At 37.2% G+C, this 67,579-nt stretch overlaps 2 protein-coding genes across 3 annotated transcripts; one reads left to right on the forward strand and one right to left on the reverse strand.

Moving 5' to 3' along the window:
* The first annotated feature begins 641 nt into the window (after positions 1-641).
* On the forward strand, positions 642-23,410 carry LOC129259062 (all trans-polyprenyl-diphosphate synthase PDSS2-like). Of its 2 annotated transcripts, none has more exons than XM_064098322.1 (6): positions 642-805; positions 8,735-9,337; positions 9,744-9,935; positions 10,485-10,938; positions 18,441-18,593; positions 19,086-23,410. In XM_064098322.1, the coding sequence occupies exons 2-6, from the start codon at positions 8,772-8,774 to the stop codon at positions 19,236-19,238; spliced, it is 1,518 nt and encodes a 505-aa protein (XP_063954392.1). In that variant the 5' UTR covers positions 642-805; positions 8,735-8,771; the 3' UTR covers positions 19,239-23,410. The 2 variants fall into 2 exon arrangements, with proteins under 2 accessions (XP_063954392.1, XP_063954393.1); XM_064098323.1 differs by lacking the exon at positions 642-805 and adding an exon at positions 829-857 and having other exon boundaries at positions 19,086-22,308.
* Positions 22,415-51,227, reverse strand: LOC129259596 (popeye domain-containing protein 3-like). Its single transcript, XM_054897869.2, has 4 exons — positions 50,740-51,227; positions 31,590-31,698; positions 29,662-29,878; positions 22,415-26,185 (listed from the first exon to the last, which is right to left on the reverse strand). Exons 1-4 carry the CDS (start codon positions 51,225-51,227, stop codon positions 25,800-25,802), a joined length of 1,200 nt encoding a protein of 399 aa, XP_054753844.2. The 3' UTR covers positions 22,415-25,799.
* Between the last annotated feature and the right edge of the window lie 16,352 nt (positions 51,228-67,579).

Here is a 67,579-nt window from a genome sequence, read left to right on the forward strand (position 1 = left end):
AATATACGAAAAAACATAGAGTATATAGGGGTGTGGGCTACTAAAATTAAAGCACTAGCCCGTTGTTTTTCTTTACAAATCGAAAGAAGGGAAACCCCCCTACACACACCCAAAATATATTTCAGGAGCAATCTTCCAATTGTATTTTATAAAGAGGACTTTTAGTTGAAATTTACTCCTCAATATACGAAAACACATAGAGTATATAGGGGTGTGGGCTACTAAAATTAAAGCACTAGCTAGTTGTTTTTCTTTACAAATTGAAAGAAGGGAAACCCCCCTACACACACCCAAAATAAATTTCAGGAGCAATCTTCCAATTGTATTTTATAAAGAGGACTTTTAGTTGAAATTTACTCCTCAATATACGAAAACACATAGAGTATATAGGGGTGTGGGCTACTAAAATTAAAGCACTAGCCAGTTGTTTTTCTTTACAAATTGAAAGAAGGGAAACCCCCCTACACACACCCAAAATAAATTTCAGGAGCAATCTTCCAATTGTATTTTATAAAGAGGACTTTTAGTTGAAATTTACTCCTCAATATACGAAAACACATAGAGTATATAGGGGTGTGGGCTACTAAAATTTAAGCACTAGCCCGTTGTTTTTCTTTACAAATTGAAAGAAGGGAAACCCCACCTGACCCCGTTTGTTTGATTTGTACAAGAATGCACGCTTCTCTTCCTGCGCAAAATCCTGTATCTGATCTATCTTACATCGCGATATTGTTGGCTGGAACTGTTGGCTGGCTTGCTGTTGGCTAGCTTATTGTTGGCTGACTCTACTCCGGCGCTTAGGGAGGTAAGAACGAACATATTTGTAATATCATTGGATAAAGGTATTTCAATGTCCGGTGAGGTTTTTTTTTTTGAGGGGGGGGGGGGGGGACCATGTTATAGATTATTGACTGCCTTATTGACTATACTCGAAAAGAGAAGTTGAAGTTGATCCCCGCAAGCGCAACTCGCGATCGCAATCGCGCCAGGGCCATGCCTTTCGCTTACTTTACACCGTTACCGAAGGCCAGCCCAGCCCGGGGGGGGGGGGGCACTCAGTATATAATGCATAGTGGGTATGTGCCGCGGAGGGGACCCCCATTTTCACACTCAAATTTCCGTTCCGAGGCATAGCATTTTTGTCTTATTGACACAAAAAACAAAGAAGGCCGCTCCAAGGACCAAGGCATAGCAATTTGTTCTTATCGAGAAAAAAAAAAAGAAAGAGATCCGCTCCAAAGCTTCGCATATTTTTCGTTACGCCGTTCCGGTCGCATTGATCCGCTGCAATTTTGGTGAAAAGCGGCCGCCGAGCGCTGTCCGACCATCGTCTCTGCGCTAGCGCACCCGGCGAAGGCCGCGCTGGATGCATCATGCACGCATGCCCGTTCCATAGGGGTACATACGCACGTACTCGCACGCTGGCGATCCGTTCCAAGGACCCCCGTTTTCACAAAATTGTAGTTCCAAATTCCGTTCCGAGGACCCTCCTTTTTACAATAAGCCCGCTCCAAGGCCCCCGTTTTTTGTCTCGCCCGCGGCACACCCCTACCACTTTTTTGGTCGAGTGCCCCCCCCGGGCAGCCCAGCCAGCGGCAGCCTCCTCGCGTACAGATTGACTCGTACAATCTGACTGGGCCGATTGCACGAAAGGATCTTGGCGCTAGTGTAGTTTCGCACCTCCCCGTTTAATGGTTTTCAAACATGTACAATCTCACCCTAAATAATTCACAACCTAAAATACTTGCATCTGAGCCTCCAAAGTCCAGTAGAAGTTGAATATTTGCCGTTTTGACACTTTTTTTTACAAAGTTTTACACCTAGGACCCTATTTCGGAATCACTCGGACGCTTGAAGCTCAGCGCTGCACATAAGCAGTCGGTACGCGTATACAGCTAGTATAGTCACGTATTGTATTACCGGACACTATTATGATTCCGGACACGCATATTACTGCGTTCTAAAAACAAATCCGTACCGTAAGACTTCCGCAATTCAATTTCACACAGCAATACATAGAACAAGATTGCAAAAACAAGGCGAAAAATCCAACTTTTACCAAATTATCTCTAAAAATGACAGAAAATGCTTAAAACATCATATAACATAGTTTTGTATTAACAATTTATATATTTTCTAACGAAAATATGGGCCTGATTTGCCGAATTTCAATCTCGTCCACTCCTTCGATCGAATGATGAGGTGTGGTGTATTGTGGGTGATCGTCGATGGCTAGTTCTCAAGGTACCCGTGCGCGAGGTTTACCGTGAGTAGAGCCGTCGATCGGCAGCGCATCGATAGAACTTGATGAACATCACGATACGAACGGGAGTATATTATTATTATTGGAAAGTGCCATGGGACATGCAGCTACAAGACAAAATAAAATAAGTTATCAAACACGAATTTATTACCAACATCTGCTCAGATTCGATATAAAAAGGCAAATAATACTTAAAATTTACTCATGATATGATATAAGAAGAGAAAAATCACACAAATTTGCTCTTACATCATTATGATCAAGGATATCTTTACCCGTCCGGCGCGCGTCCGGAATCATGATGCTATTTGTCGCGCACGAAAATAATTGTTTTTCGTGGAGGGGTATGCGGCAAGTGTGATGCAAAGAAAATGGTTGGTAAATATAAAATAATTTTATCATATTCATAATTTTCATAATATTTGGAATAGCAAGTGTGAATTTTTCTTGATTGTATTTCCTCTAGTTGTCATTTTTAAAGCACTGAAATAAAGGTGTCCGGCAATAGGATACACTGCCATACAGTACGTACCACCTAGTGAAGTGCAAGAAGAGCGAGTTTTTCTATGGTATCTTCAAAAAGATTTTTTTCCCCTCTTTCAGCTTGCACCAAGTATTACGGTAGTGGTTGTGCAGAGTGGTTGATGTTTGTTGTGTGAAGGTACATTATTATTTCTTATTTCATCGCTAAATCTACGTGTATTCACATTTTTCACATTTCTTATTTCATTCAAAAAATCACACACACGCACACCCCACACACATACCTTCACAGGTGCGAAACTACACTAGCGCCAGGATCTTTTCAAAGCCAAGGACCGTCTTTCGTGTCGCCCATCTTTTATGATGCGCTGGGCAATCCTGTATTTTAGGGGTCTAAATTATTTTAGGTTGCTAACTTCAGCCCAGGCAACAGCTCCACGACCATGACGACCGGCGTTGTTAACGGTAGTTCAGTAGTGCGTACGTACGTGTCGGGTATGGCGGGCCGTTAATGCCATTATTATAGGACTACTAGTATACAGCTACACGCCTATGTAGTAGATGTAAGTTGTATTTACCAATGGGGTATCATGCGATATATAGATTATAGGGGGCAGGGGGGGGGGTGGTATAGAATAACGATATACCTATACTATAGCCGTCGGGGTGTCACCGTTGGTTTGATATAGCCTAGGCCCTATACCATTATAGTATTATACTCTTCATCCTTCACCCATAAGTGCTCAGATATACCCCCTATTATGCCCCAAATAATAAAACCCCCTAAAACCAAGGCGTGCAGCATGGCATATTTCTTCATTGCATACCCTCCCCCCCCCCCCCCCCCCCGGCCCGGCCATGACTAGTCCCGGGTCACGTGACACCCCGACGGCTTTAGGTATACCGTTATTCTATTTCTATACCACCACCCCCCCCCCCCCCGCCCCTATAATCCTATATATCGCATGATACCCCATTGGTAAATACAACTTTACATCTACTACTACTATACTACATAGGCGTGTAGCGGTATACTAGTAGTAGTCATATAATATGGCATTAACGGCCCGCCATACCCAGCACGTACGTACGCACTACTGTCATTACTGAACTACCGTTAACAGCGGTCGTGGAGCTGTTGCCTGAAGTTAGCAACCTAAAATAATTTAGACCCCTAAAATACAGGATTGCCGATGCGCTCATTTAAAATGCGTTTCACATGGTGCATCATAATTAATGGGCGACACGGCAGGCGGTTCCTGCAAAGACCCTTTCATGCAATCGCCTAATCGGCCCCTGGCGCTGGCCTGGTCGCTGCTCAGCCTGCGCCATAGCTAGCCAGGCAGTTTTTAACTGAGGATAAAACATTTTCTTTTCAAGTCCACAAACTTTGCAGTTGACATTTTCCCTCATTTATATCGGCATTATTCTGGTTTAAGTCACCAATCCATTCACTACCGTTTATTTTGTCAGCGGCGGTGACGTCTTTCCTCTCCTATTAACTTTGTATACAAGTTCAAACGAGCGCACACACAGAAGAGGTGACTTATTTCAGGATAAGGCCATATCCTTAAGACTATAAGAGTCAGTGTGTCAAAATTCTTAACCCCCCCAAAAAAATTAGAAAAATAACGTGCCCCATGCCATGGCATGGCCATGAGATATGTCTGCACACCCATTCACTGTACACTTGATTCAGGGACCATTTTTACAAGAATAGCTGCATTTTGATGCTGATCTACAACGAATGAAGTTCAGTATTTTTTCACCATTTTGATCTGGATAAAAAAATAATAATCTGCAGTCTTTATACGCAGATGTTAAGTTTGTGGTCGTTACTGGTCTGCGTAGATCTACATCATGTGTGCGCAGAGAAGGGGCACTGCAGAGAATTAAAGAAAAATGGGCTTTTGGGCTGACTACGAAAGACTACTAGCGACATGACAAATAATGTCATCACCCTGCTCATTGCACATGCATGCTGTTAACAGAAATGATGCACATCTTTGAATTGTAAAGTGTTATTCTTCCCAACTTCGAAAATCTTCATTGTTTTGTTTGTTGATTTTACACTGTTCTTTCAAACCCAATATAATCAGGCTGTACATGCTGGAGTACCCCAGTAATTTTGACAGATAGTATTTCCACCAATATTGTTCATTTTTTATTGCAATGTTTAACATTATATGTAATTTCAATCTATAGGCCCGGGCAAGTCCAAGAAAAGGTCACCCTAGAAGGCAAAATTTCATCTTTAATTCAAGAAGATATCTTTGGTGGGGTAAAAAAGCCCAAATGTTTAATTTTAAAATTTCATTAAGAAAATTTTGATAATATGCATATTTATGCTAATTTGGGGCACCTTATTTGCATAATTGGTAAAATGGGCATTACGTATGGGACAATTATAAAAACTCATAGAAAATAAAAACAAAACTTATGAGATTTAGTCATAGGTGGGACATGGACCCCGTAACATCTTATTACTTTTGGGGGAAAAAAGTGGTGTCATCTAATTAATTATGCAAATTAGGTCTTGTCCAAGGATGGAATGTCCCATAGTGCCATACGTAACATTTTGAGGATGTTTTTTTAAGTTATTTCTCATAATGCAATACTTGTATTGTTGCATCTCTGGGAAGTTCTGATTCATTAAGTATGAAAATGTTATACCACAAAAAGTTTCAAAAATAGAGTTTACTTTTTAATTAAAAGTTAATTAAAAAATTGTTACGTATGGGACAACATGTTACGTATGGGACATTTACACACAATGTCAATGGGGAGATTTGTGTACAAAGTGAATGGAGAAAAACAAATTTCAAGAGTGCTCAAAAAGTGATTATTCACCTTTTCTTTAGTTCTTAAAGACTGATTTGTTATGAATGGGTGATTCCATACGTGTCGTATGGGACATTTAGAGAACAATTGACAGTTTTTTGACAAGAAAAACAAAAAATATTCCAGTAACTAAAGGTGATCATGAAGTAATACCAGAGTGTTAGAAAAACCAAGACTTAACATGACTTGAATTCACATCCTGTATAATACAGATTTTAAATAGTAATGTGTCGTACGGACGCAGAAAAAGTGGCTTTTTTAGAAACCTCAAGTTTATACTCTAAAGTCTGTGATTTGGACAGATAATTTTCATAGAAACTGAACTCAAATTGATATTCAATTACCCAAGAACAAACACATCTATGAAAGCAAGCAAAATAAACATTCATAAATAAATAAAGCAAATTGCAATTTTTGAGAACATTGTGGCGTACGGGACACTCAAAATGTGTCGTACGGGACATCTCTAAATTGAAGCCAAACTTTCTTACTTCATGTCTCTTTGACTTCTTCAATCACTTTATTTGGCTGATGATAATGAAAATCCTATCAAACTAAAGATATTCATTATGTTAGAAACCGCTAAATTGGCTGAATATTTCTGTCAAATTATCATAAACAAAATAATGTGTCGTACGGGACACCTGTGTGTCGTACAGGACACTTCTGTGTCGTACGGGACACTTGTGTGTCGTACGGGACACTTCTGTGTTGTACAGGCACTTGCGTGTTGTACTCGGCAGCCTGAATAAAACAATGAACTTTTTATCAATCAAAAGGGGAGCATTGCCGCTAAATTCTTCATTTTTAATGAAAAGTCTTTTAATAAGTAGTCATTCAGGACAATATAATAAAGTAACCTCAATATATACAATCGGGAGCGAAATTTTATCTTTTTTTTCATGATGGGAAATATACAAGGGTTCACAGCATTTTTATGAGCTGAAAAACTTGAGGTTTTGTGTGAAGTTATATTTAGTGAATTAATTGATGATTTCCAATACACTATTTAAACAATGAATGAATGAAACTGTTTGTGTAAATTATGGGGCTAAAATGCTATAAGTTTTCATATAAAATGTATATATACATGATATATGTCACAACTGTCACTAGTAATTCCACAAAGTATTTTTTTCTAAAGAAATGCGGTTCTACTTTTTCAAACCATTCTGCATTTCATGAAACCATATGGTTTATCTTATTTTCCAGATTTTTGTAAACAACATGGTTTGTCTTATTTTCCAGGTTTTTTTACAACTTGAAAAAAGGAGTTTCAATACTGTATATAAAAAATAAGTGATCATCAAGGGAAGTCCAAATAGATGACTGATATGTATTTTTTTTTACATCTTATAATAATTCCACATTAGCATGCAAAAGAAAGTCATCTTCCAGGCTAGGGTAAATTAATTATAAAGGTTTTCTTCTCATGCTCAGTGACAAAGAAATTAATCTGCTCTGACCAGTGAAAATCACCAGTTTAGCTGGAGGGGTTCAGAAAAGAATACGCCTACATGAAATCATATTAAAATGGTTAGAATCACCTATTTAATGTTCTATGGAGATAAAAAAGTACTTTTTCAGTTCACTTTATGTCAAATCAATTACTTGAATTAAAATAGGTCTACTATTTATAGTTTCTGAATCCAAATCCTGCAATTAAATGCATTATATATTGTGTGTCGTACGGGACAACTATTAATAGGACAATTATTGAAAAGTGAAGGGCAGTAATTAGATTTTTATGGGATAAATCGATCACTCATGGGTCAAAGATAGAGAAACTGATTTTGTGAAATTGCATCATCAAAAATAAAATTGTAGGAAAAACTTTTGCACTTTCATGTGTCGTACGGGACATTGCCAAAAATAGGTTCGGAAAAATCAGGGCTGCCCCTATTATGGATCATGAAAATGTTGTAGATATTATTTGGATTCATCAATGATACATTATTCCATTGACCTGCAATATTTTCAATCTTCTCGTGCTTTGCCAATAATTGTTTCAGGCAGTGTTTGTACTTGACTATTTAATCAGCAAAATTATTGAAAATTGAAAATTCCATTGTTCCTTCCAAAAAAAAACTATATCTGACTTCACTTTTGGTTATAACTCATTATTTTCATAAAATTTAGGTATCATAGTAAAATATTACACTACTTATGACTTATTGAAAGCATGTTGAAATTTATGATATTTTTGAAGTTCTAGTGTGGAATCGCCCGAATACTCATAAATGAAAACAATCGAAGCGAAAAAATTGTGAAAATGGAAAAAAAAAAAAAAAAAAAAAAACAATAGAAATACATAAGGAATTCATGAAACCATGAAAAACAAGAAAAAATATGTTGAAATGGCTAATTTCCCTTTCAGTCACATCAAATATGTCTCCATAGAACATTTTAAAAGAAAGAAACTATGTTATTTCTATATTTCAATTATTTAAATTTTTTGAATTATGGGGGAAATTGTGTACGTTCTCTATGGGGACAAAATGTCCCATACGTAACTGTCCCATAAGTAACATGTCATTAATTTGTTTAATTAGAGTCTGTAATTAGAGGGATTTGGCTTATGACATGAAACTTGCCTTAGATATACTAGAGTATTGTGACTTCTATCACACTAAGTTACAAGTTGTCAAATGAAATACTTTCAGAGAATTTTCAACTTGAAAAAAATGTTTTAAAAATTGTCTTTTTTCTGCATCCCATACGTAACGGCACATCTTTTCTCTCTAAAAGGTCAAGGTCATATGTCACCATATTTTGCATGATTATTCTCCTAGATGTCTACCATCATGAGGGTATTCAATCTAATCAAAGTCATTTAACACTATTTTTCAGGTCATTAAAGCCTCTGAAATGTCCCATACGTAACGCGCGCGAATGCTTGGACTTGCCCGCCCTATGTTTTTCAAATCTATATTTCAAAAAATCTTGAAATATATCATCATGTGAAATTTTGGAAGTGTATCACCATGTCTGAATGAGAAGTGATGAAGTGCTTTGAACACCTAGACTCATTTCTGTTCAATTCTTAATTTCCTCGAAAATTTCTTGATAAGCACCTTCAGCACTCTACAAAGTGAATAAGTCAAATTCTTGATTATTACTGTTATAATTATACCTTTTTATTTTCAGTCAGCTATCATTTAGCCCTTGGATCAAGATAAGCTATATGCCATCGATCATGAACTTCACCTCCTTCTATGTGCCATGTCTATTGAGACATCAACTTCTCCGGTCTAATCGGTCGGTACTGAGAAGGACACTCAGCTCTACTTGTACAACCTGTCACAAGACACACCAGGATTCATCAAGTGCCCAAAGATTATCAAGGAACTCAAGACCACTGTCATCGGGTTATCATGGGACCATTGCGACATTGCCTTGTGCGACTTCATCAGGGAATCTTGTGGCTAGAGATTTCAGTGATAATGTACATGTAGGACCATGGCTCAAAGGACAAACTGGTACAACAGAAATAGGGTTAAGGGGATCAGGCATATTGCTGCAGCTTGGTGGTGAAACTGCGCTGTCTATGCCGAGCAGAGACTTCATGAATCTCTTTGGATCCTCCCAACCTACAGAGTGGGCTAAGGCGATATCAGAAGCAGAGAAGGTAGTAGGATACTCCACATCATTTATGAGTCTTCGATGTCTTCTGAGCGACGAGTTGGCAAATGTAGCCTTGCACATGAGGAAACTTGTAGGTTCTAAGCATCCACTTCTCAAAACAGCCAAGTAAGTACATCATAGAACTTTATGTCAGTTCAACTGAAGTATTTTGGTGTTTATGATCTGGACAGTTTACATGTCTGTAATATTTGTCAAGCAGTATGCTCCATTTTGTATTTTAGGGAAATGTTTATCCTTAAATAAATCCCAGTTTTTCTTCCAGACTGTGGCATTTGCCCTTGATTAATGGAGATCAAAATGTGGTTTCTCAAGTAAGCAAACAAATTAAGGGGGAAAGAATAGGAGTTAAAATGAAGTTTATTATGGGTGTAGTAAATCATGGACTGATTATCAAATTTATTGACAGAATTGCTATGCACATAATAATCTGGTGAAATGGGGTAAATGATTGCAGTTCTATATGTCTTATTTTTAATAGTTTTCTCTTTTTATTTCCTATTTTATTTTAAAGGAACTTTCTAACTGATGGGAAGCACAGTCTACAGACAAGAGGCCTGATCATCCTCCTGATATCCAAGGCAGCCAGTACTCTGGCCCACCAAGCCCCCAGAGACTCTGGAACACATCAGCTTGAGGATACCTCTGATCAGGGAGCCCAGATCAATAGCACAGTGGCACAGCCCCCTGGAGGAATATATGCTAGGTAAAGCTAGGATTGCAAGACTGCTATTAAGGGGGACATGACATTTGCTCCTGCAACAATTGCTCCGGATTTTATTTTGTCTTAGATGTAGGGTCAGGATTGCAATAGGGTTTTATGTTGGGTTTAACTTGGTCACTCAAATTATTGTATGGAATTTATATCAGAGCATTTGTCGCAGGCGAAAATGTCATGGAACCGCTATTCTAAAACTCTTATCAATTTTTGGTATCATAAGATTTAAATCTTCAATAAAATGGAAGATAACTTTAACAAGAAAGATAGGTGTTGCCTGCCTATGTATAAAGATAAAGTCTATAATTAATTGTCAATGTTTGATTTACCTTTTGAAACATACTGCCATTACCAAAAATAGACTGGTAAATTGAAATGGATTAAAGTGTTTGAATAGCTTCAATGTACTACACTGTACACCTATTAATACCACTACTACATGTACTATACTCTACTTGTACTCGTACTACATCTACATTCATAGGTCTTGTATAAAAATAAAATACATATTTTTCCTTCATGCTGTCTTTTGAACAGCCAAAGAGCACTGGCTGAAATCTCAGAGATGATCCACACTGCCTTTCTAGTCCACCGAGGGGTCGTTAACCTTTTCAACCTTGACCCCTCTGCTGGACCAATCAACATCATGGAGATGGGAAACAAGATGGCCGTTCTCAGTGGAGACTTCCTATTGGCCAGCGCTTGTAAGGCGCTTGCAGGTCTACGCAACACAACTGTTGTTGAACTCCTTTCGAAAGCCATAGGACATTTGACAGAGGCTGCTTTCATGAAGTTTGGAAACGCTGACTTGAGTCCTGTATTAACAATACAGCCAGATTTGACTTTCCGAGACTGGGAGAGATACATATATCTTTCATCAGGCACCCTGATTGGTCACAGTTGCAGAGGAGCTTTAGAACTGACCAATCACAGCCAGGCTCTGACAGAGAGTGCATACAACTTTGGAAAGAACCTTGCGTGGGCACAACAGGTAATTGATATTTTAAAGTAGAAATTTTAAAGGTCATTTTTGCTTGCATGATTTTCAAAAGACTTTGTTTGTTCTTTGAATTTTTAGTTCTTTAGCTTCGTTTTATATCTTATATAAATACTTTACTTTATGCTATAATTTATTATTGTTTGTGACTGGCCATCCACTTCATCAAGAATATGCAAAAAATTGAAACTGTGACCTGCCTAAAAATAAACCTAAGTCTGGTTTCATCAAAGTGTATTTTTACCTAACTCCTACTTTATATCTTCCGCACATTTTTTTTTTACCCCATTAAAATGTACAAACATTTGTTGATGACGGTGAAAAAGTGTATACAGTGTAAAGTCTAACCTCTTAAGAAATATGTCCTTTCCTGTGTCGTTAAGTATGGATTTTGAGTTAGTGTTATTCCATTATTGGTCCTGATTGTTTGATTCTCTCACAGCATTTAAAGGTCAAGTCCACCTCAGAAAAATGTTGATTTCAATCAATAGAGAAAAATCAACCGAAACCATCTTTTGTCAAATCTGCGTTGTTTGAAATTTAGTTGGGCAATGTATTTCTCATTTTGATAATAATTGATTATTGAGGATTTAATGATACTGAAAAGAGGAATTGTATTGTTTATTTTACAATCATATACAGTTTTTCTTACTATAATAAAAATACAATTAAGTGCACAATTGTTTTTTCCAATAAATCCGAATATTTTATTTTCATCTGAAAAGTGTAGAGTCTCACTGGTTTTGGTCCTAATCCAAACCTCTAACTCTTTCCAAATGTGATTAACATGCCTGCACTCCGAGTATAGATGCAAAACCGTTTCGATTTCTTTTCGGCAGAAGGTGCATTTGTTTACTGAAACTAATTTCAATTTGAAAAGCAAATCATTTGTAAATAATATACGTTGCACAACCTTATATTGAAACCAACGCAATGTTACATCAATGGTACACTGAAAACCCAATGAGCAATAGGATTCCCACCTTTTATCGTTCAGATCAAATATGCACTTCCATTTAAGAAAGCTTTTGTTTTCTGTTTTTCGTCGTTTCAATAGAATGGAATAAATATGCGAGCATCCTTTTTTATGTTTAGTAATAAATGATAGCACATCTGGAATTAATGGTTGGGGGATTCTATTGAAAGTGGACCTTTTGTAGGCTTCCTTGATAGCAGCACACAGTGAATGATAAAAAAGAAAATTTGACTGGACATCATAAAGATCCTGAAAATCTTTGAAAGATAAAAAATGCCCTCCTTCATCCAAAATATCATTAATGAAACGTATACCCCTTTCACTCCATTTCTTCATATATATTGGCAAATTGCCTATTTTTATGTTATTATTCCATAAAGGATGTGAAGGTATATTGACATGATTATTATAATAGATAGTTAAGAAATTACTATAAGCAAAAAACATTTCACTCCAGAAAGAGTTATAGGTCTGTTTTGATAATTCTCGAAAGTAGTGACTACCCATATATGTCATATAGAAAAGAACATCTTGTAGTCTTGGCAAGGATAACGTAAGAAAGCGTAGAATGTAACTATCAATTGATCCGTTTACAATTCTCCTAATCCAAGAAATCTTTAATGATTGACAGTGTGAATATATGTCTATCATTTTAACCCCACCGTTTAAATATGTTTGGGACATTTGAATCCTACAAACTTTGTCCGGTTTTTCCTCCCATATGAATTTGTAAAATAATGAATTTAAATCCTTTAAAACTTCGTCACTAGGATTCGGAAGAGACATAATGAGGTAATTAAGTTTAGAAACCAACAAGGATTTAACCACAGTTACTCTTCCTAACACAGTTAGATATCTTTTTAACCATGATGTCATTTGACTCTTTATTTCTATAATTTTTTCGTTGTAATTATATTGTACCATCTTCTGCAAATCCGTACAAAAATCAACACCTAGATATCTAAAGAATTCATCAAATACCCATGTTAAATTACGATCAATAAGTATCTTGTCTTTTTTGTTTTTATTTAGCCCTATCCAAATCGCTCGTGTCTTATGAATATTTATTTTTAATCCAGATATTGCAGCATATTCATCTAAAATATTTAATGCGATATTCAATTCCGAAGCGGTACCGTTTAACGTGAGTAAAGTATCATCCGCATACTGAATCAATTTCAAATTTTGTTCAGATATCCTTATTCCATTAATACACCTTGTATTTCTAAATAAAATTCCAAGAATCTCTGCACACAAGAGGAAAATATATGGAGATAATGGGTCCCCCTGGCGACAACCTCTTTCGATTCTAAATCTCGGAGTGAGGTGTCCATTTACCACAATACAAGATTGAATATTTTCATAGAAGACATTAAACCATTGTATAATCGATGGGCCAAAATTAAAGTATTTAAAAACTTTTATAATGAAGCTGTGAGAAATCGAATCGAAAGCCTTTTCGAAATCGATTAAAAGCAATAAACCGGGGATATCGTTCACATCTGTATACAAAAGCAAATCATATAACAGTCGAATATTTTCACCAATAAACCGGCCCTCCATGAAACCTTTTTGGTTCTCATGTATTAAAAAAGGAAGCACCTTTTTTAGTCTATTTGCGATACATGCCGAAGCTATTTTGTATGTAACATTCAATAAAGATATAGGTCTCCAATTTCGAAGATAAAGTCTTTCTTTTTTATTTTTTGGAATAAGAGATATCACACCAAGTTTCTGAATCTGTGACATGCTACCTGATTTAAAGGCAAAATTTAAGCATCTAAGCAAAAAAAAAGTTAATATCTTTCCAGAAATGTTTGAAAAACTCGACTGTATACCCATCTAGTCCGGGAGATTTACAATTCTTCATATTTGACAATGATTGATATATCTCCTCTATAGTAAGCTCGCCTTCCAAAGATTGAGATAAACAGTCTGTTAACTTGGGTACATCAGCATAATTTAAAGAGGTGTTCAAATCAATATCAATGACCTCGTTCTTTCGATACAATTCTGAATAAAAACGTAAAATCTCGGATTGAAGATTTTCCTGAAGACAAATAGTTTTATTTTCGTTATCAATCAGTCTATTTATTTGTTTGTTCACTGCATTCCTTTTTTCTAAATTTAAGAAGTATTTTGAAGGTTTTTCACCAAATTCCATCCATTTGACTTTTGATCTCATCTTTAGACCATCTATCTTTTCTTTTCTTATCAAATATAACTGAACTTTCTTGTTTTCCAACATCTCAATATATTTATTTGTATCATGTCCATTTAACATACCAATTTCTAGGGCTACAATTTCTTTTTCTAAATCATTTTCTAAATCACGCATTCTTTTCTTTTTATTCACAGAATATGAAATCGTCTCACCCCTTATTAAAGTTAATAAGGTGTCAAAAAATAATTGGTCATTAACCATAAATTTACAATGCTCATAGTTATCGTGCGGGAAGTTTATATCACCGTCACGTTTTACAATATAAGTTTCAACAGTTTCTGCAATTAACTGTCTTATTCTACATGTATAATCACCGTCTTTCAATAAGGAGTTGTTAAATTTCCAATAACCGGGACCGATTTTGTCACGATTCAAACATAATGTTAGGTTTACCCATGAGTGATCTGATCTGTAACCAGGTACTACCTCTGTACTGTCAATTACTGATATTAATTCTTTTGATATCAAAAAGAAATCTAATCTGGCAGCCTTGTAAGGTGTAGGCTGACGCCATGTAAATACTGTATCACTGCCATGCAATTCCCTCCATGGGTCAATCAATTCTAAGTTAATCTTCATCTCGTCAACCCTTTGTTTCGCTTTGGGATTATTTAGTCGGATATAATTGTGTGTATCTTTTTCAAAATCCTGAACCAAATTCCAGTCACCACATATGATTGTAAACGGGTTGTTGAAATCCAATATTAAGTTCTCAATGTGTGCATAAAAGCCGACATTATCCGTGTTAGGACCATACAGTGAAATCAAAGTAATACTGTAATCATATAACATCATATCTATAGCAACAAAATTTCCATCATTACATTTTTCAGTTCTTATTACTTTCACTGGTACATCATCACGAAATAAAATCACTACGCCTCTTGCATTTGATGTTTTGTTACTAAAAAAACAATTGTTTCCCCAAAATCTTTTTATATCATCTTCTTTATCAGTGTTAAAATGTGTATCTTGTAAACAGCATATATGATAATTCTTTAATTTCAATATTTCAAAAACATCTCTTCTCTTCACTGAATTGCCTAAACCTCGGCAGTTCATTGAAACAATCTTTATACTACTCTTCATAAAACTGTTTTTTCTTTATATTATAAAAACCAACAAATCCTGTGGAGTTTATCCTTTCTTTAAAAACAGAACACGACGTTATTACTAAAATAATAAACAAGCTACAAATACAAAAGTGGTTTCCACTTCTCCTGAACAATGACAAAATACATATATAATAATTCAAGATAAGATAAGGTGGCCTGTTCAGTCGTGGTTTTAGCCTAGACTTATAGGCTCGAGGCAAATAACCAACAAATACAAATGAGACAAAACACATAGTGATCCTGGTGTAATTACACACAGTGTTCACAATTAAAAACATTCAGATAGAGGACTGATCTTTACTCCAAAAAAGAGAGCAGGAGGATTTATACTTTCTCTCTTTTTAAAAAGGTATGTAATAGCCATACTAATATCATAAGTAATAACATAAAAACATTAACCGTCTTCTTGGTCATGAAAATATTCTGTTGATGTGTCGATGATGATCATAATCTGTCTTTACATTTATCTCACTCCATTTGGTTTCCTCGATTATTTTTTTTAAACATTTTACCTTTTGGAATGATTCTATTGTAAGTCTGTCACGCGGAGTGTTTTCAACGGTCCTGGACTATCTTTAGCACCTTCCTTGTACTTAATTACTCTGGGAATGGAGTTAGGTATGAACGCAAACTTTCCTTCTTCTCTTAGCTTCTTAACTCTTATCATCAGCTTTTTGTGCTCCTCGCGTGTCTCCGGATGTACATCATCGCTAATTCCTATTTTCTTATCTTGTATGCGGACGTCCTTCAGCGCAGCACTCCTTTTCAGAATCTTTTCTCGGTCGTTGAATCTCAGTAGCTTCACGTGAATGGGACGGGGGCGTGCTGTTGCCATGGTTGCATCTCTTTGTCTAGATCTTCCACCCGGCGTTCTATGTGCTCTTTCGACCTCTACGTTGGAAACATTCATATGCGTATCGAAGAATTCCTTGACGAAATGCAAGCAGTCATGCGCGTCACCTTCGACTCCCTCCGGAATTCCATGGAGTACGACGTTATTCCTCTTGCTCCTATTCACGAGATCAACAACATTCCGCTTTAACTCATTTGCATATTTCACATCCGCTTTCATTTCCTTCATTTCTTCAACTTGCCGTTTCAAATCCATAACTTCTGTTTCAATAAAATCAAAACCCTGCTCTAAATCTATGATCCTTGTATCCAATGCTTCTACTTTCCTTTCAATGCTGATAACTTTCTCAGAAATAATATCAACTTTCTTATATAAATTTTCCAGGCCGGATACTTTGTTCAAAATTTCTCGTAAGAGTTGGTCAGTAGAGTTTGGATTCGAATCACGTACCTCTGCCATGTCCGTGTTGGGATCAGAGCTGGGTGTGGCGCCTCTCTCACGAACTGTCGTCTTAAAAATCCTGTTTTCTCCTCTTGGTTCATCCTCTGGAGAAGGAGATCTCAGTCGTTTCAGAGAAAACATCGTAATTAATATCAAATCAGTACCTTGTTGACCGAAGATGTGTATTCCAGGCTAAAATACGGATTTTTTTCTCCTGCTCTCCTTTCTGTGTCTCTTTAGCTTGACATCAAGGGCGCCCTCCTAATCTTTTTACTGTTTGACTTCAACATGTAAAATTATTTTGTTATACTTGTCAGTTCATTGTTTATATCAGTGATTGTATTATTCATTGTGCTCTGTACCTATTGATTTTTGATTGCCAATAAAATCCCTGTGGAGGGGAAAAAGATTTAAAAAAAAAAAAAAAATAGAGAAAAATCAGACAAGCACAATGCTGAAAATTTCATCAAAATCGGATGTAAAATAAAGCTATGACATTTCAAATTTTTGCTTATTTTGCACAAAATAGTTATATGAACGAGTCAGTTACATCCAAATGAGAGAGTTGATGATGTCACTCACTCACTATTTCTTTTGTTTTTTATTGTTTGAATTATACAATATTACAATTTTTACGAATATGACAATTAGGACCTCCTTGCCTGAACCACAAGATGTTAAAATAATGGAATTCCACGTGTTCAGGGAGGAATGAAACTTCATTTCACATGACAATGATGAGAAAATCAAAATATTTCATATTTCATATAATAAAATACAAAAGAAATAGTGAGTGAGTGATGTCATCAGTTCCCTCATTTGCATACCGACCGAGATGTGCATATAACTGTTTTGTGAAATGAAGTGAATTTTTCTCTTTTTATTCAAAGCAAGTTTTTATTGGGGTGGACTTGTCCTTTAAAGAACTAAAACATTATGAACTAAAAATACTTTATAACATAAGAATATATATATCCTTATATTGTATTTTTGATTTCATTTGAACCTGGTGACTCCTGTACCAATGAATTTGCAAATTTCAAAGGATTTTTTTTTCATGAAAGTTGTCATCTGATATTTTGATGAAAGTAAGAAATCTGTGTTTCTCAGCCAATCAAAACATGTTAGCTGTTGGGTCTAAAAAGTTGACCTACATCAAATTTTGGTGAAATGCCACCAGGGTATCATTAAATGTTTCTGTTGGGGACAAATTTGCCAAACAATATGGTGGGTTAAAGGAATCTTTGATTTTTAAAAGACAAGTCCACCCCAACCATTAGTTGATTTGAATGAAAAGAGAAAAATCCAACAAGACTGATGACATCGTCCACTCACTGTTTCTTTTGTATTTCATTAAATGAAATTTGAAATATTCGAATTTTCTCCTCATTGTCAAGTGAAACAAAGATCAATTCCTCCCTGAACATGTGGAATTAGCATTGTTTTAATACTATATGGTTCAGTCAAGTTGGTCTTTATTGTCAAATCTGTAAAAAATGAAATATTGTATAATTCAAACAATAAAAAACAAAAGAAATAGTGAGTGATGGACATCATCGACTGTCTCATTTGCGTGTCACTGAGTTGTACATATCACTATTTTGTGAAAAATAAGCGAAACTTTAAAATGTCATAACTTTCTTATTTTACATCTGATTTTGATGAAATTTTCAGCGTTATGCTAGTTTGATTTTTCTCTATTTATTCAAATCAATAGTTTTCCGGGGATGGACTTGCCCTTTAAAGAGCTGGTGAGCATTGTTTACCGTGTTATATGTACATGTAGTTGTGCTTTTACCATAAGTTTTATGTAACAGCATACAAGAGTCAGTGGGTCAAATGTGATTTTGATAGATAACCCTGTTTTTCTATCTCTCTATCTCACAGCTTCATACAGAGCTCCAACCTTTCACATCCAGCTCGTCATCAAGAATTCAAAGTGACATTGATCTTACATCTGCTCCTGTATTGCTCTACCTGGAGTCTGATCAGGGTCAAAGGTCAGAGGTCAGCTCATCACGTAAACCAGATGCCAAGAAGGTGAGTTGTGCTCCTTGTTAAAATTTCATGTTAATTTTTTTCAATTCATTGTTTTGGTCAGATAGCAATATTAAGCCAAGAATTAAAAATGAAAACTGGCCAGCCCCCTGATATAATTGAAGTTTTGGACATTGGATTAAAGACAAAAATATCAAAATTCTGACCCGAAAGTATTTGATAATTTGATACAGTCAATGAAAGCAAAGCTATAATTTGCAAGAATTTATAAAGGAATGTTGTAAGTGATTAGTCCTGCAGCGTGTGACAGGAAGACTGAAAATGTAACAGTGCTTTTTTGTTCATTTCATATTGCTTATTCATTATTTGCATATATGTATAAACATAATTTCTTTTTATAGGCAGTGCCTTATCATGAATACTTTTATAGATTTGTTTTGATAATTTTTGCCCAAAAGTCAGAATTGAATTTGCCAGCTTTGCATCATTGTATCCATCACTGAACCTCGTCAACCTTATTTTCTGTCTAAATAGCTGATGCGTGAGATTCGCCAGAGCCCTGCCCTTGACAAAGCCAAGAGTCTGTGCCTCAACTATGCTGACAATGCTCTTCAAGGTCTTTCGGTGTTTCCTGCTTCCGACTCAAGGACGGCTCTACAGAATATGGTCCATGCAGTGAGGATATGAACATTTGACGAGATGTATATCCTTGATAAAGATAACCTACTTGCCATAGTCTGATTCCAGGGCTGTTTTGGTCAGATAGCCAAACAGCATGTAGGTGTGAGTCATAATTGTTTATGATCAGTAGCCATCTCATCTAGATCTCTGTCCATGCTGTGAGGATAAAAACAAGTCATACATGTGATAAGATGATTGTTCTTCTGCACTGCATTGCCAAGCTATTGTGATGACCCTCCGCAATCCACATATAATATGTTCATGTTGTGGGGTAATAGACAAGTCTCTACCAGATCAAGATGACTGTCCCGCACTATCCCGTCAGGACATGGTCGATTCAATGAGGATCAAGGTCGCTGCCTCTACCACTGTAGCCGAAATTAAACATGGCATGTCATCCTAAAACCAACAATAAGTCCTCCAAAATAAATTATGAGATTTTTATTGAGCATGAAAAAGCATGTAATTAAACTTCAAAATGATGCATAGCTTGTCAAAATTGCTTAACTCTGGCCACTTATTGTTGGTTTTGGGGTGGATGGCCACTTGACACATGTCTTGTATGACTGACATGTGGGGGCAATGGCATTGTGGTTTAGTGGTTATGGCTTGTCTTTCAATCAGAGGGTCGGGGCTCAAATCCAAACCATGACAAGCTTTTTTTTTTCAAACAATTTAGAAATTTTGTGCAGTGGATTTGAAATTCACAGAGATCCTATAAAGTGGGTTATTTCAAAGTGTGGTGTTATTAGCTGATATAGGTGTTGTGTCAAAACAAGCACCAGCCTCCTTAATACTTAATACTCCTTAAGCTGGTTTTGGACTTAATATCAGTCAGTGTTTGGGCTAGCATCACTTGGTGTTGAGCTTTAAAAGGTGATACAAATATCATTTTCTATACCTAAATTCTATTAGGGAGCATGGATTGGCAACGTTGGGAGCACCTCATGAAAGTTCATCTTTGGAAAATTTGTCAGATCTGACAAATTTCCTTTAGTTATGAGTGGCTGAAAACCACTGGTATCAGAATATTACTTCATCTTTGGATAATGGAAACTTGTCAGTATTGGCAACTTTCATTAAAATGGACCCCTGATTATCCTCTTAAAACCAATACTAGCACACAGCACCACACTTGAAATCGCCCAGTTGATACATGTACATGTATACATCAAGAGTCTATAATTCTATATCCTAGATAATTCTTGGTAAGATACAATATGAGTGGTAGCCCAGAAGATTTATTTCAAGTGAAACACACAAGAGCAACTGACCAATCAACCAATGGAAAGGACCCTGACCCTCACAGCTATGTATGGCTGTATGGTCTGAGCTGTGGTCTTCCTACCAAATCACCCATTTTATGACTTCACTACCAAAGGAACCATTTCCATGATGTCCATATACATGTAGGTCTAGATGACTCTTATCATGCATGATGCACCCCACCCTGAAGTAAGTGCTTCAGTTGTGATATTAGTATTTGGGACAATGTAGGTATGATTTATGAATTGTGCAGCTGCTGAGGGTGACAAATTACAATCGGGACTATTGTGGAATAGAATTTTTCTCAATTGCAATTATAGCTATTTCAGAGATTTCAGAGCATATTTGGATGGTTTACATGTAGCAGGGGTGTGAGAGTTCAGATTTTTATCTGATTTCAGATTTTTTTTGTTTTGATTTTCAGCTTAATTTCAGCTTATTTTTTGGCCTTCCTCTGTACAAAAAGTATGGGAGCTCTTTCTATTTCAGACTTTTTCAACACTCTGCAGCTTTTTTCAGATCTTTTTATTTGTGACCACTCACACCCCTGATGTAGGTAGGTATGTGTCATATTCTGATCATGAAGATAGCTGTAGATTTCTTTGTAGCATTTATAATTATGTTATTACAATTTGACTCAACATAGCTGGTTTGGACATTTGAACATGTGTTCTGTTAAACTTTCCTAAACTCTATCCATTCTCCTCATATTTGGTTGATTGTTCAACTCTACAGACTCTGTCCCTCATCATACCTGATCACCCTTCTTTCTCCTGTTCATTATATAATGCCCAGTCAACTCTCTTTTTCTTTACCTTATCCATTCCTCCTCATTCTCCTTCTTACATCCTCTTGTTAAATATTCACTTCATCTGTTAATCTCTTCCACGATCTCTGAGCAACTCCTTTCATACCACCCTCCGTCAAAAAACCCTCAAAACATCTTTCACTGTTACCTCAGCTTTATACATCTAGTCCGCATTTATTCTTTGTCTCTTCATTTCTCAATCCTCCTGTACTATTCACAGAGCCCCTGATTAGAAGAGTCAAGCCAATCCAGTTTAAAGTATGTTAAATATACACTGTACCTGCCATGCTGTGACCAAAAGCAACCAAGTTGGCCAAACTCTTACTAGAAGGCTCTGCAATGCACCCCTGTGTCTTGCTTTACCTGTTTTCGCTCCATACCCTTTCAATATGCATCTATCATAACGGCAATGATGTTCTATAGAGAGTAGTAATTTATCATTTATCTTTTAAACTCCAGATTTACATTCAGAAAAAAAATATTAGGGAGCATTGAGAATTTCACTCATAATACTCATGCTTTTGCGAACATGTAATGATTTTATTTCTATATAAACGTTTTATGGAATACTTTTGCACAAAACTAAAAACTTGGTCCTTCACTCATGTCTTTTGCAGGGTATTTTAGATGTTTATGATTACCTCCGAAACTGTACATCTTTCACGTTTGTTTTCAAAGCACTGCTCGTATACCACAACCACACATCAAAGACGAGGAAAGTGTCTGGTGATATTAAGGGTACACATAATGGTACAGGTTGCTTTCTTATGCAATGTGACATGGCGCTGTTGTAATTAATGAAACGTAAATCTGTGGGGATCTCTGTGTAGTTCCAATGCTCTGGACTAGGATATGACAAGAGCCTCCCTATCTCTTATGAGGTGAGCTCCAATGTGAAATTAATCCTGTAGAGTCAATATTACATAGTCATTTGATTTCCCTGTAATATACCTCATGAGTAAATGACCAAGAAGCAAAATGACACGTGACAGAAGCACCAAATTTATGTTTTTTATTTTGTGAGTTTTTATTCTCAATCCGAAGATGAATATCCATTTGGAATTGTTACATGTAGCAACATAATCATGACATGTACAAATGAAAGATGAAATTGATACTTTTCTTGCAAACTTTTACTCGAAGAAAAAAAAACCAAAGGAATCTAGAACACATCTGTCATGGTGAATTTGTGAATTAAGGGTGTGAAGGAGATTGGTGTAACAGAGAGATTTGGCACTATTGGAAGGGAGGAAGCTACAGAGGGTAAATAATTAATGGATGTAGCAATGTAGGGTTGAAATAGGGGGTGTGGTATCAAATGGATAGTTTGAGGGTTATGGGAGAGAGCATGACAGATGGAGGGACAAAGGGAAGAATAACCAAGAAGATTGGGAAGTCAAGGTAATGGGGAGTAGAATAAATGGAACATTGTATTTAAATGGATCAAGTAGGGAAATCGGTCAATCAGTTTGGGGGCTGTTATAAATGCTACCTCGGCAATGCATCGTCTCTTATATACTCTTGGCAACTATTAAATTCACAGTCGAGGCACTCCACTCCGGAGAGGGGCACATTGGGCATAATGGTCTAATTTACAACTTGGTGTATTTGAAAAATAGAAAAATAGAGTGTATGCATAAATCTTCTGGGCTGCCATTTGTATTATGTTAAGTCATAGATCAATCATTAAAATCTTATTCAATATTCTATAATCTGCTAAATTGTTAAACAATATATCCCCAAAATGGAGAATGAATATTATTTTACACCTTCAATTATGAAATATATGCTACATAACATGACTTTGCATGAGACATAATTAAATCAAAATTATCTTGTCACCTTTTCAATAAAAATATCTAATTTTGTAATAAAGTAATTTTTAATTTTGACATAAAAGTTCAGAAAATATCATGTTTTGCCCATTTTGCCTTGTTTTTCTTTCTTTTTCTCCCTTTCTTCTTGGACATGAAAAATAAGGGCTGATCCCAACCCTGCTTCTCCCATTGGTAAACCGGTGTTGCCTATTGAAACTGTTGTAGAAGTGTTTAAATGAGCAAGGACTGGGTCAGGGTACATTTTCAAGTGTACAAGCAAAAGAAAGTGATAAAAAGAGAGAGAAAAGGGTATGGGTCCTTGGTGCTGAGAGAAGATACATGTTTATAATACCTTGGTCACATTTTGCTTACAGCGGCTGTACGGCGAGTTGAAAACGGCCATTTTAACATTTTTTGAACCAGCTACATATAGATGGTTTGAATAAAAATGATTAAAACGGCTGTTTCCGTTGGGGAAATGTGACTGTCGTATAAGAAAGAACATCAACATTTGTGGGTAAAGGATGCTAGGGATGAGAGTGAAAGAATAAAATGAAATAAACACAAGTACTCAAAAAAAAAAACAATGTCATTTACTTCAAATCGCCTTAGATATACATAGAAGTAGCTCAATCCTGTCCAAAAAGAACCAATTCCACTAAATGGTGCAATCAAAACAAAATATTGTTTTTGTGATTCATTTTAAAATCTTTGATAATGTTTAAGAATTCATGCTATACAGACCTACCGACAATATATATCATATAAGAAGTAACTGATCTTTAAAAGTGGATTCAAAGGCTCATTGATCCTGCAAGGAGCTCTCTAAATGTCAATCAGATGCAATTAGTAAAAGGTACTAATCGACGGACTTCTATTTATAAATAATGATTTATAAAAAGCCGTGTACAAGCAATGCATTTAGATTTAGGCACTTGGTGATGAAATGCAAAATGATTGAAACGTACTTCTTGAAATTTTACTCTACCTTGCAACAGTAAATACTTTCCTTAAAAACCTAACGACCTCTGAATGATTAGTTTCAAAGTCTGTGCAATATTGAATGAATATGGACATGATTTTGTCAACGCATACAAATCACATTTGTACAGGTTATTTTATTCATCTGGGGGAAAACAACTTTTTTCCATTATCAACTGAGATAACAATACAATCATAGGGGAAAGTTGCTTGGAAACAAACTACTTTCATCCATTTGCACAGTTTTCAACTTTGTAAATCACTGGACTTTTTTCTATATGGATCAAATGAATTTATACATTTTCAATATCATACAAATTCTTATGTGAATATTTGATAAAGTATACTAAGTGCAAAGCTCATTTTCTAATTGTGGAAGTAATGAAATGTCATAAACTTTGATAATACATTATTGTGCACCATTAAGGCAAAGTTAGGCTGATAATTGCCTTTTTGTAAAAATAATTTTTGAAGGTAACAAACAAGTGTAAAACATTATATACACTGTACACCACATAGTACCACTGCAGCACCAAAACATTATGTATTTGTTATTAAATACTGAATGTAATAATTGTAGGAATATATACCAACATATCTTAATTTTCATCATTTTTCATCATTCAATTGTAATACAACTCTCCTCAATTCGATCCTGTGCTATGTATATACTAACACTAAACTTTATTTCATGTCTAATCTATTTATATAAGACTTGAGTAATATCTGCAAGTTGATAAAAATCATATCTCTATAATACAAATGATTATAATCCACTAATTAAACAGCAATACGTCCATAATAAATTTAATTTCAACTAGTCTAATGAATGCCTCCATAAGCATTGTTCGCTTTCATGTGTCTGGAATATTATGCCATCACAAAATGTCAGAGTGGGAGTCAAAACACAAATATTCTGAAAAGACAGATTTCCCCTTTAGAAACTGCCGATTAACATTACCAAACGGCCTGAAAAGGATTTTTTTCACTGCAAACATTCATATATATAATCACACTTTCTTTAATGCAATAAAATAATGACATGTTAAAGCTGAACGCAAGATTTCTTCCGAGGGGGGGGGGGGGAGCAGTTGTGTAATGAGGGGACACAACATGGGTCATGGCAATTTTTTTTAATAAGTGGCGAAGGAGAGAAGCAACAAAAATCTTCTTTTTGTAAACATGATAAAAGAAATTGGGTTAGATTTTGACATATATTTGTTAACCCTTTTTTTCCTTTACGTTTGGGGGCCAGCATCCCCCCCCCCCCCCCCCACTAACGATAAGTAAAAGGAAAATGCAAGGGATTTAACACTGCAAGTGCCTCATGAGGTAAAAATTGGCAGATTCATTTTTACTCTTGCCGAATTTGCCTCTCTCAATTTAACCTCTATTACAGAATAGCACATTTCAATAGTACCCGACTTGTTCCTATCATTCCCCCTGTGACAGTGGTAAAGGTTTACAGTTGAACCTCCTTAGAGTGATGGCCCAAGTCGACAGCGTCCCCTGAACAAGAAACCACGGATATGGCATCATGACTTTCCTAAGTTTTGAGTAGTTCATTGGTTTTCCCGCGTCTTCAAGGGATCGGACGGACCATGTTCTCCCGCGCTGATCAAACGTTGATCAATTCAACACTGTTGAAGGTAGAGACTTTGGAGTCACCTAGAGGTGACGATCCTCGACAGACCCTCAGAAGAATGGCCACCATGATCCATCTCCTCCGGACTGCGCATCGGGTGAACTTCCTAACCGTTGCGATCGCCTCGACCCGAAGTCCGCCGCCCCTCTCCCCGAAGCTATACTGGCCCGTATATCGACGATCGACCGGGCCGACTTGACGCTGACGTCGGAACTCGTGCCGTCATGGCTAGCAGGGATGCTGAGACGCCCCTGCAATGGTCCACCCGGCCCTCCACTTCCTAGCCCTGCTCCTTCCCTGACCTGGCCGCCTGGGTGCTGATGGGTGCTGGAGTCATCGTCTTCCGATACTACCCTCTCCCATTTGTGTCGAAGAAGCTCCTGGGAATCGTTGTCGCCCGTCTCGAGGACTGGGTCAGCACCGGAAGATTGGGCGACTAAAGAAGGGAAGACAAAGAGGTTGACGTTATAAAGGTTGGAAAGTGATATAGATACCGCTTTGACGTTAAACAGGCTCTTTAAACTAATTACTATGGGTTCGACAGGTCGGAATAGATAGACGTTCCTTCCGTCTACCCTCCCACTGATGTGCCCAAACCATGCAATAGAAATACATATGAAGAGCTCACTTGCAAAAGGGGTTAGGTCCATTTTCCCCTCAAAATTTGATTTTTATGTCTTAATGTGTAGATTTTTAGAAACTCTATAAGATGATACCAAAGAAAAGTTGAAATTCCTATTAAAAAGTGAACTAAAATGACAAAGAAAAATCACTTTTTTTTCAAAAGGGGTTAGATCCATTTCAGTTTAGTTGCAAAAGGGGTTAGGTCGGCACATATAATTTTTTTGGAAAAGAATATCTTAAAAAATATGAAGACAGGTAGATTTCTCTTATACCCAATTTTATGTTCTCATGGTAGGGTATCATGAAAATTCATTTTCGCATGAGAATATTGCAATATGGGAGAATTAAAAAAATGATTTTCTTGGAGTGGACCTAACCCCTTTTGCAACCAAACTCTTCTGAAGAACTCATTATTTTGTCAAAAGGGGTTAGGTCCATTTTTCATAAATTTTATTGTTTTCTGTCTCTAAACCTCTAAATTTTTAGTCACTCTGATGATACCAAGGACAATTTGAAATTGAAATGAAAACGTAAATGAAAGTGGCAAAGAAAAATCACTTTTTTAATCAAAAGAGATTGGATTCATTTCAGATTTCTTGCAAAAGGGGTTAGGTCCACAATGATATTTTTTTTTGATATATAGAAATAAAATTGAAGATGGGTAGATTTATTTTATACCCAGTTTTATGTTCACATGATAGGGTAGTACATCATGACAATTTAGTTTCTCATAAGAATATTGCAATAAGTGCGAATAAAAAAACATGTTTTTTCTCGGAATGGTCCAAAGTGGACCTAACCCCTTATGCAACTAAACTCTTTATATGTGCAACCTTGAGGAAAAGTATATGTGATATATATCACTTGTGAAGCAGTTGTTGTTACAAGCCCACAAATCCATTAAGAACACATGTTTATGTAGCTTGCCTGCTTGGTGGTTGGTACTACCTCATTCATATAGGACCTATGTTCACTTTGACAATTAAAGTGATATTTTGATCTCATTACAACGTGAAATGATTACATAGGAAGCGAAACAGTACTATTCGTCAAAAGATTTAAATAACCTAGCACCGTTTAATAGCACAGAGCTTCTTTTTTTTCTCAACTGCCGAATTTTTTTACTCTTTCTATGTATATTGTCCCTGAGAACGCAGGGGCGTCGATCCATTTTTCAAAATGGGGGGGGGGGGGCAAAATCATGAATCAACATTCCAAAGGCACTCGATCAAGCAAAAAACAAACTCTCACACACACATGCAAATATATATATATATAATATTGAACATTTTGAGTTTGTGATCCTGAACAAGATGCGTAAAAAACTAAATTACTGCGAGCGCGAAGCGCGAGCTGAAAAATTTTGTCACCCCGACCTATGAACTTGACATTCCCTCCATTTTTTGTAATCATGAACAGGATAGGTATATAAATAAACAATTGATGCGAGCTCGAAGCGCGAGCGGAAATAAAATTGAATTAGACCTAAAAATGTATGGGACACTTATTCATGTTTTGTAAACCACGAAAGGGATGGGTAATTTGGTACTTTCCTACTTTAATAATGGGAGCGTGAAAGTGGATAATTCAAGCGCGCTTTAAATATAGAACAAGATGTGTATCTCAATAAACATGCGTGCTCGTGTTTTAGATTTAGCCCTAGAATCTGGGTATTTTTTTATTATGAAAATCAATGCGAGGGCGAGATGCGAGCGGAAAAAAAGTGATGTTCCGATCTAAAGAAGGGTAAATTTAAGCATTATTTCAAGCACTGTAGGTGAATTGTGAAGTCGTTACGGTTAGCATTTAATAAACGGTGCGAGTGCGAAGCCCGAGCTGAATCTTTTAAATCATTATTCTTGACCTAGAATCAGGAAATTTTAAGAACATTTTGTCATGATATAAAAAAATGAATTCCTTCCTATTCCTCTTCCTAAACTTGAAATGAACTTGTCGTTATTCCATTCTGAAAAAGGGACAATGTAATTATTAGGAATTCATGGATATGTTATCTTATTTCTATATCTAATGAGCCTAATGCGAGTGCGAAATTTGTTGATATTAAGACCTGAAAACTGGACACTTTAAGCACTTTTGAAATTATGAATAGGATGCAGTGGTTCATATATTTTTTAACAATGCGAGCGCAAATCGCGAGCCGAAATTTATGATAAAACTGTCGTGAAAAGGGGAATTTTAAACTCAGAGGTTTACATAACTCGCCTGAATCCGCCTATAAAAAGCGTTGCAATTTTCTTGTTTATTCATTGGCAAAAAAAGAAAATGACTATATATTGAAATTACTGCGTAAATTGTTAACAAAAGTTCCAATGAAAGATGGAAACAAATTTTGTACTGTATTTGGTTAATTTGCCAATTTATGTGTAACTTTATAGTTTTATTTTCTTTTTGCACTTAGGAATTCTTTGGGGGCAATACGCTATGCTTGCCCCTAATATTTTCGTTGGTGGGGTGATCCCCCCCCCCCCCCGGATCGACGCCTCTGTGAGAACGCAATACAAACATGACACAGTAATCAAAATAGTCACATGACCATGATGACTTTATTTGGATTTCAGAACCAATTTGCCACTTCACCACGCCTACCGCGTAGAGAGTATATTTTTTTACAACGTCACTCTTTTACAAGTAATCTAATTTGTTAACCTAAGCGTGCAGACATAGAATGATTACAAGATTGTAGTTAGAGTACGCTATTTGCTGTGAATTATTCAATTCCTTCATTCCTATTCAATTTAGCATCGTAACAATCAATTCATTACAACCATCACAGATCTCGACGATTTCGTCACTGAAAGTACTTGGCATTATTGGCTAAAACGATAGAAGACTCATGGATATTGGGATGCAAACAGAGAATCAACCCGCTCGAGAAGGGCAAGGAGTACGGGAGGCCTAAATGGAAAGAACACTATTAAAATAGGGGCTGAATATAGAACTCTCTTTTCGTCCAGTGTGTTTTTATGGAACCATTTACAGTTTTTTACGAAGCAGATTTAAAATACAGTTTACAGTTCTTTGTAGTTCTTTAGAACTTGTTTTCTTCTTCAAAAATCCCTTTAAGGATCTTTGTAAAACCTACGGGATTCTTGGTAGTGTAAAGAACCTCATTAAAAAATGGGTGGTTTTTTTTACTACATCACGAACCCCATAGGCTATAAAGAACCTATAGGAACCAAAAGAAGGTTTCAAACAACGCCCTCCAAAAATGAATAAACTATAATATTTAAAAAATCAAAGGGTATAGTTATAAGGTAATGTTCAAACCATCATTCTCGCTGGCTTCGACGGCTTCCTTGTCAATGCGTGCTGGTGTTATGGGTTGTTCCATGGGCTCGTCGATGCCATAGAGCTTCTTGGTGATGTCCTTCCCGATGGTCGTCTCGAAGACGGATCGAAGGAAGGGCTCGCGGCGGAGGAAGTTCTCAAGCTTACGACGTCGCCACTGGATGTACCGGCAGTCGACGTCTGCCGTGATCGTCACCTGGATGGGAGGAGGAGGATAAGTCTGTGATGAGGAGAAGGATGGTGACGACGGCAGTCAATCAGTTAGGTGGGTATGTAGTGATTCCAGGAATGGAGTAGGGGATTGGAGACCATTAACAGGTGCAGGTCCAGGGTTAAAGAACAATCAAGTTTATGAGGGGGAAATTAGGAATTGAGAGACATTAATTTTGTAAATATCAGTAATTGGGAATTGAGAATGATCAAATGGGGGTAAAGGGGTAAGGGCGGGGACGGGAAAGAGTGCATGGTATATGAGGATAGCGAATTGGGAAGGGGTTAGTGTTAAGAGTGATTTAGCAAATAGGGTAAGGGGTCAAGTGAAGGAGTAGCAATCTCTCCAGTGGGGTGCATGGGTATAGGTGATATAGATTTTAGCATTAAAGGGAGAAGTGAAAGAAATTCTTCGTTGTCGGCGTTAGTTTTTGTGACCAGGAGAGATGTTAATTGAATGTAAAGCTAAATGGTATGGGAGAGATGAGGGGCATTCACGCAAATATCATTTAACGGGTGTAAAGGGAATATATTTTAAAACATTAAGTGTAGTTTGTGCAGTGATGAGATGTCCAAACAACAAGGAGATAATGATGAAAATGTTTTTAAATCATGATGTTACAAAAATGCAGGAAAACACCAAAATCATGAAAGAATGGGAGGGGATCAAAATAAATTTGATTACAGAAAGGAAGGTGAATATTGCAAGCAGAAAATGGCATGAAGAGGAGGGGAAAGAAGAATGGTGTTCAGTTTGGATTCAATATTCTATTCTAACTGGAGATGTTTAGTTTGGATTCTGACTTGTAACAAAATAAATGTGTATGTAACATGATTTTTGCGATTAACATGTTCACCCAAATTTGACACTGGTTACTCCAAAATGTAACTTAGATTCTGTAATAAGTAACTATGTTTTTAATTATATCTGTCAAGAAGTCCTGGTTCGGATTAAGTGTGATTAAACGAAACTTTTAAAGCACAATACAAAAATAAATGCCCAGGCATTAGACTATATAACATACAAATTGCCTTATGAATCCAGATCGCTATAATATAGTGACTGGAAATTGGTCAATGAAATAAAAACTCTATTATTCGGATGTTTCCATGGTTACATTGACATACAAGCCGAAAAGAAATTTTAAAATGGTACTTAGTTCAGGTCGTTTAAAGGTCAAACCAATCATGTCAAGTTTGGGATAGGGGATTATACCTTTTTAAGAGACGCTTGCTTTTCTTTCAATAAAGAGGGAGGCATGGGAGAGGAGAGAGAGGGGGTAGAGGGAGGGGGACTGAGGGTTGAGCTGGGGTACATGAAATTTAAATATTTTTTTGGCCCATTGATCACATTCTTGCAAAAAGAACAATTAAACTTAAACATTCTAGGAAAAAAATCATGAGCTATTCCTATTTTGAATTTCGTCTTATTTTTTGTGTGACAAAATAATAACACCTTCAAAGTGGAAAAAGATTGAGCACCTTCAATTTAGGAAATTTTGATTATGTTTTTTTTTTGTAAAGAAAGCATGTGGAAATCGGCAAATTCGGAACCAATTTCACCAATCAAACTTGCTCCTTTGTGGGTGGTTATGAAAACCTACAGTGTGGGTACGTGTGTTTGAACTATTGAGAGCCAGCCTCTCCCATGCCCCCACCCCTGAAAAAAAAAACATAACTGGGGGTTACTTTCTAACCTGAAATTTACTCTTTGTTCCATCGCTGCTCGCCTCCCATTCAGGGGAATCAAGGAACTGCGTAGGATGGATGTAGTGCAGAAATTGGCCTCCAGCGGAAACAATCATTCTATGGAGTATGAGAGAAAAACAAAAAGAGAAAATACAAATGCTAAAATACCTTTCTAAAAGATATAATGCATGAAACAAACCTGCAATATAATTATGCTAATTAGATGCATATTAAACTGGGGCTGTAATGACGAGTTCGAAAACTTCGAAAATTTTATTTCAGGTGACCCAGAAAGAAATTTAAGTACGACACTGCATAATATTCAAATAAATAATCACAACACGGAAAATACACTTTGGATGCATCGACAAAATCTCTCTTCACAGGAAATACGGTTCTCATAATGACATGAACCTGAATAAGATGGAATGCTGTAGCACTTTTGCAGGAGCGGATGGGATATTAAGATGTTTCCCTTTTTAAAAATAAAACAGTTGACGTATGAGCGATAATTATGGGCCATTAGATAGATAGATAGATAGATGGATAAGATATCTTTATTGAAATATTTACATTACAACAAAAATGTTGAATTGCAAATATTTTATTGCGCTGCCTTGCGAACAAAGTAAAAAGCATGCTGACGATACTCAATAAATATCGGGAAAAAATGCTTAGGTTACACAAAAAAGTAAGCAAGTGACGGTTTGAAGGGGATTGTAGAAGTAGCAGAAATAGAGGAAGAGAGAGAAGGTGAGAGGAAGAGAGAGAAGGTGAGAGAAAGAGATGAGGAGGCCAGACGAGTGTTGCCATGACAATATTTGTAGATTAGAGTCATAGAATGTCATCTTTCATTTCCAAGCTTGCCTGCTCCATGAGTGAACTAACAATAAACAATTCATGAATTATTCTATTCACATAACACGAGTTAGGGTTGGAGCAGGAGTCGGAACAAAATTAATGATTACTTCTTATTCAACCCTTTGATAAAAAAGTGTGTGCCTGGTTATTTTGTGCAATCAAAATGAACAATCCTATTATAAGTACTTTATTTCCTTCAAATTTACAAGAGAAACTCTAATATGGATTCTCGTTCACACACAGTAAACGAAATTGATGGCACCCTAGTCGCCATCATCCACTCAGTGACGTACCTAGAAAACCCCGTATATAGGAGGGAGGGGGGGGGGCAAAATTTGCTCGACGGCTCTAAGCTCAACATAAGATATGACATTCACTCTACCACCTTGAGCGAATAACTTCATGAGAGCACCCCAGCACCCGACAAAGCACATCGCCGGGGCACAACATTTGGCTCGTAAACAATTAAAGCTTAGCAATGATCGTAGAACTTTTTTCTACGATCGATTGTATTTACTATAATTACAATCAATCGTGAAAATCAAGCGTATAATTGGATCGCGAACCTTTGTGTCACGGGCCCCATGCAGGACAGCTCCTCTATTTTGTAAAAAGTAGGCTATATATTTTTATGATTTTCATGGTTCTAATTTGGAGACGTAGATTTATTTCCTTTTCTTGCCCCCCAAAATGTCTCAGTATATTTTTCCTTTAAAATAAGTACGTTTCGACCATACACAAAGTCATCAGACTATCATCTTACGCGGTAAATTTGCAATCTGCTCCAGCGTATAAAATCATGACGTCTTATATTCCCTATAGGTCTGTGAACACACCCAAATACGGCTAATATAATTACGACACATACGAGATTGCAAATCCTGCCGGACACACTCAAAGACTTCCCAAGAGATCCAGACCGGTGTTTTCTTTCTTCAAAATGAAAAATATAATCCCCTTTCACTTAATATTCAATGGCTAATGAGCTTGTCTAGATTCGAAGGTCGATAAAATACTAAAATCCAAAAGAGTCAAATGAGATGAAATATGCATTCACTGGAACGAAGATGTAGGCGTACATTGAATAATGACAATTTGAGAAGGGCTTCAGATTTTGAGATGGAGGGGGAATGATATTTTGAAAAACAATCGCACAGTTGCGTTTCTAGAGGAATTAATACCCAGTTGGGGAAAATGTGATCTGCTGCACCACTTTCAAAACTATGGTTAAATAAAAAAAAATTGATTCTTAATTCCTGTTACTTTTTCCCAATCATGTTTCTCTCTGGAAAAAGAGGCCCGTTTCATATATAGGAAGCACTGAGCGAAATAGAAATATTTTTCGCATAGAGCAGTATGTTGCGGCGCAATTTTATTTTACAAAATAGTAAATTTCACCAAGATCGGATTTTCATTGGGCGCGTCTCCATAACGGTTTGATTAGAAGAAAAAAATGGAACTAGACGAGAAGTAGGAATTAGATTGGAGTAAAGGTGGATCGGATGGAGATTGGAAAATAACGATGGTTGCATGGAGGGCATGAAAAAAATTAGTCTGGCATTATCAAGAGACATGATGAGCTAAATGGGACGAGCTTGAGATTTTCCAGGCCTGTGGAAAATTCTGACTTAACGTCCGCTATAATTCCAACGGGATGGAAATTAAGTCGTGCCCAAAAGGCGTTGAACGTCCATTGATTAAAAATATGTCCCATTGAGACGAAAGATGAGCGCGAATGGGAGCACTGAGCGAAATAGAAATATTTTTCGCATGGAGCAGTATGTTGCGGCGCAATTTCATGTTACAAAATAGTATGTAACAATGATGGCACGTGTGCCAGAGTTGAGTGGGCGTGATAATATTTTAAGCATGGAAGGTCCACATTTCATCACGGTGGCGGACAGATGGGGGCTAGGGGGCTCTCCCCCCCCCCCAAAAAAAAGTTAATAATGTCCAAGAAAAAAAGAAAAGGAAAGAGAGAAGGGTGAAATATGACATTATTTGCTGAATATTGTCAAAATCTATCACATAATTTGATTTTTGTAATAAAATATAAAAATTTTGCTCGCTCGCTTCCCTCGCTCTAAACCTTTTTTTTTTAAATAAATTTTGCTCGATACGCCATATCTGGCCCCCTCAAAATTTTTGGATCATGACGCCACTGGGGACGGGGACATTGTTAACATGTCTTAATTATCAATATCTCACATGGTGTTTAGTAACGGTGTGCATGTGTCTTATTAGAAATGGTATTTTCTCCCCCTTTTAAGAACGAATAGATAAACGTATTTTAGCGTTAACGTGGTGCGGAATTTTACACTTTGTGAAATCATAATTCAGCTGTTTACCGAATGAAAGATACATATCTGTACTAGCCAACTAGGAATGAATAGTGGCCATTTTTGGCGTAATGTTGATAATTACTGATGGGTCGTGATCAAAGTTCTGAGATTGTTTGCCCGTCAATGGGACTTCGGTTCTTTATAAGGTTTACACGATTTTTTTCTCAGGTAGTTTCACTCAAAGCAAGTTATATAGTCGTGGGCAGATATCATGGTTGTGTGTGAGAGTGTCTGTGGGTGTGTAGTATACACAGGGGACCAGGTGCAGAGAGAGTTGGAATTAAACACAACTTCGTAAATCAAACGTAATTTTATTCTTAACCAATCAGAACAACGTATTTAGAATTTCTGCTTGTTATTTCATTTAGGAATAAATACGTAGCCCTGTAATGATGCTGTTTGGGAGGAAGAGGGGAAGGGGGCGGGTATGCACCGTTTGACCTACGATCATCCAGTAGAGTCAGTCCTGATGATGTACTGTAAATGAGATCGATACTGTCCAACAATCTCTCCCTGAAACTCTATGTGATAACCGGAAGAAGAAGATATGGGCACGAGAAAATGATAAGAGTAAAGTGAAACCATACACATGTTACAGGATAATGAGAATACATGTAGCTGAAAACAGTCACGGCATAGACTAGGCCTACAGATGCGAAAAAGGACATCGAGTCGGCCTAAGGATTTCCACTGATGCTACTGATCCCACTACAGGCTTAGCTGTCAGAAAGACTATATCCCAACAGGAAATTGGTCGGCGAATCCCACGCCGTGACTTTTTTTTACTTTGAAAATTAATAAAACGAATAGTCTAGAATGAAGAAATAATAGTAAATTAGAAATTCAAGCACAATTTTGACGCAAACTCAGGTATCTTATGATGATACGAAGTGGTCTCAATCATTAATGAGAAATTCACCAGCGTAAATCTGGTTTGAGTCTAGAGATCATATAGTGTCCTCTTTTCAAACCTCATCCTGAACTAAACACTTAAAATTCTATGTATTTCCAATTATCCTGAATTTATCCAAAGACGAACAATGCTGATTATCTAATATCATTAACTGTTAGGGAGGTCGTCTTAAGATGTGGCTACAATAAATTGGCGCACAAATCATTAGTTTCATTTCCACATTCTGATTTAACGAGCAATCGGAGTATAAAGCAAGCATAAACTTCATGCCTTGATCTACTCAATCTAAGCATGTATTTTTTTTTTCACTGTTTATGGGCTCTATTTATCGTGTTTGAAAAATTCAAGACTCCACAAACCTTGAAAATATGGATAAGTGTAACGTATGATATTCATATTAGATTAAAATTTCCGTAGCTATATAAGAGGCACCAAGTATCGGGGCCTTTTCTAGAAGAGGATGCACTGGTCAGCCATCATTAAGACGAGCAATCAGCTCAAGGATTATAGGAGGTAAATGGAACCCCTTTCCACCACGGGCCAACAAAGCACAATCATCCACACCGTTTTGGGGTCGGATCTACCGGTCATTTTGACCCAGAAAGGGTGTGGAACCAATAACACACACTTTCCGGGTAAATCCACCTCAGAAGGGGCAAGCAATTTCTGACAACAAAACAGTCAAATGTCACCACCATTTCCGGAAGGAAAATCGCAACTATTGGGGGGGGGGGGGGAAATATATATATGCGCAAATGTGAACGCTAGAAAACAAGTCAAACGTCTATTTCATACGTATTTCTTTTTCTTGGCCGTGTCGCCCTTGCCCCATTCTGTTTTGTTTTACCCGCCAGCATTGTTATCCGACACCGCACCTCTACCGAAGAACAAAATGCAATGTCTTAACAGTTTGTTTTCTCCCTAACAATAATATACGCCATCCATCCCCTGATCGTGCTGGTGGCTTTTCTTGTCAATATTCTTCCAGCGGCAAGGACGAATCCGCCCAGATCTTCGGATACTTTGCACCGATCTTGTAAATGGATAGGCATCTTAGGTCTGACCTATGGGGATAAATTCCATATTCCGTGATATGTTGGGATAAAGCGAGAAGTGGGAGGTGCGCATATTACGTTTAACAAGCATCAACATGATCAAGGTCATGTGGGGGAATAGAAAATATGTCTATTGTCGGGTAGACTGATGATGGTGGTAATGTGGTGAAGATGGTAACGGCGATAGCGACGGCGATGATGGCGGTGGTCGTGATGATCGTGATGATGATAATGATGATGGTGGCGGTGGTGGTGATGATGATGATGATGGTGATAATGGTTGTGATGATGATGATGATGATGATGGTGATGATGATGGTGATTATGATGATATTGATGGTGATGGTGGTGATGATGATGGTGATGGTGATGATGATGATGGTGATGATGGTGATGATGATGATAATGGTGATGATGATGATGATGATATTGATGTTGGTGAAGAAGATGGTGGTGGGGATATTAGTCAGATGACGACGACGACGATGACAGTCATAAAGATGGTACATGACGTTAATGAAGATGATGATGTCGATATCGAAGTTGGGAAGATGGTGGGGATATTAATCAGATGACGACGACGACGATGATGATGTTGGTGACAATAAATGATGGTGCATGATGATGATGATTGTGTTGATAAAAGTGAATGCGATGGTGTTAGTGATGGTGATATTCTTCAGCCAGTATTGGTCATATAATAATGATAATAGAGATTATAAACATTGTCGACAAAGACGGCGTGAGTTATGGTTGTACGAAATATGCGTCTACATCCATGTCATTGAAAAATGGCGCGCATCTTACCTTAATCACCATAAATCATTCATACAACATCAATAACAAACCATGTAGCATGCCATAAAAATCATATTCCCCATGTAATACATCTCATACAAGCACGCAACATGTGCAATCATATTACGTAACATTATGACGTGTGCAACGGAGACGTTGACAAATCAATTAACTAACTCCGTGTTGTCGATTTCTTAAACACACTATTATATTGAGAAAATATCAATTACTGATGCTCAATTGTCTTTTCCTTTTATTGCCAACTGATGAATTAATTATTCTACGATTCCTAATCAAATAAAGCTTCTACCTGCACTTAATTATCCTGCCCCGCTCTCAAGTCTAACTTATATTAGATTAAAGAAAATGGACCTCCTAAGATTGTAGGAGTTACGCAAACACATCGACTGGTCCTTAATAAACTGAGCCTGGCTATCGATGGGTTACAAAACAAATGAGCAGAGCTGTGCGTATTTATCATGAGTAATAAAATGTAATTAATGCTGTCTGGTCCCCCGGTCAGCACAATTTAATGCTTCATGGTGGGGTGAAAGGGAATACTACCATAGATGTCAATGGCTAAGGCAAAACTAATAGAGCACTTAGAAGAGGTTGGGATAGGGATGCCCCCCCCCCCCTGCCCCGCCGAGATCGTAGGCGTTTAACGTGTAAGTATATAAGGAAGGGCATGGAAGAGCGACCAAATATTTTATAGCGAATTCCCCCATCACCAATCTTCCTTCGGGTATATTTTTATATACATAATATATGATCATATTATATAAAAATGACAAAAACTGTCTCCGTATTCATCAATGAAATGCCCCCCCCCCACCAGTGAATACACTTTGGTAGGTGCTTTGGTAAATGGAACCGGTGATTTGAAGACAAGGATAATTTGAATTAATTGTGAACTAAGTAAATGCGTCAGAGGGAAGTTGATTTGGCATTTATAAAATCTTGAACGATGCAAATGCTAATTATTTACATTACTGCCACCCCCGCCAAAAATGAAAATAAGTAATAGATAATGAAATAAAATGCCCCCCCCCCCCACCAGTGAATACACTTTGGTAGGTGCTTTGGTAAATGGAACCGGTGATTTGAAGACAAGGATAATTTGAATTAATTGTGAACTAAGTAAATGCGTCAGAGGGAAGTTGATTTGGCATTTATAAAATCTTGAACGATGCAAATGCTAATTATTTACATTACTGCCACCCCCGCCAAAAATGAAAATAAGTAATAGATAATGAAATAAAATGGATGGAAAAAACATGTAGGGGCCGTGGAAACGGAGTTAAGTGGGTGGGGCTTCAGCCCCTCCTACTTTGTAAATATACGTGTATAAAACAAATAAATAATTTGATTGTGATGATATCATGGTTAGCCCCCCCCCCTTCCTCCATCCCTACACACACACCTTCAAAACTAGTCCGCGGCCCCTGCACAAAGCCGATTCACACGTATGGTGATAAAGAAAGTCATCATTGACAGGATCGTTTACTTTCTGGCGGTTTTCACCCTTTATATTTGCACAAGCCACGCGTAATGACTGGGAGAGTATCTCACAAAAGTTTACTCTTTTGATTTGCCGGTCAAAGACAATCTGCATGGTACGCCAAAAGACACGTTCTTGGACGAGCATTTCAGAAACATGAACTTACTCTTTCCACAAACAGGTCATAAATACTTTTAATACATAATCAGATGACGATTACAAAATTCAAAATCAATAGGCCTACATGCCTACCTACAAATGTCTTTTTTGTTTACACATGAGCAGTTGGAGAAAACATAACTGGGTATATATTTTTAACATTACTTCTTATTATACCATTGCTAAAATCACTACTCGTACTAGACTGCTACTACTGTTAATATTACTTCTACTCCTCCTACTAGAACATGTATAACTACTACTACTACTACTACTACTACTACTACTACTACTACTACTACTACTACTACTACTACTACTACTACTACTACTACTACTTCTACTACTACTACTACTACTACTACTCCTACTACTACTACTACTATTACTCATACTACTACTTCTACTACTACTACTACTACTACAACTACTACTACTACTACACCTACTACTACTTCTACTACTAGTACTACTATACTGCTTCTGCTACTATGCTAAAATTACATTTACTGCTGCTGCTACTGGCGCTACTATAGTATAGTAAGGAGAAGTAATATACATTACAAGTCTGCGGAATATAGTAAGTGTTTATAGCAATATGTTTCTATTTCGAATCATAACTACCACTTCAATTACATGACATTCCGCGGGGAGGGTTTTAAGAATATCTAAATGGGGAATAAACGATTTAATGTAAACTTGATGAAGCAGGGACAATTACATGTGAATTTCCATAAGTCTAATTGCAGCGACTCTTACTCAATGCGCTGATGGGAGTGGGTGCGTTGGTATGTATTTTGTCCTGAGGTTTGTGTAAAAGCTGAAATCTTGCGAGCGATCGACAAATCTTCAGAGACATTTGTCTTTTCCCACCAGTTGCCATGGTAACCAAGGAGTAAGATTATTTTTCCGTTTGCTAGTGTTCATTCGGAAACGAACACCTGGATTTGTTTTGTACACAATACTGCGCATTGCGATTTAATACGACCAACAGACAATATTCCGCAATTGCGGTTTTGAAAAAAGCAGAATGTGTGAAAAGAAAATTAGAATGAATAAGTGATTTGCGAAGCAGAACAATATATCATCTGTGTATGATTAATTATTGTTCGTTATTGGCAGATTTAAAAAACTAAAGATGGAAAAGGCGATACTAAGTAGTGTCCTCAGAAAGGGGGGGGGGGTAGTATATAGAACAGGGTGACTGAATATGAGATTGAGTTCAAAGTTGACGAATGACTTGCCCTTCCACTTTGTGTTGGGGGGGGGGGGGGCTCTCACCAGTGGGTCACACTATATTCATGACATTGCACCATCGGAAACTCTTTTTTTCTTATATATCATTATCGTTTGAGAGGGGCGGCTCCAGAGCATTTTGATAGGGGCAAGTTGAGCTAACGATGACGTCACATTTTTTTTCTCAAATGAATTGGAGGGGTATACAGAGTTGGACGGCCGAGACCTCTCTCCTGCGAACTATTATCCCTTCTTCCTTTTCTCACCCTTTTCTTCCTTCATCCGCATTTTATCTATTTCGACTACTTAAAAGAGTAGAGGGGCGCTGCCCCTGCCCCCTCCTGTGGCAGTGCCCCTTTGGTAAGAGAGTAATACACAAATTTTAAATCAATAATCGCACCTGTGTCCAGCTTACCACTGTTTGACAAAGATCTTTAACTAAGGTTAATCTTTAACTATGAAGTGCAATTAACGATTTATTCCAATGCAAAACATATGAAGCAAGTCGCAAAGGAAGAGTGATTTCTGAGATTAAAAGAAAAATGCGAGTTCATGGGGAGGGGGAAAAAGAGGAAATGATTACAACTACTCGTCGCATCGAGCTCATTTTTGAAATTATTCCTCGGAGTAGTTTACAAGATGGATAAACATGCTTGCTATGCTTTTGGATATCAAAAACAGTCTCTGGTCATGAGAGATTGATACGTTCTGCCTATATGCTAAAGGCTTCAAGGTGTTTATAATAAACAGTTTTCCGTTCACTAAAACGCCTGCGATATTCTCTTGGAAAGGGATATCCAGTTTCATCTTCATTCTTCTTTGTCGACGAGAAATTTATGAATATCCTTAATCTTTATTGTAGAAAAAATAATAATTGCACTCCCTCGTGTCTGTAGAACGTCCTGAGGGATACCACATCTGATGATAATCCTCCCATCCCACATGCGATCGAGTAAAAGAAAGAGAGAAAAGGAAAGGGAAAACAAAGATCTAGGCAAAATAACACAATATGTGCGTATTCATTGCCTATCTCGTTCCCTAGCAACGCATCGTCGTTGAAATGTCTTCATGTATATAATACACACACCAATGGTTTTAAATTGAAAAAGTAGATGACGTTTCGTTTTCCTGATTTGTATTGGTTTATATGGCTTCACAGCTCTACTCGCTCTTACAATAAGCCTTAATTTGCTTCATAAATAAAAAAAACATGCACCGATTTACGACCATGATTCTCCTAGAAATTAGTTAAGTTAGCACATATCCAAATTTTATTGTTTCCTGATACTTTGGAATATACTCCAAATTGAAAGATGATATCATTAATCACCATCTGCCAGTGAAATATTGTTGTTCAATTTATTCCATATAGCTGATGATACCAGTTTATGATGTAAAGCGAAGATACATATGTTGGATAAATCGTCCTCGCTCATAAGTATAATGCGATATACCATTCAATCAAATTTATTCTACAGACGGAGAAAATCAATTTCACCAACTGTCAGCGTAGATAAAGAACGACCCCTTCTTGTTGATAGATAAGCAATAAAAGACATCCCCTTGTTTGTAAGTCAAATGCCTGTTTCATTTCCCCCCACGATCTTAATAAAAACGAAGATCATTCAAGACGGATTCGAAATTCACAGAAAACAATTCTGTGAAATAAAACCTGAGTAGGTGAATGTTATCAAGATGTCGGACTCAGGACTGTTTAACCTGGCCACGAATTAACTGAAATTGATGTTTCATTGAATGCAATATCCAAGTGGCTTCGTGGCTTTCAGTATATAAACCCCATCGATGGAATAATAATTCCCTCCCTAATAAGAATTAGTGTATTCTAAAACAAATTAAATTTGGAAATATGCGATATATTATGTATAAACACCGCGCTTGAGAAGAGATTTATTTGACGTCTTTGATCACAGCGCAATCACCCCCAAAGTCCAACGGCACAGTCAGAGTGACACAGGAAATGCTCAGACCTAAGTCACACTACATTAGTCATATTATTGATTTCTTAACTTGGAGTGACGCCATTTTCATGATTATTAACACTAGTCAGAAAAAAACTGATATGATATCAATATATAAAAAGGTGAAAATTCACCACATCCTAGACGATGTGGCGACCAATAATAGATCAAAGTGTTGCCCTTCTGTATAAATCATTCTATTTTCATGAAACCCACAATGACAATGTTAGATATTTATGTAAGTTTATAAGGAAGTGGAAACTGCGTAGTACTATACATGATGGGCGAAGATCATCTACTTATATTGATTTTATAATTAACCAGCGTAACGCAATTCTTCCATATCATTTCATTAATTGCACTAAAGAATTGAAACATTTATGGAATTCATTATAAAGTTTTGTTTTAAGAGTAACTGAAATAACCGTTCATAAGTCCATTGCAGGCAAATTAAACGAGCATACCCGTATACATATCTGGCCGATCAAGGTAATGATGGCTTCTTGTTTTCATCAAACAGAATATTGTTGCTCAGATTTCTTAAAGGACAAGTCCACCCCAAACATTAAGATGCTTTAAATAAAAAGAGAAGGACCCCACAAGCATAGCACTGAAAATTTTGTGAAAATCGGACATAAAATTAGAAAGTTATATATGACATGTTTAAGTTTCGCTTGATTTCACAAAACTGTTATAGGCACTATTTTGGTCGGTACGCAAATGAGGAGACTGATGACATCACCCACTCACTATTTCTTTTGTATTTTAATTATGAAATATTCTCATTTGCTCCTAATAATCATGTGAAACAAGGTTTTCTCCTCACTGAACATGTGAAATTATCATATTTTAACCTGTTATGGTTCAGTAAAGTTGATCCTTATTGTCAAATCTGTAAAATAAAAAAAAAGAAACAGTAAAAACAAAAGAATAGTGATTAAGGGACATCATCGACGCTCTCATTTGCAAATCACTGAGTTGTGCATATAACTGTTTTGATAAAAATAAGCGAAATTTTTAAATGCCATAACTTTTTTTATTTCATATCTGATTTTGAAGAAATTTTCAGCATTATGCTTGTTTGATTTTTCTCTATTGATTCCATTCAACATTTTTCTGGGGTGACCTTGACCTTTAAAGAATCACTGGAACTTCACATCACAAAGCAGGATTGCGAAGGATTATCCAATATATGGAGCATTAATAAACAACGAACCTTACAGAGGGAGAGTGAGATATGTATTATATGGAAAGAGGTGGAGGAGGGGGGAGATGGGGGAACTTGTTTGTTTTATTTCCGTATATAAAATAACAGATACAAAGTACATACAAATAACATGATATGATGAGGTCAATGTTAAGATACAATAATAAAAGGTAAGAAATTAAGTAAATTATACGGCTGGTAGTCCATATTCAGCTGCAATTGGAACGTGGCTAGTGGTAGAGCGTCTGCCTCACGAATGTAAGGTCTTGGGTTCGATCACTAAACGAGTCATACCAAATATTTTTTTTAATGTACCTCGTGCAATCGAGCCAGGTGCTCAGCCATATTAGAATGGAGATGGATGATATTGTTATGCCGCGCCTGCTGGAAGACCGGCTTATGTAAATAAAAGGCATTCTTATTTTTATCAACATCAGGAAGGCGAGATGGCCATAGGCTAATAGAAAAGCGTCGAAAACGGTGTCGAACGAAAGAGATGAAAAATCTGGGAAGAACATATGGACGAGTGCAAAACTGTAGGAATAACAAAGAGTGTGCACAAGGGAGTGGGAAATTTTGATAGAGAGAGATGGAGAGAGAGGAGGAGAGAGGAGGAGAAGAGAAGAGAGGGGGAGAGAGAGGAGGAGAAGAGAAGAGAGGGGGAGAGAGAAAGAGATAGAGGTCTTACATTTCATACGAGGTCCTTGACGCAAAGATAGAACGTCAACAATTTACAAAAGGGTCACTTCCACGATTATTGATCCCTGTGGAACACCATTCGCCTCATTACAGCAGGCTTTATACCAGCGACCTGTCGCCTAAAGGGTGTGCCTACTTGGTGTCTATGCGGAAATCACTTTCCGTCTCTAATATCAATGGCGGGTCCAGGGTTTCCAGAAAGATGGGGGGGGGGGGGGTAGGGGAGGGGCGAGTGCGGTAACAGCAAGGGGGACGCAGTTCCCCAGTTTCAATCATTGGGAGATTTTCAATATCGGTCTCACTAGTTTAAATATTGTTTTTAAAACAGAAGCATACAGGCACCACCTTGTGAAACGTATCAAATAAATTCACCGGGTTTTTTTTTCGCTCTAACCCAATCCCTCCCCCACAGCGAGACACAATCACTACATGCTTTGCTTAATCTCTGCATACTCGAAAAACACAAAAGGCGAAATAAGGTGGAAAAGGGCCATTGAGGGAAAGCGTTTTCAACCATTATCAAAACCGATGTCACTCCATGACAATTGCACAGTGTTAATCGCCCATTCCACACATTTCATTTTTTTTTTTAAAGAGATACCTTCATTCGTCTCCTATGCGAAGTTTAGAGATATCTTCGGCGCAGTCCTACATCCCAGAGCGCCCCCATAGCCTCCACATAATTATACTCCCCAATCTACCCTTCACACAAATAAACGCACACCCTTACTAACACACACACACACACACACTGAATGTTTGAATAGGCCTACATCTTTCCCGTAGTCCTATATGCCATGTGTTATCGCCTGACATGTTTACTTCGCACACGCCGCAGACCTGATTAAGAATGATGACTTTTGACAGATATGATACTCATAAAGGTCGACATGTGATAACTGCATATCTCCCCAGTCCCTTAGATGACCGTTAAAGACAAGCTGCACCACCGTTCATAATTTTTCTCACGTTCCCTTAAATAAATCATGAAGCGAGTACCCTCACTTATTTAGAAAAAATAAACAAAATGAATTTGAATTTCAAATGACGTCACGAGAAGTTACACAAGAAAGTTTAATACACTGCAGAGACATCGAAATGCACAGAAAAAAATTGTAGCGCGCTTGTGTAGTCCTACGTACTTCAATTTATGTCCAGATTGGGGGTTATTGTCTATATAAATAAAAAAAAATCTGCTACCTGATAATGAAATATTATTTATGATATATTAAGTCTTATAGTACTTTAAACAGGAACAACACATTGACATTGAGCTCGTCTCTTTAATCATTAATTTTGGCACTGGTTTGTCATTAAGTCCCTGAGCAACTGTTCGTGTCATATCGCTACCCACTTACTTTGACCTCCCAAAGTGAACCCAAGGAGGGGACAGTGATTAGTAAAGCAAGTGACGGCTGGGGCTGATATCATCTAAATACCGTTGCCGTGACGGGGGAAAATGAGATACCACTTACCAATTTACTAAGGGCAGATTTCAGGAAAAACGTAAGCATATAAAAAAAAACAATTCTGAATGTCGTGACGGTATTGGTTAAACTTGTTATTATTGAAACATGAAAATGAAACATTCTACCTAATGATTTCAATTAGTAACTCTTTAGAATTACGCTGTTTTAACACTCAAGTCCCAACATTATATGATGATGTTACAACCGAAAATTCCATTACCAAGGAGCAAGTTATAGTAGGTTTTTGTTAGCGAGGCAAACATAGCTTCAAATCAAATTTTATCATATTCCGTCCCTCTCGAAGTCTTATACATATTACATGCTGTTATTTATCGAGGCTAGTTGTAATGGAAGTGAATATAGTATTAGGCGTACAATTTTGAAACCCATTTGATATTTTTGAAGCCCATAAAACCAACCATGTATATTTATAAGATTATAAACCCTACACACAATCGGCTTCTAACTCCTTGTAGCCATAGCAACCATTTACAAAGCTTTGTAGGCTGCACGAGCCCAAGTCACCATTTCGCATCTCAAAGGTGTCTTTCTTTGGCGCAATCCAGGGGTGTAAAAGCGTTTCATATCACATCACTTAAGAACATTACTTGCGCATATTTGCCAGTAACATTTATTCGTCAGCGTAAAATATATCTAACTAGAAAACGACTGTATGCAAGGAATTTATTTACGATGGGGGAATTTATGTTTTGGATATCAATGAAACGTCGACATGACGGAGCTATTATAAGCTCCGCTTTCCATTAAAAATCAACAATCTGGTACCGGAGAGGTGTGCAAGTGTTTGATTGTCCATATGAAAGAAGAAGCAAAACAAAACTAGGCTTTTTATAATTCTAGGTGATGTACCTCCGCCCCAATGTTTTTTCACGCCGTCATCATTTGTATATCTTAGTTCATTAGGATAGGATTAGGAAGAAATTAACCACGCAGGTAAAATCACGAATTTTAAACATACACAAATATATACATACACGCAGATTATACCTTTCTTGCAACTTTCCTTTACATGTAATGCTTTTCTTGACTGCGATAATATGCGATTATCTTCGGTAGATATTAACACCTCCAGTAAAAATCAGTTTAACCATGCATGGAAAATCAGATAAAATAATGAAAACCAAATGAACCATATCAGCACTATGCAAACCTCTACATTCTTTATCAAAATCGGTATCTTGGTTGACTTATGAGTACGTCTTGTTTGTGTGTGTGAGGGGGGGGGGGGGGGTGTGCTAACATAAGCAAGTCGAAGAAAGAAATTACCCATAATGTCACAATGATATCTTTCAGAGCCGTACAAGTATAATAATCACTCCCAAGTGCATCACCCCCGGATCAATCATTCCATTACCCTTCTGCTTTGGATTTTTTTGGGGACTGATTTAGAAGAAATCGAGAGTGGTTACGAATAGTGACCAGCGGATGATTGGAATGACTATTTTGAAACCAAAAACATATATTTATATTATTATTTATTCAATATAATTCAAATTATTTAAATTCACCTTTTTTTAGTTTTAAATTCAAATTCATTTTGTTTAAATTGAAATATTGTATTCTGTTTCTCACTATTCAAAACCGCTTTGGATTTGTTTTAAATCCAAAGGTGTGGTAATCTACCGTAGATGTGAACATAGAGCCTGTACCCTGATGAAGTTAACAAAGTCAAATGGCACTATAACCTGACCATCCGAACAGATACATTCAACAATTCCACAAACAAATGAAGACGTGTCACCATTCATGTGGTAGTGGGGATGTGGGGGAAGGGGGGGGGGGCACCCGTCGAGATTACGATCGAGGCATATTACGCCAAATTAAACCGTTGAGAATAGGCCTACATGTAAGTGGGCGTATCCACCACCTATAATCTACACACCTAACTCCGACCCTCTCTCTCCTCTCTGACACCCCTCTCGCCACCCAATTACCAGTATAATCAATTTGGTTTTTTTGTGCAATCTACACTGCAAAAACTCCGGTGTTGATTCAACGCCAGCCCGGAATCTATATATGTCCACACCAGCAAAGTGTTAAACAACACCAGTTTCATTTAGGTGTAACACCAAAAAGGTGTATATACAACACCAATTAATATTAAAACAGCTTCGGTTTGATTCCAAACTGGTACTGTTTCAATACTTCTCTGGTGTGTACATAAATTTATATAGATTTCGGGCTGGTGTTAAATCAACACCGGAGTTTTTGCAGCGTACAGTAGATGTAGACATGCCACTATCCGTGTCGTTGAAGTCTGACAATAGTTGGTAGAAAGAAACGGCTTTATATCGTTAATACGAAGGTCTATCCAGCACCCTTTGACCCAAACCTCTGTATCTCTTTTATCCTTGTCCATTTATGACGACTGAGCTTCGAGATTACATTGTAAATACCTACTCTGTCTCATAGTGATCAATCAAAGGTCACCACACTACATCAGACACATACACGCACACGAGCATCCCCACTATACACACTCACCCTCACACACGCCAAAATGCATTATCTTGCCGTCACTACATTATCAGAAGTCCAGATGAAGGTGCCACCCAAACAACTTTTTAACTTATAACTTTCTATATCTTCATTAGATGTGTACCAATTATGCATAATCATTACAAGACGTACACATAAACAGGGCCATGGGAACGATGTTTTTCAGTGGGGGTGCTGACATGGGCTGAAATCTCCCCTCAAAGGTGATGGGGGGCACAATTAAGTTGTCCATGTTCTTTTATATATACAGACATACAAGGGCACCCCCCCCACACACACTTATATATATATATATATATATATATATATATGACAGTCACTTCTTAGCCTATTCTTATAAAACAACATATGGGTAATTCCATAGGTTGGTGGACATGAGCTCAATGTGTCTTCGTACATAAAGCCCATCTGAACCGTAACGTGAGTAACCACTTTATCTGCACCCCTAGTAAAAACCATGTGTTCTTTATTTTTTTAATTATATACAAATTTGTCTCCCTAATATACTTCTTTGAAATGGATATAATCAACTTTCATAAAAGCCTTGCATGAGGACACTTTCACTTTTCACTTATGTCCACTTTTCATTTTATGCATGTCCAAATCATGTAACATGAGTAACCGACACATTTCAAAGATTTGCCAGGAGCATAATGAAATTTCCCAAGTTTTGTTTTTATACAAAGGATAGTCAGACTGCGTACTATGTTGTGATAAAGAGATGTTTAGTTCCTATCAATAATAATGGAATTACAGCTCCAAGTATGAGTCAAGGTGTCTCCAAATGTAACGTGAGTAACCGTGGAATAGCCCATATATACATCACTGAATAGGGCGAGCGCGAAGCGCAAGCTAAATATTGTGTAAATATCATGTATTTTGTCTTAAAATGTTAACATTTTCAGCAATGTTTGTGATCCTGAACAAGATGCGTATATGTAACAAATAATTACTGCGAGCGCGATCAGCGCGAGCAGATATATTTAATATACGTTCTGGCCTGATCGAAAAGGGACCTGTTATAAGGACTGTTTCCCAGGGCCATTGACATAAAAGACTTTAAGGTATTTTATAACATGCAATGAAAGGCTTGGTTGTTCTTGTATGCCCTTAACACCATGGAAGGCCTAGCAAGGCGTAGGGTTATGATATAAACATGAACTCGGGGAAAAAACGGTGACCGAAGCATGTGTTTGCTGAATGTAAGATACACTGCGATTTCAAACATTTCATGAAACTAGGTGTGTGAGCAGTTACCGACAAGAGCACTTCCGCAAGTCCCAAGGACGCACGTTCATGCACTCTCTTTTTTCAGTAAACGATAGTTAGGAATAGAAATGGTCAGAGGTGTCATAAAATACATCCTGTTTAATACAGTGTAGCAATCATTGTGTCCATTTGACAGTCTTTTGAATGCCCATCCATCAGTGTAAAAGTATCATTAAATTGTCATCAATGACATGTTGGAAATCAATGAAAACTACGCTGAATCCTTGATGTTGATTGGTTGAGATTCAATTTTACCATGGTAACTGACGTTGACCGATTGGAAATAGTGAGACAGCAGATCAATTCAATTGCCAGTTAGCAGCATGGATGGAAAGTCTTGTACCTGGATCAACTTTTTCCACTGATGAAATAATAATAATAATAGGCATTTATATAGCGCCATCTATCGAGAAATAATCTATTCCGAGGCGCATTGTTTATTATTATTACCCCGGCTTTAGCTCGAGCTGCTTTTTAGCGCTCAGTGCATTCAAGGAATTAATCCTGCCGGGTACCCATTCACCTCACCTGGGTTGAGTGCAGCACAATGTGGATACATTTCTTGCTGAAGGAAATTACTCCTGACCATGGCTGGGATTCGAACCCACGACCCTCTGTTTTAAAGTCAGAAGACTAATCCACTGGGCCACAACGCTCCACGAGGGGTTCAACAAGATGCGAAAAACACTTTTTCGATTCCCGCTAACATCATCATGATGTTTCATTAGTCGTCAACGTGTTTGAAAGACTTGATTGTAAGATCCCAGATGCTACGATCTATTTTTACCAGTTTCGCCTTTGCAATCTTAGTGAATACTTCCCATTTTATAGAAATATTAGGGGAAACGTGCATGAGAATGAAATTAAAGATTAATTTAAAGATCCAGGGGTGTTCTATGAAAAGCTAAGTTACATTTGACTTAAAAGATCATTGTAATATCAAATGCAAAAAATGAACCTAGGTTGTATTTATAATAATAAACTATTTCACTATCTACCAAGGAAAGTATAATTTGCGTTCATTTAGCAATGTTGAGAAACAATATGACTTGTCCATTATTCCAGTCGTAGGGTTCTGCATAAATTTATAAACGGCTTAATATTGACAATCCATTCCACACTAAAGAGTCTAAATCAATCTTGGACTCACCTTCCTGTTAGAAGCATGGCTATCTGTCTATCTGTTCTCGATTTGTTCTCCATCGCGTACCGTCCGGTTGCATCTAGCTCATAAATTTCTCCGTCGCAGTCTAAGATCTTTTTAAATTCCTTCTTGGTAATATTGAACGGTTTAAAGTGGGTCTCATACACCTTCTCAATCTCTTCTTCAAAGTTTGTCGGGTACACGAGGTAGATAAGGTACAGAAGGTGAGCTAGGTTGAGCAACAACGATGCCATGTTCCAGCCGAAAGCATCGGGCCAACATAGAACGGCTCCGGACCAGAGTACGTAGCAAATCCCACCAATGACCAAAGCCGATCTGAGCCACAGGGCCTGGGCTATACCAACGTTCGGCGGGACCAGGAACCCATTGAAGATTATGAACGATCCGAGTTGGTAGACCGAGTGCTGCGGCAAGAACATGTCATCGCAACCGGCATCGGGATCTATAACAGGGTCCGACCCGTTGTTCTGCATGTTGGCTACTGCGGTAAGGCGTTAATGTGTTTGGTTCTGGACCGGGTTGCTGAAGGCTGTAGCTTCTGGAAGAGTTTGTCTCATCTATTGAATCCAAATAGGTTGTAGAGGCACATGCTGATAAATCTCGTCGCCAGACTTTCCTCACTTCTCCTTGTTATTCTTCCTGAAAAAGAGTGAAATAATGGTAACATTCATAGTAAGACTTGTCTATCAATCAACACTGGCCTTAGTTGTTAGTTGTTAGCAGTGGCGTAACAGGCGGGGGGGGGGGGGGCAGGGGGGGCAAGTTGCCCCCCCCCCTGGCGGATTTCACCGGGAAAATAAAAGAAAAACGGGAAAAAGAAAAAAAGAGGGGAAAAGAAAGGGAAGGGAAAGGGGAAAAGGAAAGGAGGAAAAGGAAAGGGAAGGGATAAGTGAAAAGAAAACGAACATTTTTTTAACGAAAAGGAAGGAAAGCGGGAAAATGCACGAAAGAAGAACATTTGAGAAAGAACAAATCATTCCGAAATAGGCCTATGTAATTAAAAGATGACAAAATGTCAACTTATAGCGTAAAACGAAAGTACAATGTAATTAGTCAAAAGCTAAATTGGAAAACAAAGAAAAGGGACAAGAAAAACAAAATAATAACACGACCGGGCTGCCGATGATTGAGCGGGAAGAAAGATGGACTGCATACGACATTGTGCTATAACCTTGCTAAATTTTATGCAAATAAGCTACCGGGGCTTTGTCCCAGACCCCACGCAGTAGGGGCTCTTCATTTATAACTTTCAAATGGCTCTACAACGCCCCCCCCCCCGTTCAATCACTGACAAACAAGCGCGGGGGAGGGGGGGGTCTTGGTTCGCACCCAAGAGGAAATAAAAGAAATAATAGGAGACAACGTATCATGAAATGAATGGAAACAATTAAATGTGTTATTTGCTGAAAATAATGGAAAAATATTCACATCATTAGAATTTAATTTCAATAGGCATATTTTTTCCAGCTCGCTTTGCATACTGGCAACTTTTTACAAATTTTTCTCACATTGCTATGTTTTGCTCCCTCAAAATATTTGGTTCATTACGTAACTTGGTTGAATAAATGTGTTGTGTAAAAGCTATATTCTGCATATGCCCGCGATTTGATTAAAATAGCGGCAATCTGTGAGGTTTAAATGGCTTTGATATCAAGAAGTTCCGGGGGCTCCGCCCCGGACCCCAACCGCACAGCACTGCGTATGGAAGGGTTGAGCCATGGCCCCAAAAATAATCTACAAACAAGAACAAAAATCAAAAAGGAGGAAAGATAAGCAAAGGAAAAGTGTAGAATATGATTTCATTTACTAAATATAATGTAAAAAATAGCTCAACATTAAATTGTCATGAAAAGGTGATTTTTTCTCGCTCGCTTCGCTCGCTCGGGACTTATATAAAACAGGTTTTTAGTACATGTGCTATACTGTGCCCCTCAGTTTTTTTTTTACTCTTCCCGCTACTGCCGCAAAGAATCCTGTTCACAGCGGGGTACAGACCACAAAAAGGGAATCTAAAGAGAGAAGAGTGAAATATATTATTCTCTGGATATCATGTCAAAATCTATCACAAAAATGGATTTTTGTATCAAAAGGTCAAAATTTTTGCTCGCCCGCTTCGCTCACTCGCAATTTTTTTTAATAGAAAAATTCTGCCCGATACGCAATATCTGGCCTTCTCAAAATAGTCGCCTCATTACGCCTGTTCATACCATGATATGACCGGGAAATTTTTGGCTCTTGCCCCCCCTGGCCACCGACCCCTGTTACGCCGCTGGTTGTTAGACCTACAATACGTTTGTTCGGGAGGAATATGCACCTATGAACCGGATAGGTCCCAGGTCCAGGTCTTTGTCCGGTATTCCCCATAATGTGGAATTTCCGATAATAAATGGGAGACGAATTTAAGTTTATTACTAAAAAGTGGGGGTTGCTAAGACTGAGAGATCACTTGTTATGGGGACTAAATATATAAGTCTATTCGTAGCGGATTGTTTTCTATAGAAAACCCTTGTCATCTCTATAAACACTCTCCACACGGTCAAAACCTCCGGTATCCTCGATAGTCCTATATCATAATTATACATAGGTATAACAATCGATATAAATGTTTTATATGTTTAACTTCCATATATATTTTTACTACCAGTAGTCATCTTACTCTACCATTATTTTTTTAATCATTCATGAAGAAAATAAACCCAGGCGTAGGAAAAAATAACAATTCATTTATTTGACTGACGGGCTTTAAAGGACTCTTTTCTCAAAAGTATCATACGAGCATACAGGCTCTATCGCTTTGAAGATCTTGTACTACTCGGTATCAAGTTTCAAGCAAGACTCGGATGAAGAAATGAGTTACAGTGATCGAAAACGTGGCTATCATGTTTACAAAACTACCAAAGAAGAGTAGGTTAGAATCACCTCGATCTCAGTACACACAGCAGGTAAGGAAGCCATGCGTTATACGAGAGCCCCATTAATAAAGGTAGGTTGCGCCAGTCGCCCACGTGCGCCTGAGGTTATAAAACCCATCTCTTTGCCAAGCCTTATAAAAGCTGGTGAGAAGCAGTTATGAGAGAGTTTAATGACGAAGATGAGTGATCGCAAATACAGCTTCCATCCTCTCATTGTTTCGATTCGGGTATCACAGAAGAACTGTTCACTGTCTTCTCTTACTCTCGAGATTAAAGAGCGATTCCTTGATACCTATTCTGACGAAATTTTCATACCTATTTACGTGTGTTGTTCCTTAAAAATTCATGTCAGTGCATATTGTTGAATTTCGTTTCTCAAACTTTTTTTTATTAAAATAGTATCAAATCACCAAGATCCCTGAGCATCTACACAAGCCCTGATTGTTCAGAGTTAATCTTTTTGAAGAGTGTTTGCAGTAGGTTTGGTCGTATGACAAATGGCATATTTTACCTTTAAAAAGCACTTCACTTTGTCATGTTTATAGGTTTCCTCATTAAACCCCAAGTGGCTGGGTCGAAATATCTTCAGCCCAGTCGTCAGACATATCAAACGCTGACTCGCATGTAAGGTGTGTATATTGTGCTACCATGGACCTACTTGTGGAATGTCTCCATGGTGCTATGTGGGACTTTTCCACATCTTCACCATGGTTAAATGGTTACATGGTAAAGATGGCCGAAGTACCTTGGTACTGGGATCACCCATCCCTTTCGGGTCAAGGATGTAGTTTTCATTATCAATTAATACTCTTGGTAATGCTGCCGATGTTATTGTTATTATCATAAATATTATGTCATCAATATTTTCATTATAATAATTATTATAGAATAGTTTTATTTTTTTTTGCTTTTGTGTTCTTCATCATTACAATCATAATCATAATCATTTACGTAATTATTGACAATAAAGTAATAACCAAGCAAACATGTGTTAATTGACAAAAAAGAATATGCTATCCCCTATTCTACCTTACTTTAAAAAAGTGCATGGACGAAATAGAAAATTAATGTTAAAACACATAAGAACTTTACTTTGTATTGGAAACAATGTCATATCAAGATCTCTAATAACAACCAATATAGCCTTCAACAGACATCACTGGCGACAGGAGTGATTTTTCACTACACCGTACTGTAACCTAAATCATATTTCTTAATGCGTTTTTCTCCCGCCTTCTGGAGTGTATTAGTGCACCTTCTTCTCAATTTCTTCCCCATAATTTTTTACCGCCTCAAATAATGGTGGTTATGACCTGTGGCAGAGCGTGCATTATTATCCAGGGGAAAATGACACTTTATGAATTCTCTATTTTCCAGGGTTGACAATTGAGGAGAGTGATTGTGTTTAAACCGTGAAGTGTTTGCAGACATCACATGTCACATGAGAGAGAGAGAGGAAAATGGAAAATAATTTGATAGTCTCCAAGTGGAGCTACCGTTTTTTATTGAAAGCTTGTTGACTTCTCTTGCGGGGTGTAAAAAGTAGTATCCCTTCCCTCTAGTCATCCGAATTGTTTACCTTATAGGCCTCTAGGAGAATTGTGTCGTAACCTATTTCACCCGAAACAAAAAATGCATTATCAAATTATCAGGGAATGTAAAATGGTAGATCACAGTTAAAATCTAACACCCCAAAAGCTAGGGTTACACCATAACCGAATTCTCCCGCGTCACAGAGATGTATCCCTGATTTAGACCGAAGGAACTTATATGAGGGAGAGGTTTCCGCGACTGTACACTCTGGGAGGCTGTGGAGACGTCTCCTTATGGTTAGATAGGGCCTTTGTGGCGCTAATACCGGGAGAGCTTCCTCAGAATAACAAAGGCATTTGACATGTTCAATGGGTTAGCTGCTATGTCAGTGGATACGCTATCTCATGTTAGGCATACAAATTATCTAATTAAAATGTGCAGTAAAAACAGATTGGTCTCTAGGCCAAATACTGGTTACTTCAAATATTTTAGGCCATGCATCTATCAATAAGCCTGTTCACGGTTGTAAACTGCGCACGAGCAGAAAAAGGTCATTTTAGATAAACCATGAAGGTGGCTTTCAAATTCACTGACATAGGCAATTGTGATTTGATGATTATTCATGTATTCCTTTCAAAATATTCATTTTATCACATCCAAGCTGAACAGTAATAAATATAGCCTTCATAATCACTGGTATTTGACAGTTGCCTTAAACAATAGTCAAATGTACCAAAGGCAGACAATAAAACAGATTTCCAAACTTTATCCCTGATGTACTATTCTAGTCACCTGGTCTATACAATGCATTTTGTTCTTAGAATTTGAATACTCTACCGGTAAAGCTTACGCAACATCTACATTTGAAAATGATAGTGCTTATCCTAATGAAAAATCACAAAAGTCATTTGAGAAAAGTTGATCATGAGCTAACCGTGAACTTGCTTATTATAGGCCAATGCAGGGTATTCTGAAAACCGGAATATGTCATTTTAGCAACATTTATGATCCTGAGTAAAACCCTAGGAAATCACAAACTCTCATTTTTACTTTGGACGCAACTTCCTTGAGCCGCCTCATTCCCTTCTCGGTACCCCAATGGCGGCAGGCATATTAAAAATGGTTTCTTCTCATATAATCCAGGTACATGTCATTTTATTAATCCAAATAGGGGAAAACGCCAATCCCCAGGGGCATGTTCTCTGTGAAATGTGAAACATCTCTGAAAACGAAACGTCATTTACAAGTTAATAAAGGGGACAATATTTACTTCTTGCGTTAGGCAAACTGCAAGAGATAGATTAGGTGTGAATCACTAATTCATGATGACGTATGTGCGCTTCTGGTGCCGAAGGCTTCTGTCGAATAATTTGTGTTTTTAATTGATCAAATGTGGGTGAAGGAGACAGTGACTTTAATAGATGAGAGCATACGATCACGTATGAGTCGTCGTCTTGGTCGGATGAGGCAATTCATCTTTAACAAACACCTCGTGATACTTTTTATTTATCCAAATGTTAAAAGTTCAAAGTAAAGATTGGCAAATTCGACGACAACGTAACATGTACAATGATAAATGTAAGTTTAGGAGGTTTGCGAATCTTTTTACTTAGCAGTTGAGATATATTTTGGCATGCAAGGCTGTGATTTAAATGAAAAAAATGAATATCGAAGGCACCCTTTCATGATGATTCCTTTTCATAAGGAAATAGACTAGCAGTATAGTAACTACCATTTTAATAGACCAGTTCGTAGTTACTTCATGGGCAATTTTGGTCAAATGACCTTTCATTTCTTTCATTGAGATCGGCAGATTTCAAAGCAAGATATTATGTAAGGATGCCTTACATAGCAGGATGAAGAAATTGAAAAGACAAGGTGACTAGAATAGCACACCATTGAACGCTCTATAAAGGTATTTGTTGCATTTCTACTTTGAATGCACATTATAGCATGTTGTACAATGTACTTGGCAAACTGAAATACCAGTCGTTCGTGGACGCATTGTTGTTTCCACTTTGGCGAGTTGGAGTTGCGAGTCATACGCGAGCTGCGCGAGCTCTAACTCGCCTTAGCTCGCACAAGCTCGCGTGAAATTTACATTTTTCCCTGGAATTTGCTTGAGTGACAAACGACTCAACATCGAGTTCACTACGCTCGTTGTACGAGTGAACCGAGCGCGAAACGAGTCAGGCCGAGCTTAGTATGAGTTGCGGTGACCTTTATACGACTTAAAGCGAGCTATGAACGAGTTATAAAGATTTTGTTACGAGTGATAAGAGTTTCATACGACCTAGGGGTGGGAAATGCACATTTTTGGCACTCAAAGATGGATGCCGGCGGAGGGGGCGTCAACACCAAATCTTAACCGAAGGTTAAGTTTTTGAAATGGCATCATAACTGAGAAAGTATTTGGACCTAGTTCATGAAACTTGACCATAAGGTTTATCAAGCATTACAAAATATTCTTTTCGAGTTTCAGGTCACAAGACCAAGGTCAGAGGTCATTTACGGTCAATGAACGTAGACCATGTTTAGGGAATCAACATCAAAGTCTTAACCTACGGTTAAGTTTTTGAAATGTCATCATAACTTAGAAAATATATGAACCTAGTTCATGAAACGTGGACATAAGGTTATTAAAGTATATAAACATCCTGCTTGAGTTTCAAGTCACATGACTAAGGTCAATTAGGGTCAATGGACTTTGGCCAATTGGGGTATTTGTTAAATTAACATTATAACTTTGAAAGTTTATGAATCTGATTCATGAAACTTGAACATAAGAGTAATCAGGTATCACTAAACATCCTGTGCGGATATCAGGTCACATGTCGAAGGTCAAAGGTCAATGAACTTTAGTGATGTTCGGGTGATCTGTTGAATTACCGTCATAACTTTAAAAGTTTATAGATCTGATTCATGAATCTTAGATATAAGAGTAATCAAGTATTCCTGAACATCCTGTGCGAGTTTCAGGTCACATGACGAAGGTCAAAGGTCATTTATGGTCAATAAACTTTGGCCATGTTGGGGGTATTTGTTGAATTACCATCATAACTTTGAAAGCTTATGGATATGATTCATCAACTTGGATATTAGAGTAGTCAAGTATCACCGAACATTTCATGTCAGTTTCAGGTCACATGACCAAAGTCAAAGGTCATTTAAGGTTATTGAACTTTGGCCATTTTGGAGATTAATACTATATTACTGTCATAACTTTCAAAGTTTAGATACAGTTTATAAAATGTGGATATAGGGGTAATCTAGTATCACTGACAAGTCTTAGGTCAAATGATAAAGGTCAAATGTCATTTATTGTAAATGAACGTAGTATTGTATCAATGTATGAATGGTGTTTTTGTGAATAATTATTTTACAATAGTTTTCAGAGTCAGCACTACTTCTATATTGGATAGCGTGATGCAGAGGCGCTCCACTTGGACCTTAATTGTCCAGTTTGATGTCTTGTTTTTTTACCTTGGCTCTGCTCGTCATTGACCTCCTCTTCCGTTTCAATTGTCTCTTCCTGCACTTCTTCTACCCTTGTTTGAATGTCATCTTCTTTCGCTGTTTCCCTATCTGAATGGCCACAACTCTTGGATCTTTTGGATCGAGGCATATTTCTCTCCTTATTTGTTGAAAGTTGTAATAATGCAGTGGAAACAGCCTTTTTAAAAGTACGTGTACATTGCGTGGGTCAGTTAAAATGTGCTCTCACTTTAAAATAACTCCTCAAAAAAAGTTTGGAAATCCGACTTTAATCAAAACTCCCTCCTCAGTTTTAGTAAATATCAATTGTTATTAATATCAATGAAAAGATCATTTAAGTGTCTTTAAATGATACCCTACATGATATGATTATGGTTCACATGGAGGTGCAGTGCCTTGAAATGTAGGGCAAGGTCAAAAATCAAAATTAAGTTGCAAAGAGACACAGTATTGAAAGTCACTGTTCCTTTGATGAGTGAGTATTTTAAGCGGTTTCTTTTGAGTTTGATCGGTAATCCCGCCTCGGTTTTAGTAAATATCAAGTTGAATTAATATCAATGAATAGATCATTTAAGTGTCTTTAAATGATACCCTACATGATATGATTATGGCTCACATGGAGGTGCAGTGCCTTGAAATGCGGGGCAAGGTCAAAATTCAAAATTTGCAAAATGACACAATATTGAAAGTCACTGTTCTTTTCTTCCATGATGATGAGTGAGATTCTCAGCAATTGTTTTCATGCACCTTAATATCAACATTCAAATGGAATCAAACACACCTCTGCACAAGCAAACACACAACAAACAAACATAAACCACAACAAAACATTATGAAATGAAAAAGCAGGGGTTTGATTTGAATGGATTTTCATCTTTATTGACACAGACAAAAACATCATGTTCTGTATTGACCCTTCATGATTACTTATGCTCGTTTTGCAGCTTTTTACTTGAGACCTCATCCAACACTTATTAATTTTGTTCTTTTTTGATGGCATGATCATAACAAGCATGGGATCATTTAAAAGAGAATCAAATGATCTTTTGAAAGATATCAAATATGCATTGTGTAAAATTCGGAGTCGGGATAAATTAATGGCCAAACTCAGATTTCCAAACTTTTTTGCTCGTTTTGCAGCTTTTCAATTCAGACTTTATCCAACACTTTTGAATCCTGCTCTTTTCGTGATGGCATGATCATAACAAGCATGGTATCATTGTAAAGAAAATTGAATGACCTTTTAAATGATGTCAAATATGCAATGTGTAAATTTTGGAGTTGGGAGAAATTAATGGCCAAACTCAGATTTCAAACTTTTTTTGAGGGGTTTATATGTGGGGAAAATATAGATCACTGGACATTTATCATTCAGCTGGCATGCCTCTGAGCTATTGCAACGCACTCGGAATAAACTCATACGAAACTCGCTGTAACTCGGGGTGCTCGATCTAAAGTCGCGCTAATCTCGTGGGCACCTCCATTTGACTCGTAAAACGATCGCAATGCTCGTATATCGCTCTTGAAAACTCGGAACGCACTCGCGTATACTCAGATGTGGCGAGTTATTACGAGTTATTGTGAGTTTATCTCGAGCTTCTTACGAGTTATTGCGAGTGCTGCGAGTATATAACGAGTTTAGGTGAGTTCAGCACGAGTTACAGCGAGTTAGCAAAATTTTTGAACATGTTCAAAAATTTTGAAACAGCTCACGACTTCAAGGAGAGTTGTCCCGAGCTTGAACGAGCTCCGCCGAGCTCTGCCGAGTTGTCGCGAGTTATCCCGAGTTTCATGGTGAGCTTTATGCGAGTTATCGCGAGTGCCTCATTTTGGCAACTCGCTATAACTCGCCATAACTCGCGATGTTAACTCGCCAAAGTGGAAACCTTGCTTAAACGAAAGGCACAATTCAAAAGAATATATTATGAATGATCAAGACATCAAGGATGGTGCTTAACTCATGAAATTTTAAACCACCATGTCACTTTAGTACAATGACCTTCCTCCGATCATGCGCAGAATTTTCTGATCATGCGCAGAGTGGAACTACGAACTGGCTTCTTATCATCACGATAATCTTTAATTTCATTGCAACCTAAACTAAAATACGAAGTAATTATGATTTTCATGTGGTAACATTATAAAAAGGAAAGTGGGGACATCACACCAGCGACCCACTTATCGCATTTTCATGACAGCTTGCATATCCAGAAGTCCCGTTTTGAACGGGAATTATATATTATATATATACTAGGACAAAATCAATGCAAATTTTTTGTTCATTTCAAGTGCATATTTTAATCAAAATGTTGTTCTTCGCAACCTGAATTACGGTCAAAGACTGGTGCTGTAGTTACTGGAATGATGGGACATAGTTTTGGACCGAGATGACTAGACCATTATATTACACAAACTATGAGGAGATCGGGAAAACTACAGCTCAAAATAACCCAACGTTTTTCACGACGCGAAGCCAGCACGTCGAACAAGTTTAGGTTACTTCAGGGGCCTTTTTTTTCCATTAGCGTGGCATGCAATTGAGTCAGGTTAACCAGATTTTCTTTAGAAATCTTCCTAAAAATTTGTGAGTAAAATTCAATTCTCAATTTAATTGATCAAAATCACGGGGCTAAAAATGCGATAAAATGGATTAACCAAAGGAATACATTCGGGGGGGGGGGGGGCGGTTCACCAGGCCTCAGCCCTACCATCCCAACCAGAGCGCTATTACATGGGAGTATGTATGGGTAAAGGGATAGTCAGTGGTGGCCCTCACAAACCCTGTCTGAATAGAGGGAAGGCATGGGTATTGATTTTCCTGACAAATACACGAGTGGGTTTGTCACCCTGTTGACAGATGACGACGACGACGACGATGATTGTGGTGGTGATAATGATTGATAATGATGAACAGTATTTGTTTATCGCCATTATCTCTCAGAAAACGACGACGTCGACGATGATGATGATGATAGTGATAATGACAACGATGAAGATGGCGATGGTGATTAAATCATTACGATAATGATGAAAATAATGATGAATATGAAGATGGTGATGGCAATTGTTAATTATGATGAACAGTATTTGTATATTGCCATTATATCTTAGAAACGACAATAATGGTGATAATGATAATGATGATGTTGATGATGATAGTGGTGGTGGTGATGAAAATAAAACAATAATGGTGATAATAATGATTATAAAAAGATGATGATAATAGTAATGAAGATGATAATGATGATGATGGTGGTGGTGGTGGTGGTGATGATGATGATGACGATGATGATAAGGATGATAATGGTGGTGGTGATGATAAAACAATAATGGTGATGATGATTATAATGAAGATGATGATAATGATAAGATGATAGTAATAATAATAATGATGATGATGATGATGATGGTGGTGGTGGTGGAGATGATGGTAATTATTATGACGATAACGGGGATGACGTTAATGGTTATAATGGCATTGATGACGATGAAGATAAAAGTGAAGACGACTATGATGAAAACGACGAAGTCTTTTTCAACTTTCTCTTCTAATTTGTTGTCATCCTAATCGTCGAATCATACACTATCATCATGAAAGCATCAATAAAAAAGGAGAAGAGAAGAAATGAAAGAGAAAAAATATTAAAGCTAAAAAGGAATAAATAGCAAATTGTTTGGAAGATGATTTCAACAATGACCACAAAAATGAGGATGCACGATTTGAAACGGGGAAAAATGAAGAATAGAATTTTAAAAATGCATGAAATAGATGAACAAACAAATGGATAAATGAAATACGTTAGAGACAGTAGAAGGATAAGAAGTTAGCTAGAGACAGGGGATGGAGGAATAGATCTGAAGAGGATGGATAAGGAAAACAAAACATGAAGAAAAAGGGTGGAAATAAAAATAACTGGAATATATGAAAATAAAGAATGAAAATAAAGAATAAAGATGGAAAATGAGTATGAATTCGACGAAAAAAAATAAATGTGAAAAATAAAAAAATAAAAACAAAGACTAAAACAAGAAGAGGAAGGGGAATACATAAGACAAATATAAAAGATAGACACAAACTTAGGATACACACAGAAAATGATCAATCAACAAATATGGCAACTTCAAACATGGTAGTTGATTAGCTACACCTTGTATATACACGAGGTACATCCTGTATAAAATGCCACGTTCTTTGAATGTCTCCAGTAAATCCGGATCAGCTATACTTTGATTTGAAATCCCCCAGTGAAATCATATTAGAAGAAACGCGGTGTGTTAAAGATGTCTGTCTGGTCTTCAACTCGCGTAAGAATCAGGCATGACGAAATTGAATTAATTTTCTTATGGATGACCTATTATGTAAGTATAACTGAATTTACACATCACTCTACGGTTAAATACTACACTTACCTAATACTGAGTATGCGCCGTGTGCAAATTGGTTGGTAATAAATAGTGTCGTTTCAACCCAAAACTGGTACTTCTCATCTGAATTTACCAACTTTATTCCCAAAAATGCGAAGTAGTGCTGTAAAAACCATGAAAATCCTTTCAAAATGTAAGTTGTGTATCCACATATCCTATACAGTATATCCGTGTGTCCACAAACGAGCTTCCTTTCATTGCAGACGACATTGAAAACCCGCGGTTTTTTCTTTTTCGCTTCGGCTTGAAAGGCACTCGAAGAATGCGCGCTATGCGAGGAGTATATATTGTGCCCGGATTGGAAAGTGGGGATGAGTCCGTATACTGTCCACCGTGTGCATGTAAATACACGTGACGTATTTCACGAGCCTTGTTGGTCTACTTGCGAATCTGCGTTGATTGTACAATCAATTTGCACTTTTGGGCCAACGGAAGAACTTGTTTTCATTTTCAAACGGTTTGCTGACCAGTCAATGTCAAGAATGAAGTGAAAACAGAAAAGTATAAACAAAAAATATCGATATTGGAAATTATAAAATGACGAAGAAGAAAAGAGCAAATTAATTATTGTTTCATTAACTTACTTTGTGCATACTGACAACAATCTTCTTAAAATGAGATTAGTTCTGTACGGAAAAGAGAGGTCCTTTCAATAGGAAATGTAATTAACAAAGAGTAGGCCTATTTCTAAGTCACTGCATGTTTATGAGGCATAATTTACCCTCCCCTCCAATGTTTCTTTAAAAATTATCATACAAACACCTAAACTAAAATGATCTATAATAATCTATAATAACACATAATGACTTGCAGGCATTCAAGATACTCGTTATCGAGAGGATAGAGAAATAATAGAAATATGCAAGAACTTAAACACGCCTTCATCACCTGATCAGCTTTATTGTGTCATTATTCCCTTTGATGTTTCAGAGCAATAAAGTCTTGGAAAGATTGTCACGAGTTTCAATGAAGCGTATCCAGTTTGTCGATACGTAGTAAAGTAGCGTGGCGCCGCGACGTGTTATATCTTCGTTCGAAGATGGCGTCTCGTGGCGTCATCGGGGTGCATAAAACCTTACAGGAGAATGATGGACAGAGGCGAAGATACCATTGGCGTTCGACACCAGTCACTTTTCAAAAGATAAAAAGGTAGGAAAATATAACAATGCTAAGGCAGAAAACTTTTTTTTTTCAAATAATTTTGTACAAAGACGTAAAAATGACAATCTGGGGCCCGTTGCAGAAAGAGTTGCAATCAATCGCAAGTCAAAAAATCACGCGCAACTTGATTTTCAACCAATCAACAGCGCGCATTTTGGACTTGCGATTGATTTTCTGACTTGCGTTTAAACGCAACTCTTTCTGCAACGGACCCCTGGTTGCATATTATTGCATGGCCAGCCTCCCTCCCCCTTTAAAAATCGTTCCTCAGCCCTTACTATACACATGTAGCTTTAAAATGGTAAACCCCGATTGTTTAAATTGTCTATTGTTTGTGCTTTCCATAAAGTATCATGATATCAAACACCCTCCACATTTTGTAATGGCTTAACCTCAATTGTATTTAACTCGCGTGATAATAACGGTTCTCCCAAAGGCAAGTGGAGAACTGTGCCATGAATTCGGTCAATTTCTTTGCTTTCTTCTGGCTGTATGACCCACTTTCTTCGATAATAGCCTCTGCCTATTGTTTGACGAAGCATGCATTAAACCTCTGAATTTCAAAACATCGTTGCATGCGTGGTTTACATTCACAGTTACTTCATCACTGTATCATCTTCTCTTTTTTTAGATTACTGTGCAAGGCTTGCTATTAAAATGTTAAAAATTGAACAATCTCAATCGGCTACAGTGGGTTTTTGTCTAAAGAAATGTTATGAATACGACTTAGGCTGTACATACAATGTATCTATTCACCATTTTGAAAACCAATAGATTGACTTGAAATTGTTTAAATTAGCTTGTTATAAGAATTAAACAACATTATTTTCTTTTAAAAATGTATTAAGCTATAGAAATCGTTCCCAATGCATAGTTCTTTCTTACTTGCTTTATCATTAAATATTGCTAAAGATAGGCTAAACCCCTTTGCTCAGATTTCTCTTTTGGTCCAAATCAGCCAATGGACACAACATCAGCCTCTAGTCAATATACATTCAAAGATTATCAGCCGCATGACATTATGAGCAATCGATACTGTCAACGTGGTCAACTTCCTCCAAAATTATGATGGTTTAAGGGACAATGCACTGTTATGTTGAATTGCCACTAACTTCATCAACGAAAGGACTGTACTTTTTTTTTATTTAGATGTAGGGTTCTTTATTAATTTTCTGGTATGTTATTCAAATGAATGGAGCTTTATTACACTAATTATCTTGCCCCCAAACGAGTAAGATAAAGTATTCTCCTTCCTCAAAATCCTCCTTGTTCGACCTTCTTCCATCCGTCATTTCGTTCTCTTCCTCATCTTAATCTCTTCATCTACCTTTTCTTCCCTTTCTTCTTTTTATTCTTCTTCTTCTTTTTCTTCCTCTTCTTCTTTTTCTTCTTCTTCGTATTATTATTATCATTGTTGTTGTGGTGGTGGTGGTGATGATGATGATGATGATGGAGAAAATGATAGCAATTTGATAATTCATTTAAAGACTGCCTTTATGTGTATAAATCATAATTGGGTGTATTGGGGTATAACTACCAGATAGGCACAGTTCTACACATTCACTTTCTCGATGTACAGACATACACCGCAGACGGCAGACGAAAAGGGCGGGAAACTTGGCAGGAGATGGCAGATGCATTCCATTCGTACACCTTCTAGAAAAGTGCGTCGCCCTACCTCTCTTCATTACGTAAGCAGGTAAGTCAACCAGGCTGTTCCTCTCCGTGTGACTTTGCGCCATTATTTGAATAGTATCGAGTTCGTTTCTTCCCATTCCATTATTTCCTCTTCCTTGTCTGTTGGAGCACACAGGGCCATGTTTGTTCATATTTTGTTTTTCACCCTGGGGTTTTCCTTCAACTCCTGAGAGTTGGAAATGTATCTCCTTTTGCGATGGCTCGTCTAGATGTGAAGCCCTGGTGTTTAATGGACGGCGCTGATTGGCATACTGGGTTTTATTTTGAAACGTGAGAGCTAGGCTGGGGTTTATTATGATGGCAGGACGGACAGAGAAGTCGCAGAGGACGAAGTTTTTGTGTGTGCACTGCAGTGTGCCTTTATTGACACAAGAAGTCATTGTCACAAAAAGGAATTCCTGTAAAGGTTATGGAATTGAAAATGTGCTAGAAAACAAGATACTGGTGTATATCGAAAAATAGCGAAGACACCCCCATAAAAATATATAAGAAAATGCTATTTCAATATTAGGTGGATGAAATGTATTTCAAACAACGGGAATTTTTCGTGTGTCTCCTACGCAGATTCAGTGCCTTATTTCATTCATGTTCCAGCGCGTACACAAATTCAAAATGAAATGTTTCCTGATTACGCATTTGAAGTCAATGATAGTGTTATAACAACAAAGCCGACTCCAGACCGACCAAAGCAATACATACGCTATTTCAATAAGGAATTATAGTATCGGTTTGTCTCTTGGTTTGAAATTTCGAAATTATCTTTAGAATCTTTTGATCATGTTATCAAACTTTTTATACTTCTCTTACACTGTTAAAACACTGTTGAAAATTTTAAGCACGTTGTTTAAGCCCATATCTCTATCTATTGTTTAAAATTTTTAAACAACTGTTTAAACGTTTTAAACGAGTTTTTTTCAAAGTTTAAACAATTACAAAAAGTTTAAACAACTTGTTGTTAGAGTGATTGGCTTAAACAACGTGGTTTTTGTTACTGTGTATACAATAAAGCTAGACATTGTTGTCCCACAGGAGCAGCTACCCTGATTCTAATATATTCTAAACAAAGGTTAATTAAGTGTAGGATAAAATATTAATGTACATTTTTTGTTAACACATAATATTCTTTATAAAATCTTTTTTGAAAGAATGTAAATGTTTATTTTAACCGAACCATAAAATCATAACAGATACTTGCAAATATGAATTTCTTTCAAAAGAATTTGGATGTGAGTAGACAAGATAATATATGAGCTTTATTTTCTTTCAGTTTCAGTTTTGATTGGCTGAGAAGGGAAGGTGTCTTAAGGTTACTATGGTTACTGTCAGTTAAAACACGTGTTGGGGACAAAATATGTTGTTCATAATCATGATAATATAATTATGCTTCGTATTCAACAAATTGTTGATTTATTTATCAATCCAAACAAGAGGACAGTGGCAATCAAGATATGCTTTTCATGATTTTAATGTCATATAAAACACTTTTCAACCCGATAAAAAAAAATCATGATATCAAAACATACAATCATTCATATTGCAAACAAAACTGAAAGATGGTGATAAAATAAATCCATTAACATGATTAATATGCGTAAGTCGAA

The sequence above is a fragment of the Lytechinus pictus genome, chromosome 4 (genome assembly GCF_037042905.1).
Source record: "Lytechinus pictus isolate F3 Inbred chromosome 4, Lp3.0, whole genome shotgun sequence".
Lineage (NCBI taxonomy): Eukaryota > Metazoa > Echinodermata > Echinoidea > Temnopleuroida > Toxopneustidae > Lytechinus > Lytechinus pictus.

Excerpts from the sequence above, each read along its gene's own strand:
- LOC129259062 (XM_064098322.1), top strand. The coding sequence starts at position 8,772 with ATGCCATCGATCATGAACTTCACCTCCTTCTATGTGCCATGTCTATTG. Across the intron at positions 10,939-18,440 it reads ACCTTGCGTGGGCACAACAG|CTTCATACAGAGCTCCAACC; the intron begins GTAATTGATATT and ends TCTATCTCACAG. Across the intron at positions 18,594-19,085 it reads GTAAACCAGATGCCAAGAAG|CTGATGCGTGAGATTCGCCA; the intron begins GTGAGTTGTGCT and ends CTGTCTAAATAG.
- LOC129259596 (XM_054897869.2), bottom strand. The coding sequence starts at position 51,227 with ATGCAGAACAACGGGTCGGACCCTGTTATAGATCCCGATGCCGGTTGC. Across the intron at positions 29,879-31,589 it reads GAACAAAGAGTAAATTTCAG|GTGACGATCACGGCAGACGT; the intron begins GTTAGAAAGTAA and ends CCTCCCATCCAG. Across the intron at positions 26,186-29,661 it reads CGAAGCCAGCGAGAATGATG|TCGCCCAATCTTCCGGTGCT; the intron begins GTTTGAACATTA and ends TCCCTTCTTTAG.